General features: G+C 41.8%; 1 protein-coding gene across 2 annotated transcripts; it reads right to left on the reverse strand.

Moving 5' to 3' along the window:
- Positions 1 to 4643: 4643 nt before the first annotated feature.
- On the reverse strand, positions 4644 to 54778 carry CTSC (cathepsin C). 2 transcript variants are annotated; one of them, XM_081099195.1, is made up of 7 exons: positions 53932 to 54778; positions 51563 to 51708; positions 29998 to 30164; positions 20903 to 21058; positions 14692 to 14807; positions 7960 to 8091; positions 4644 to 6587 (listed from the first exon to the last, which is right to left on the reverse strand). In XM_081099195.1, exons 1-7 carry the CDS (start codon positions 54104 to 54106, stop codon positions 6085 to 6087), a joined length of 1395 nt encoding a protein of 464 aa, XP_080955321.1. In that variant the 5' UTR covers positions 54107 to 54778; the 3' UTR covers positions 4644 to 6084. The 2 variants fall into 2 exon arrangements, with proteins under 2 accessions (XP_080955321.1, XP_080955322.1); XM_081099196.1 differs by lacking the exons at positions 4644 to 6587; positions 7960 to 8091; positions 14692 to 14807; positions 20903 to 21058; positions 29998 to 30164 and adding exons at positions 41357 to 44009; positions 45606 to 45690 and having other exon boundaries at positions 53932 to 54198.
- Positions 54779 to 72089: the final 17311 nt, after the last annotated feature.

Here is a 72089-nt window from a genome sequence, read left to right on the forward strand (position 1 = left end):
TAGCTAATTGGCTGGGGGGAAAGGTCCGTGCACACAAGAGTAAACTTGACTGTGCTGGGGCTTGTCAATCTCCAAGACCATGCTGAGCTTTTATGGGAGGTTAAATAAGATGAGTATATGCATTTTTCCTGGGAAAGAAGCCATAGCTTTTATCCATCTCAAAAGGGTCCATGGTCCATGACCTCACAAGAGAGGACTAATGCTTTACACAAGTGTTCTTTTTTAAAAAAATATATATTTTATTGATTTTTTACAGAGAGGAAGGGAGAGAGATAGAGAGTTAGAAACATCGAGAGAGAAACATCAATCAGCCGCCTCCTGCACACTTCCCACTGGGGATGTGCCCGCAACCAAGGTACATGCCCTTGACTGGAATCGAACCTGGGACCCTTCAGTCCTTAGGCTGACGCTCTATCCACTGAGCCAAACCAGTCACGGCCACAAGTGTTCTTTTTAAGCAAAAATCCTGCAACCGACCTCATTTCTTTTCATCCTTATCTTGACCAAATGTGTTTATCTTCTGACAGGATTTTCTCACACACGGGCTTCCGATTATCATTCTATCTTCCGATTTGCTCCTCTCCTCCTTTGTTAAATTCAACCAGTATCTGGCCCTAGCCAGTTTGACTCAGTGGACAGAGCATCGGCCTGCAGACCGAAGGGTCCCGGGTTTGATTTTGGTCAAGGGCATGTACCTCAGTTGCAGGCTTCTCCCCGGTCCCAGCCCTGGTTACGGCTCATGCAGGAGAAACCAATTGCTGTGTTTCTCTGACGCTGTTTCTCTCTGTCTCTCTCTCTAAAAATCAATGGGAAAATATCCTCAGGTGAGGATTAAAAAAAAAAAAAATCAACCAATATCTGATCCACTAATGAGCCCAATTCTTACGATTAATTATGACTGTATTTTTATACATTTATTAAGTTTTAGATATTTAAAAAAGCCTATCAGTGGGTTCCTATTGGCCGGGGGCTACTCAGAAAGGGCTCAGTCTGTCATCTTGAAATGAGGGGCATTGCCCTTCTCTGCTGGCGTGACTTCAGTCTTTACCCACTCCCTCACCCTCCACGTCCTTTACTTTTCCTCTCGATCCTTCACAGCTCAGCTCAAGTTCTGTCTACTCTCTGGAAGCTTCTGGGACAGCTTCAGTCCTCAGAACTACCTCCCTCTTCCAAAGTCTGTAACCGTCACTTAGTGCCAGGGAAAACAAGGGTAAGCGCATTCGCATGTTGTCTGGCAGACTGTCCCATCCCGACACCTGGGCTAGGCAAGTCTTCCTTATGGAGTGTGTCTTCTCCCCGTGTGACAGCCCAAATGTCTGCACACAGTGTCAAGCGTCCGAGGAACAAAATCGCCTCTGGTTGTGTAGCACTGTTCAAACATCATTCCACCATATATCAGCTAGTATGATGCACGCTTTCTCAACAAACTGTGTTCAGTCACAGCCTACTTTTCTACCTTCATCTTCCTTACTTCAGTTCATTTTTTAACTTATTTTGCACTGCATCTTTACCTTTGGAAAACACTTTGAACTTAAAACACACACACAGAGGGGAAATACATAAACACTCATCGCTTCTTTTAAACCTTGTCACAACCCTTGATAGGACTAGCATCACCTTTTAACAGGCAAAGACACTGAGACATTGCTGTTCAGTAATTGGACTCAGGTCCAAATAGCAAACATGGGAGAAGCGAAGTCCCAGCATCGGGAGTGATTCCCAAGTCCAGTACATTTTGACGGCACAAGGCTATTCTGTTTACTTTCCATTGACTCATCCTGTTGCACAATTGAATCTTAGGCTGCTGTCTACTAGCTCTTGGGAATACTGTGTGTTTGTTATTACGGCACAGGCGTAGTTATCGGAAGGACAAACTGGCTTTTCTCTTAGGTCTCCAGAAATCCCACAAAAGAGAGAATGTGGGTACAAAAATCTGATACTAGCAGCATTCACTTCCTATCATTGATCTTTCACTATACTGACCCTACTCAATAGTTTTGAAGGTTAAGAAAATATAGTACAGGGAAAAAATAAATTATCTCAATGATTCCTTTAATGCGCCACCTTACCTTCCTGGCATTTCCCGCATTTCCCCAGGGAAAGGCTATTTCTCCAGCTCATTTCTGCTCAATTGATTGCTAGGATTTCTCTCTCTTTAGACCGTTTGCATTAGGGGAAGGAACAAGTCGGCTTTTTCTATAGAACTAAATTTCAAAAAACAAATTGCCTTTTAGGAAAGTTGAAAATCAGCATCATAGTCTCAAGATCAGAAAAGGAGAGGTTAAATTTTTCACTGCTGCTAACTCTTAAAAGCACTTGAAGAAAATGGATCTCAATAAATGGATTTCTGAGAGGAAAAAGAGACAACAAAGGCATGTGTTGCATTTCCTGTCCAAAGGCTGGTTCATCTCCTGCAGTTTTCGTGTCGCATGGCCAGGGCTGCTGAGGTTTCAATTATCTTACAGCCCAGGCAATTTCAGGCAAATTTACAGTTTCACTCGGAACTGCAGTTCAACGAGGTCAATATTTTACAGCTAATAAAACTACGGTCCAATGGCTAATGTCAAGTCCATCCACTTCCCTCAGAGCAGAAGACTTTGATTTATCTAAAGTTCTCCTGTCTCGGTCAGGAAGCGTCTATCCAAAAATAAATACTTACTACAATTAAGAAATATACATATTAGCATTACTATATTTAGAAGAAAACTGTTAAAGCTTCCAAACCACAAGGATTAGAGCTTACAGCATGTTCCCCCAAGAGACCAGAAAAGGATTGGAGAGTTGGGAAAGATCTTAGAAATGATTTTAACAGAGCAAGATGAAGTCATTAGTCTCACAGAGTTTCTCTGTTTTTCTTAATTAGGAGGCAGTGGGTACAGTAGAAAGTTCTAGACACACTGGGGCCCAGATTTATCTAGACACACTGGGACTTTGGAATCAGTCCCGACGCTGCGACTTTGCTTCTCTAGACACACTGGGACCCCAGACATGTTATCTCACCTGCAAAACCCATTTTTATTTCAAGGACAGAGGTGGACCAGATGACCTTTGGCACTGTCCTGTGAATCTGTTATGCTTACCTTATCCTAATAGAAAAATTCCAAACAGGAAAATCCAGTGGTTGCCACCTTAGATTAGCCTTATCCTTTTGGATTCAGTTAGTGACCTTCCTCTCCACTGGGGTCTGATTTCCAGCTGTGCTGCAGCATCTGACCTGATCAGCTCACACTTGTTCTCTCCATAGGGGCAGCAGCGGCGGTGTGGTGGGGAAGTGAAACCTCTACACCAGATCAGAACTGTCTAATTTGTACTTTTCGAAAGTTTTTTTCTGTGGGATTCTTTGTACCAGTGTTGGTTTTTCTCTCTCCCCCTAGTAGGGTAGACTTTGTTCATTAGCAGAATTACATCTTAGCTGCTTCCTATAGCAAATGATTGAGTTCAAAAAAAAAAAAAAGCGGACTTACTATGTTCCAAGCACTGTTCTGCATCCTTTGCACATCTGAAGGCATTTAATCCTCAGAGAGCTCTGTGAAGTACATGTGTATCCCTTCCTATCCAAATCTATTCCCTTCCCGCATTCGGTGGTGAGAGGTCAGAGTTCCTTGAGCTTGGAAGGCTAGGAAGATTTCATAATCTGAATTTAGTTTAGTTCGCCCACTTGGGATGGTGAAAAGCATTATCTTAAATAAGGCAAATGATATCACCTGAAGGCACAAATCCATTTGATTCCTTTGTTGCAACAGCAAGGGTTTAGGTAGGAAGAGTTAAATGGGAGATCTATTCCATTGTCTCCATTAACAAATGAGGACAACGAAGCACAGGTGGTTTAAGGAAACTGCCCAAGGTTTCATGGTGGTTCAGTGTCAGTCAGTGTCACAGCTGAGCTAGACACCCGATTAAACTTAGTTTCTCTTTGTGGTCAGTGGTGTCACCCATGCACGCTTTCACTGTAGTGTTTCTGGGAATGTCTTTGGGGAGCTTAGTCAAAATCGCCATCCCATTTTTTCCATAGTTTAATTTGTCAGCCGACTTTGATTATTTATGTGCTATTAACACCAACAAGAACACATTTTAGAATGAAACTTGTTGCTGTTTGTACAGTTTAACAGTTTAATCACAAGGCTGGAGGAACCACAGTGTTTCATTTAATCACTGTCTTTAATTCTTCCACTGCTGCTGAAATAAGTGATCTTTTCTGTCTTACAGACACATGAGAAGCAGACTCCACGCAGATAAATGCAGGTGGAAGTGCAGTGTAACTTGAGCTCTCATTGTGGGCAATCCTTGCCACCTCTGAAGACTTAGGGCCTCTTCAAACCCCTGCTTGTCTTCAACTCATCGTGCTGTGAGAGCTGCTTCCCACTGCCAGTTAGGTTCACACCTATGTTTAGTTTTTCAGTATTTTCTCAAGTACTTAATACATGATACCAGCAATGATTTCCCTGTGGGGCTGTCAGGGCCCTCAGAAAACTGTGCAAAACCATGGGCACGCTGCATCTTCATGACTTGCTCTCTTATGCGTCCGCTAACTGCTGTCCAATAGAAACCCAGAGGATAAGCTCATGTGTACTTGTTAACAAAGTCATATCTGTTAAGCTGAGAGGTAGTATCTATATAAATTTCAGTGAAAAATAAATGCATCCTTGATTTCATATTCTTTTTATACTTTCACATAGCAACAAGGCTAGGCATATAAAGTAGGACTAAAATTACATTGAATCAGTAACAGTAACAGAGGAAATACTAGTCATTGGAGTCCTCCTGGAAGTTCTGTGTCACCATGTGGTGAAAAGGTCAAAGGTAAGTCTCAGTGTTCCAAGAAGCACAAGAAGCCACACCTTAAGCACTCGGTAAATTCCTGGAAGGCCACTTCAGTTCAAGGAGAATAAAAGTGTCATTGTAGTGAATCAATAGTCATGCGACGAGTACACAAGGTTTAAGACAAAACTCTGAGACTTAACATGTCAAGGTGAAATTTACAAGTATACACCTCGTATCCCTGAGGATTTTGGATATTCTGGTGCAAAGTGCTGAGGTTCAGTGTCCAGTTGCTCAAGGAGATCAGGCCTTAGATCTGGGTGCTATTCATGCATCACTTACCACCTGTATGACCTTAGGTGAGTCACTTGAACTTTTTCTAAGCCTTAGTCTCTTTTTCTGTGCAGAGGTTTGATTGCATGATCTCTATTTACGGTCTCTTCCAAAAGACTTGTGGTTCTTATGTATGTTTTAGAGCTTTGGCTGCCTAATTTTGCCTAATCAATCATTTCTAATAGATGACACCTATTTACTCAGCATAATGGTTTCGTATCACTTATGAAATATATCTTAGAGACCCAAAGATCTGTCCAAATCTAAACTTCTACTATCCTACTAATTAAGCTAATACTGCTCACCCAATGAAGGCTAACCAATACTTCCAAATTCAAGATAGACCATAAGAAAATGTAACCAATATCAACATTTTGACCAAAACTCCTATTTTTTTTTCCTATGACTTTTGGCTCATCAACTGTACAGGGGATGATTTTAGCATTCACTAGCCATTATTTGAACATATTCCCTATCATAAAGTTTCATAAATTTTTGTTTTTAATTAAAATACCCTCAAATGCTTTTCCTTTTTAAAGTACTTATATAAGTGACACAATAAATCTGAATTTAACTGAAGGAGCCATGGCAGAAGTTCTCTTATGCACACACATACATTCTACAATATATATCACTTGATCATTTACAAAAAATATTTTTTAATTTAATAGTCCTTGCCATAATTCCTAGAGATTTTCAAATAGACTTTTCAAAATATAGCATGTTTGAATTAGAAATGATTAGCAAAATCCATTAGTGCACAGTTCACCACCATCGTAAAAAACTCATTTAATTGAGTACTTATAAAAATTAGGTTAGTGGCTAATGGGAAGGTATATTAAATCAAGGGCAGTTTTAATTTTGAAGGCAAAAATCTTCATAAGAATCTATTTGTAATCTTCTGAAGCTGCTGCAATAAAATATCTAACCTGTGAATAAATCATCCCCTTTCATGACTGATGGTGGTCAGTATAAAATGCTGGGTGGTTCATGCTACAATTTTGGAATTGGTGTGGCTGCCATTGCTATGCTTTCAATTGCACACTCATCAGTCCCTCTACGGATCCGGAAGTAACCTTGCTCACCCCAGCTGGTGCCCCAGCTGTTTTTAACAATCCAGTAATCCAGCCCAGTTTTTGGGTCAGTGCCATAGCCCACCAGCAGGACAGCATGATTAGTCAGCTCAAATGGATTGAAAGGGTCCTTCAGACCAGTGTGGTGGTAGATCCCCTGGTTGTAGTGGAGGAAGTCATCATAGACTTCAAAAGCAACTGCCATGGGCCCATGATGGACCAGCTCAAGCTTCATCAGGGCTTCGTTGCAGCCCCCGTAGAAACCACCCACATAGTGGTACTCAGATGTGTAGTAACGAAAGCAGTCCTCCTTCATTTTGCATGGCGAGTCAGTGCCTGTGTAGGGGAAGCACGCCTCTTCCACCAGCCCGAAATCTTGGGCATACTTTCCTGCAATGAGGTATGGGAAGCCGCCTTCACAGCCTGTGGAGGAATAACACAGAGTTATTACCCCTTTATTAGAAAGGGACACAAGGAGAAATTGTTCCACTTCCTAGCCTCTCTTTCTATTCCATTAATTTTTTTATGCTACCTGGAAGTTGTACCTGGCTTAAATGTCACTTCGTTCATCTATCTATTATTAGCCAGTTCACTATCCTATCATCCCTATCTATTTACCAGACATTTATTCAGCACTTGAAGGTACTGCTAGCATAGTGGTTAGGTGGGAGGCTCTGCAGCCTCACTATGTAGGTTCAAACCCAAAACTGTGTGAAGAATGTCTCTGTACCTCTGTTTACCTATCTGTAAAATATAGATAGTAATATCACCTTTCTGGTAGGATTAAATTAGTCACTCCATGTAAAAGCAATAAAAGTTCACTATTGCCCTAACCGGTTTGGCTCAGTGGATAGAGCATCGGCGTGCAGACTGAAAGGTCCCAGGTTTAATTCTGGTCAAGGGCATGTACCTTGGTTGCTGGCATAAACCCAGTGGGGGCTGTGCAGAAGGCAGCTGATCGATGTTTCTCTCTCATTGATGTTTCTAACTCTCTATCGCTCTCCCTTCCTCTCTGTAAAAAAATCAATAAAATATATATATTTTAAAAAGTTCACTATTATTTTTCTTATTAAATATCCAGACACCACACTGTGGCTCTTCATAAGGGGAAGGACTGTCTTGATCCATCACAACCCCAGAGCCTGGAAGTCACAATATCCATGTTTGATAAGTATTTCAGAAAGAATGAAAGGTCCACTGGCAAATAATCATTCTCCGCTGGTGAACTGAGAAACTTTCTCGTGGCCAAATCCGGGGTTGACAGAAGAAAACTTTAACATGGGAATGTTTCTCTCTGAATGAATGGCAATCAGGCTTTCTACATACATTACATATGCCCTCTTCTCCAAAACATACTTGCAGAATTTTTAAATTATCCTAAAGAAAAACCAGTGCTAGTTTGGTTTTAACAAGAATTAGGTTTTGGAGGGAGACCTTAGTGGAAACTGAAACTCTAAGGGTTAGAAGCTGTGTGGCCTTTAAAAGATTATAGAACAACTTCGTGTCTGTTCCCTGTCTATAAATTGGGGATTATATCTACTTTCAGGATTTGGGGCATTGTTGGGTAATGTATGTAAGAGATTCCTAAGAGGCAGTGCTCATGCAATCTATAGTATAACTATTGGGGGTGCAATAAATTCCATGAGAAACCACTTATAAATAACTGATAGGGGCAGACTTGCACCAGGATTTTCTGACTACAGACATTGGCTCTCTCTACTACACCATCCTTTTATCTTTGCCAACAATGGCCAACCACACACATAGGAAATAGTGCCTGAAATACAACACTTACCTTGAGCATACTGGCTGCAAGACACAACCTCCTGAGGACTCAAGATTGGCGACTGGGTGTTGTTGGTTAGAATACGTATTCTTGCTTCCAGCATACCCATAGAAGCAAATGAGTAGCAGCTTCCACAAGATGCTGGTGACGGAGAAAAAAAAGATATATAACCGAAGAGACCTTTGAAGTACTCACAAAAAAGAGAAAAAGCTCAGTGGTTAAGATATTTTAATATATTTACACTCAGTGTCGCTCAAGCGCAATAAAAGAAGAGTCAATCAATAGACATGACTGAACTTAAAGCAAACATTAAGATTTCAGCTTTTTCATCAAAAGGCAAATGTTACTATATGGGGCTTTCCTTGAGAATATTTTAAGAGAGGAAAAAAAAAAAAAAAAGAACGAAAACTTCCTAACTTCTGCAAAGCATTTGACAGTATTCTTGATCATGAAGAAATGACCTATGTCTGCAGAGCCACCAGACCGAGAGAAAACAGACTGAGGGAATCAAGTAAGCTGAGCTTTTCAAAAGCAGCATTTTCTAACACAACTTGCTGGGTGGAACTAACCCTAAGATGGGCTCAAGGATGGGTATATTATAGAGAGTTTGATTTAACCAGGGTCAAGGAGGCAAAAGACAACAAAGCCCAAGAAAGAAAGAGAATAATTATAATGATGAATATGGTACTAAAGATGTCCAATGAGGAAATAAAGATATAAGACATGGAGGTAGTAAAATTAAAAGAAGACTGATTCCAAGTGAAAAAGGGTAACAGCAGTATAGCTATGGTCCCCGAAAAGTATTACCGAGAGGAGACAAGAACATGAAAATAGCTGGATGGGGGTAGGGAGAAGGGAAAAGAAAACAGCTTCATTTAACACCTGAATGCTCTGGCAAAGACAAAATCAATTTACTTAAGAAGAATATGCGAGGAACATAGTTGCTATTTCAAAAGAAGAAAAAATATATTATAAAGAAAAATATGTGAACAATATTATTTTTCTATGTTTCTTCAATGGGTGGTTAAGAAATAAGAAAATGTGGCACATATATAACAAAACTGGGACTTCTACTTGTTATAATTCTAGAAAGAAATGGGCATAATGTTAATATTTCTATTATTACATAGCCTCTTTGTCACTGATACAAATTTAGTACCAAGACATTGGTACTAAATGCAAATATACACAATTGGCATGTTGTTCACTTTACTAATATTAGTTACCAAATTATCTGAATAGTGAGCACTCCCTTATGCACATAAAACAAGATTAGTGAATTGACATATTACAATCCAAAAAACTCATTCTATGTAAAGAGAATGCTGCGTTTGTTCTATTTAATAAAGCTAAATTTCACAATTTAGATACTGTTTCCTTAGAAAGAAAAATACTCAAAAGAACATTATGCATTCAAAATATGTTACTTGGAGAAGGTAACTGTTGATTCTCATTCCTCCCTGAGTGCAAAGTTGTGGGAAACTGATATAGGGTTGAGCCTCGGACTGACCTACTGGCAAAGTCACAAACAAGTCCCAGCTTAGAGGGCTCAGTCCTCTTAGCATACTTAGGCTTGACCTTATAACACTCCCCAGATCTTACCTGGGAAGCTAATGGGCTGAGGGAAGTGCAGGGAGTGTAAACATGATCAAAACAGATGAAACTCACAAGAACTGTAACTATGGTAACCACTGCATTGTTTACCTCAAACTATAAAAGGTCGGTGAGGACTGAGCAAGGGTGGAAGTCCTTCCTCTTGAGTTGGACTTACCCGCCTGGTCCCCCAATATTTCCAAATTATCTCTTGTCTTTTCTATTTCATTTGTGTGTGGCTCCTCTTCCAGATATTGAACCCTGAACCACGAGGGACGTGGAGGGAAACATTTACGACACAAAGTAAATCCAGGATACTCTATGCTCAGCCTCCAACATCCTAAACTCTATTTGAATTACTTATATTGTTTTCCACAAACTATACTGTAAATTTCCTTGAGTGTTCACAGGAAATTTGTTCTCTTCATCTTGGTGCCTGATGGAACAAGGGAACGCAATGCATGTTTGTAGAAGAAAGAGTCGAGTTATGAACAAGATATGTATTTGTATCCGGGGGGAAATGACTTGAATGGAAATAGTGAACCTTGACTTGTTTCTAAGCTGTAAGGGAGACACAACCCTAGGGCCTAATGTGAGCCCTCTCTAAGAAATTCAACAATATCAGAGGTCCAAAACCTAGAATCTATTAGAGCCCTACTAGCCTTTAACTGCTACCATTTCTGACGTTCCCCCAAACTCTCCTAATAAACATCTCAGATTTACCCATATCACATTATACACTGCTTTTGCTGTTGGGGGATCATCTAAATTATGGACAGTAGAAGACAAACACTTGTGATGGGCCAGTGTAGTTTGTTGGGGAACACATGACACTTGATTGGAAAGTTGTAAGGAGGACATTCTGAGAAAAGGGAAGTGTGTGGGAGGCTGCCTGCCCTGTTTATTGGAATTCTGACTTAGGGGAGACTTAGGGGAGTGTCGAAGTCGGTGCCCCTAATTATTCCCTGTCCTTTCCAAACAAGTCTGTGAATGTGCAGATCCCCAGGTGTTTGCTGGAATCCTTATGCTTAATCCCTGGATGCCATTGCTTGAGGACAATGCAAACACATGTGTCCTCCCAAGATTACTCACCCGACTGATTGTATCTAAAGATAAAAACTACAATAAAAGGCTAACAAGGCAAACAACTGAGGCTGCCTGGTTCCTTCAGCCAGGCCATCCCTTAGCCCTCTCATTCACAATGAAACTGTCAGAGTAATCTGTTCATCCGTCATTCAGGGGCTGCTGGTAAGCCCTGGCAGTAGCTCAGTTTGTTGAGCATTGTCCCATGCACTAAGAGGTCACTGGTTCAATTCAGTCAGGACACATGCAGTAGAGGGCATGCAGGAGGCAGCCAATCGATGAGCTCCCATTGATATCTCTCTCTCCCTCTCCCTTTCTTTCCCTATAAAATCAATAAAAACATACTTTTTATAAAAAGACAAACATTTGGGAGAAGGCCTTGGATACTAAATGAATTATCACTCACTTGATAATGCATACACTGAGACTTGGAAAGAAGCAATAACGACCTGTCCAAAGTCACAAAGCCAACAGATGGCAGGGGCTAGTGCAGCCGTGGGCAAACTACGGCCCGCGGGCCAGATCCAGCCCATTTGAAATGAATAAAACTAAAAAAAAAAAAAAGACCGTACCCTTTTATGTAATGATGTTTACTTTGAATTTATATTAGTTCACACAAACACTCCATCCATGCTTTTGTTCCGGCCCTCCGGTCCAGTTTAAGAACCCATTGTGGCCCTCGAGTCAAAAAGTTTGCCCACCCCTGGGCTAGTGCCTAGTGTCTGCTAATGCAGGCCTAGAGTCCTCTTCAGTTCACAGGTCTCTATCTACTTTAATGAATCTTCAAATTCCCTTTCCCTGTCATCTACTTACTAAATAGACCAAAATTAACTTACACATTTTGTTTAAACCATCCAAATAACACTATCCTTAGGACCCTCAACTTTCAAGTGACAGAATGACAAAGCACTACATGAGTGACAATAAATAGCCAAAGCCAGTTGTTCCTACAATGAAACACAAGGGTCTTGTAAACAAATAACATTCCACAAGAGTCTGGAAACAGCCCCATTTTGGCCACCCAGGATTCTTGGCCCATGGCAGCCAAGGAAATAACCTCTCTTGGTTATTTCTGACCATCCATCATTGTGGGGGTGGGGGGACGACAAGTCACATGTACATTCAAGAGATCAGAATGTGCTCTGTTAACAGAAAAAAACATGGGGATGAGAAAAGGAGATAACTTCCCTCAAGCCCCTGTAGTTCCCAGTAGAATGTGTCAGCTGCCGAGGTAATTAATGACTTTCAAACACCAAAGCCAGAGCCTAGATTCTAAAAGAACCATTATCCCTTCAGAAGACTAAGGGAGGTCTGGCCCAGACAGAGCTCTGCAACAAGCCAATTTTCACAGTCTCAAGTAAATAATGTGACTTTTGCAAGATTTAACAATGTTCAGGTGCACCTTCCAACAGCAGGAAACATACAGAACTAGTAGTAAGGAGTCAGAATTCCTACCCCTTCCTGCCTCCCACTTGCTTCGTCACTCAGCTATGTGACTGTGAATAGGTCACTTGATCTCTCTGGCATTTCTCTCTATCTTGTATGTAAAATGAATAGGGTGAAGCAGACAGTTTAAGGTTCCTGCCTTCCGGCATAAACAGCATTTAAAACAAGTCTGAAATGAACTACATTTTAAACATTAGCAAAACACTCTGCACTTCCTAAGTAGCGTGACCTGAGAGACAGCCTCTTCTCTCATGAAGATGGAATAAATAAAGGCAGCATAGCTGGAAGAAAAACTAAGGAAGTTCATGTCTTCCAATTTCCGAGCTCTCTTGCCTCTCACACTTCAAAGTCAACCTAGCCATTCAGGCTGGGGCTTAAACCTGTTTCTAAGTGTAAAGCTAAAACCTCATTTGTCCTCCCAATGTCTCTTTTTTTTATTCATCCTGATATGCTCTCTGCATAAAGTCGTGAATTCCCTTAACTGCAGCTAATTTTGAATTCTGGGTTATACAGAGCACTGGTGTTCTTAAAGTTAGTGGAAATTTCCAAGTTGCCCAATTAACAGGAAGGGAAAATATTTTTTTTTTCCAACCGAAAGTACAGAAAACCAAAAGAAAGTCAAAAGAGGAACCTCTAAGTACATTATTTTCCCAAGTACCGAACAAGATTCTACAAATGAGGAATCAATTGCAAAGCAATTAATCTATTGAATCCTTCTGTTTTTAAATTACCCGTGCCTCTGTACAACTCACAGTTATAACTCTCACGAAATATGGGATATGGGAGACAATATTAGCTTTTCAAGCTATAAGAAAACCAACATTAAAGAACTTGGCTTTAGAAAGTCTAATTTCCTTCCACTGATTAACTGTCTCATCACTAGTTGATCATTGTCTCATCACTAGTTGATCATATCGTTTGGGGAGTGAGAGGAACCAAACTTTTTCCCCCACCTTCTCCTATGCTTCCATTGAGTTTTAAAAACACTTTCTCAAATAATTTTTCATATTGTATTTTAATGTTTTGCTTGCAGGTCTTGCTAAACTGTGAGTCTCTAGGACAAGGATCATGTCATATTAGTTTTTATATCCTCAGCCACTACCAAAAAATCCTAACACAACATCCTATATAATAAAGAGCTAATATGCTAATTAAACTGGACTGAAGGATGAACAGTGGGTGGGGCTTTGGGGCCACGAGACAGAAGCCGGGGCTGTGAGGGTCGAGCCTCTTGCACAAATTTCATGCATCGGGCCTCTAGTATTCTATAAACATGCAACACAACAGAAGCAAACCTGTGCTAGGCCCTCATAATCAATATGACATGAAGTAGTTACTTAACCATTTCAAATAAGTATAGGAAATTTGTTTGATGATAGAGAAAAATTTAATCCTCTCTTTAAACATCAGTCCTTTCATTTCTCAATTACCTTCAAATTTCTCTCATTTCCAATCCCTCTTCAGCAAAAGAGAAGGTAGGGAATGATTTCTACACTTTCTCTCAAGCTGAAGAGTCCTAGAATATCTGGTACAAAGGGAAGACCTCTGGTGTCAGCTGGACAGGAACCTTGCTGACTGGCTGCTCTAAGACCTGCTCAGAGCTCTGGGCATTTAGAACATTTTGCAAGAATTCAGTGAGGACGGAATTGAAGGGTCAGTGGTGATTAAGTGGGTCAGGCTGATTATCACTGAATTTTTAGGAAAGGGGAAGAACAATTTATCTTTGGATGTTATTAACTTACAATGTTCTCAGGAGATACCAATCAGATTGTTTTCAGACAGCAAATACTACACATATTTTACAGTAACAAATCAGTCATATGTACTCTAATTATCTTGAAATTGAGCCTGGAAGTAATAAACCTGAGTATTACATAAATGATTCCACAAGTCATTGTTGGCTAAAATTTAGGGTAACAAGATAATTTGCTACCAAGTGCTATTAGAGGAAGAGTTATTAAATATATTCATTCTGAATCCAATTTCTGGAAATAACTTATAAAATGGAACTACAGTCATACCTTTGGTAAACCCAGGCTCTGCTCCCAGGCCACCATTTTGGAAGCCGGGTTAATATTTACCAGAATAGGTAATATCCTGACATAAAATAAATGGAAAGGTCACAGATTGAAAAATCTACCAGAAAAAAATTATGGATCCATTTTCTTGCCTTTTATAGTACTTAAAGACTAAATGATGGGGTCAGGGCAGGGAGGGGGAAGACAGCTAGCAAAGTGGGATTGTAGACAGAATACCAATTCTACCTGTATGCAATTCTTTGTTTCTACATGAGTCTCTCCTTACTAGGAGAGCAAATGAGTTTGGCTTACATATCACTCTGATTAATCCCATTAGCTACATGGAACCTATATTGAGAAGGATAATTAAGAAATTCTAAGCTCAGTTCGACGAGAGCTTATCTAGTACCAAAGTCTGTTGGGGATACAAAAAAAGAAGTGAATATTCATTGGCCATATCATTTCCATTTCTTTACTAAAGTAAATCATGCCCATTTCATCTCTGTATCTCCAGAATCTACTGTAGAGTTTAGCACATAGTAAACGTTCAATAAATGTTTCAGAATAAATTAATGAAAAATTAGACTTTTTTTTTTTTTACCTTGGTTTCGAACAGGGGTAACAAAATTGGTACCATGAACATTTCTCCAATCCCAAGATGTTGGCAAACGTAAAAGCTTTTCATGTATTTCAGCAGTTAGTGGTGCAGGTTTGGGCCTAGGATGGAAATATACATTTGACATCAATATACAGTCTTTCCTTTAAGGATGATTTCCTAACTTCTAATTCTGTAATTTCAACCTCCTGGCTAGCTAAGATATACATTCAGACTCAAGGGACACTTGTCTCATCAATGTTTCAATGTGTGTATTGCACAATCATGTGGCAAACTACATAATATCTCTATTAAAGAACTATGTTGTGTGGCTTTCATTAACCATTTCTTTTTCATGATCTAGTCATTTCCCCCTGTGAAATGACACTGGTTTTGTATATCACTGCAATGTGTTTTTAACATGTGTCAGTAGCTGCATTCTTTTACTTCTAACAGATTTTGACCAAGAAAATAGACATGGGAAGTTAAAGATGGCCTACAAAGAATATAGAGAAATTACCGACATCTAACTCAGGAGATGGTCAGTAGTGATAGTGAGGAGGTAAAAGAAGTGAAGAAGGCACAGAAATAAAAGATCTAAGTATCAAGTTGGCAGACTAGCTCCATAAACAGAGGACAAAATTGCTTCATCATTACAGAACTAGAGCTTATAGGATATGCTTGGAAAATAAGGCACAAAATGAGAGTTGCCTGGAATGATGAAAGGATGGATAGACATTTTTGCCTATCCATCATTGCCAAGAAATGAGGAAATTGTTCTACAAGCTTCTCTGTATTAGAGATTTAAAACACACATACACACACACACACACACACACACACATACACACACAGCATTCTAGCTGTAGCCACGCCTGAATTCTTAAAGTTTGCCCAAGTTTGCCGAATGCTCTGTGTTTCATGTCTTTGTACTGCTGTTCCTTCTATTTAAAATGCCTGCTGCCCACTGATTAGAAAAAATCCCCTTCGAGTTTTTCCCTGACTTTTAATTTTAAAGACTGCTCATACAACAGCCTCCACCCACAACCCCCAACTAAAACCCACTTCTCTCTATGCTCCATTATCTCTTGTGTTAGGGCAATACTGTTATATTGTGGTAACATTTATTTTTCTGTTATTGTAAACTACTTGAATTTCTTACTCAACTTGGAATTATCATACCACAGTGTTCTAACTTTCCAGTGATTACCAAGTTGGTTTTTACCAGCTTCCAAGTTAGTCATTGGCAAAGATTATTTCTGGACTTCTTCATGTCCTCTGCAACTAATCCTAAATCCTTCTCTCACACACTTATCTAAGGGATTATATAAGTTAATGCTAGGTCAAAACGGAAGTGAGATGGAAGACAGGGGGAAAATCATTTCTGACTAGCAATCATAACCTTGAGAACTGTAAAGAATAGATAGCACTGCACAGCCAGTCTGGCTCAATGGTTAAACATTGACCATGAGGTCCTGGTCAATACTTAACTTGGTGAGGGCACATACCCAGGTTGCAGGCTCAATTCCCAGTATGGGGCATGCAGGAGGCAGTGGATCAATGATTCTCATCATTGATGTTTCTATCTCTCTTCCTCTCCCTTCCTCTCTGAAATCAATAAAGATGTATTTTTTAAAAAGAAAAGATGGCATATTCCATACAGAAATGTCAATTTTTTGCTAAAATATTAACTAAGCCAGGGACATTGCTAGAAGATGAACATGAGGTGGTCTTTGACCATATACATAAAAAACAGCATTAAGAGACATGAAACATACATAAACTACCATAACAAATACAAGGCAATTATAGTAATGCTATAAAACATTTAACTTGGATAATGTCCATGGAATTACCAATGTACATAAAAAAGCTATGCATCATGAAAATTTTATATGTTGGACAGAAAAAAAAAGATATAAACCTTGGATATTTACTCTGAAATTTATGAATAAAAACTAGGGTACAAACAAATTTTGGAAGGAAATGAACAATTTCTGTGATTTTTACGTTGAGAGGCCAAAAGATTCAACTACTCAGTAAATACTAACTAATTATCCTATAAACACCTAAAAACACACTAAAAAATATGGAAGATAAAAAAGGAATTGAAGCATGGCAGCATACCATAATTTTATGGCAGGTATCTCAGAGTTATACCAACCTCTTACAAGTGGCTTCACCACTTACTAGCTGTGTGACATTAGTCAAAGATCTTATTTTTTTAAAATATGTCTTTATTGTTTTCAGAGAGGAAGAGAGATGTAGAGAGAGATAGAAACATCAATGATGAGAGAGAATCATTGATCAGATGCCTCCTGCACGCCCCCTACTGGGGATCGAGTCTGAAACCCAGGCGTGGGCCTGGCCTGGGAATTGAACGGGGATCTTCTGGTTCAACAATTGAACCACATTGGCTGGACATTTTTTTTTTTAATTTAAGATTCAATAATGTTTTTTTTGAGGAAGGGAGAGAGAAAGAAACATCAATGAGAGAGAGAAACACTGATAGTTTGCCTCCTACACACACCCCAACTGGGGATCAAACCCAAAACCTGGGTATGTACTCTGACTGGGAATCGAACCCACCACCTATTGTTGTACAGGATGATATTCTAACCAACTGAGCCACAATGGACAAGGCGTTAGTCAAAGGTCTTTTTTTAAAAAATATACATATATATATATATATATATATATATATATATATATATATATTGATTTTTATAGAGAGGAAGAGAGAGGGATAGAGAGTTAGAAACATCGATGAGATAGAAACATCGATTCAGCTGCCTCCTGCACACTCCCCACTGGGGATGTGCCCACAACCAAGGTACATGCCCTTGACCGGAATCAAACCTGGGACTCTTCAGTCTGCAGGCCGATGCTCTATCCACTGAGCCAAACCAGTTAGGGCAGTCAAAGATCTTAACACCACAAAACTATAATGGACTCCTATTAAAATGAGTATAAACCTATCTAACTCAAAGAATTTTTAGGAAAATAGTGCTTAGAGCAATGCCTGTCTCTGATAAGTCCTTGATAAATAAATTATTAAGCTAGTGTGATAACTGTCATCATCATTCATGTCACTGAACAGATTAAATAGAATACTGATAGATTTAAGTGACTCTCTGGCCCACAAGAGGCATTCAAATGTTAACTTCCTCCTTCCCACCACTCTATAAGGCAGAATGTTTGCCCATCAACACACCACGGACAAAGCAAAAACAGTGTGACAACTGAAGCTGAACGGTGTAAAAATGAAGGGAGTGAAATAGGAATTTGGAAGATGGAGATGTGGGAATTACAACATTATAGTTACACTTTATATTACCGGCTCTTAATCAATTAGGTCCAAATTCTTTAAGAATCTGGTGAAAGCTCTGGACTCAGGGAGATGCCCCAAAATAATGAACTTTTCTATAATTTCAGCAGTTGCACAAATTTCCTACACCTAAAGTTAAGAATCTCGCCCTAACTGGTTTGGCTCAGTGGATAGAGCATCAGCCTACGGACTGAAGGGTCCCAGGTTCAATTCCGGTCAAGGGCATATACCTTGGCACATCCACAGTAGGGGGTGTGCAGGTGGCAGCTGATCGATGTTTCTAACTCTCTATTCCTCTCCCTTCCTCTCTGTAAAAAATCAATAAAATATATATTTTTTTAAAAAGTATCGCTGAGAGTTTTTATTGTATATATAATGCAATTGAAATGGGAGCAGCTAGGCCACAATGTCTACTTCAGTCTTTCCAACTTCACTCAATTCCATCTCCATATCCCAAGCCTCCTATGGAGCCTTAGCCTCAAAAGCAGCCCTTCATAAAGCTAGCCCTTCCCCAGAACAAAGGTGGTGGGGTGGAGAGAGAGAGGGGAGCAGAGCAAGGGAGTTCCTCAACTATATGGCACATGACAGGTGGCAAAGCAGTTATGTCTGAGGCTCTTATCTTTCAGGCAGGAGCCCCACTTCTTCACTTTATGAATCTAAGAAAGAACACGACATACTGCACTCCCCAATTTTGATTATCAAGAGCATCTCATAGACAAGCAGTTCCTTAGAATACACCTTGAGAAATACCATGTAAGATTCTTTTTGAAAAAGGGGCAGAACTCTGAGAGGTAGGAAAAGTCTCCAAACAGCCTCATAGCTGAAGAATGCCAGAGCATTAGGATTATTAGTTTGAAGATAAAAAGTCATAATTCATTTTAATTACTTAACAGTTAACCAATGAGTGGCCTGTTCAAACAATAAAATCTGGACCAAGGACTCTATTTATATTAAGGAAATTATCAATATCATCTCAGAAATTTGGAAAATGTTATGATTATTAAGGGAAAATAGCAACCATACACAATTTACTGACTCCCACTAGCTCCCTATTGGTTTCCAGTTCCCTGCCCTTCAGTTCAATTCTATGAATTTCTCCTGAAGCAAGGTCTGGCATCACAGAAACATCGTTGGCTACTTAACAAATGTTAAGGTACTATATACTCTGATAGATGCAGCTATGGTTTTGAAAGAATTTTTAAAAATCCTACCAAATTCCTGACTATATAAATTAAAAGTATTACGACCTAATTTCCCAAAGTAACACTACACTCTGGGGTGTGTAAGCTAAAGATAGAAAATGTCACTTCTGGCTGAGGATAGTAAAAGTATATTGGTAAACAAGAAACATTTTTGGTTGGAACTTAAAACAGAAAGATGATTTTGAGATGTTTACAGATGGCAAATTTGACAGGCAAGTTGAGGGGTATTTGAGACGAAGGGAATATCATGAATAGAGATTATATGAAAGGAAAGTTTTCAGTCATTGTGTGTCATATATTTGAAAGCAGGTCACAGTACTTAAATATAGTTAGTCAGGTTTAGATGGATATGTTTACCAAGTTAAACGTATCCATTAGACAAGAGGTAGTAACACAGTAATAGCTGAGTAAAGAAAGATGAAATTGGCAATATTTTATAGATTGGCTTAGAATGGGGACAGAGAGAGAAAGATACCAAAGAAACAGGACCAAAGAGACGGGGTAAGAGGCTGAGCCACAAGGCAGGAAAGAGACAACAAAGCCCTAACTAAGCCAAAGTTTAGAAAATGGAAAGGGAGCCCACCAGTGTGTCTCAGTGGTAGAGCATTGACCTATGAACCAGGAGGTCAGAGTTTGATTCTTGGTAAGGGCACATGCTCGGGCTGCCAGCTTGATCCCCAGTAGGGGGTGTGCAGGAGGCAGCTGATCAATGATTCTTTCTCGTCATTGATGTTTCTATCTCTCTCTCCCTTCATCTCTGAAATCAATAAAAAATATATTAAAGATATCTCTCATCCCCCCTCCCTTTACCTCCCTAGTAAAAAATATATTGAAAAAAAAGAAAAGAAAATGGAAAGTGAATCATGGAAACGGCATATGCTGTGAAAGCAAAACACATAAACAGGAATTGGAGAGCATGAGAGTATGTGTGAATAGGAGAGGAAAATGGTCAAAAAATAAAAATAAAAATGACAACAGCCCTGGCTGGTTTGGCTCAGTGGATAGAGCGTTGGCCTGCAGACTGAAGGGTCCCAGGTTCGATTCCGGTCAAGGGTATGTACCTTGGTTGTGGGCACATCCCCAGTGGGGGGTGTGGAGGCAGCTAATCGATGTTTCTCTCTCATCGATGTTTCTGACTCTCTATGCCTCTCCCTTCCTCTCTGTAAAAAATCAATAAAATATATTAAAAAAAAAAAAGACAATAGGCCTTAGCCCAGTAGTCAGCAAACTGCGGCCCCTTGAGTGTGGTTCTTCTACAAAATACCACATGTGGTCACGCACATACAGTGCGATTGAAACTTTGAGGCCATACTCAAGGGGCCAAAGAGCCGCATGTGGCTCGTGAGCCACGGTTTGCCGATCATGGCCCTAGTCAGTGTGGCTCAGTTGGTTGGAGCATTATCCTGTTCGTCAAAAGGTAGCAGGTTTGATTCCCAGTCAGGGCACATACCTAGGTTTCAAATTCAATCCCTGGTCAGGGTGGGGGCTGGAGGCAACCAATAGATTGTTTCTCTTTCACATTGATTTTTCTCTCACTCTTTTTTCTCTCTCTCCCTTCCTTAGATAACAGAAAAAAATGTAAGTTGGGATGACCAGTGAAATGGTGGCCAACCCAGGGAGAGATGCTGGTTGGAAGGGATGATGGCATTCAATATCTTTATTGGTGTCAAGAGATGTGCTTTATTACCTGGGGAGTCTCTGTCTGTGGCCACCACTTCTCCTAATCATCTCTCTCAGGGTAAGAGTCTCATATTCCAGGTATGTGGTTGCAGTCCAAGACTTCTGAACGGCATTGATCGCTTTCACGAAGTCGTGATTATATTTGTAGAGCCTATTGGAATACCTGCCAACAAAAAAAAGATAGCTTCAGGAACACTCTTTACTGACATAACTAGACTCCATTAAAATAAGCATTCATATAGTCTGGGCCTAAATGGAAAATGGTATAATCTTTCAGGAAGGCAATTTTTTTTTTTTTGGTAATGTAACATCACACTTTATTCAAATCTTCAAAACAGTCTTTATTCTAAAATAAAAATGTTTTAAAAATCCACAGGTTAAGTACACCGTGGTATAGAGAGAAACATACAATGGCAAAATTCCCAACAGTTGATGGGAAAAGCAGTATTGTATATACAGAACACAAAATTGAGATAAACTGAAAGTTATAAGGTAAAATAAAACCCAATTTCAGAAGACAAAAATCAAAATATTAAGGATCCCTGCATTATCCTCAACCCTAATGAGTATTCACTGTACTCAAGTCATTTTGTATTGAATATGACCCCATCGACCCAGCTAAGGAACACTTGGGAGCCTCAAGTGATGGCATCAGATACTCCAACAATAAATGGTAAGCAATTTTTGATCAGAAAAATTCCCTTACTTTGGCTCTAAATACATAGGCTATAGTACAGTTTGTGTTCATATCCGTTGTTCAAACAAAGCCATTTTTCTGGCACCAAAGCAAATTTGGTTTGGTTCATATATAAAGAGACAGCCTGTGAGTCCAAAAGGCACTGTCCACTCTTGCCTGAGGATATATATCCTATATAATAAAAGGGTAATAAGCAAATTGACCCTAACAGCAGAACGACTGGGAATGACTGGTCACTATGACACACATTGACCACCAGGGGGCAGATGCTCAATGCAGAAGCTGTCCCCTGGTGGTCAGTGAGCTCCCCTAGGGGGAGCTCTGCTCAGTCACAAGCCAGGCTGACGGCTGCCAGCACAGTGGCGGTGGCGGGAGCCTCTCCCACCTCCTCAGCAGCGCTAAGGATGTCCAACTGCAGCTTAGGCCTGCTCCCCCCTGGCAAGTGGACATCCTCTGAGGGCTCCCGGGCTGCCAGAGGGATGCCTGACTGCCAGCTTAGGCCCATTCCCCCGGGGAGCAGGCCTAAGCCAGCAGGTGGACATCCCCTGAGGGGTCCCAGACTGCGAGAGGGCACAGGCCGGGCTGAGGGACCCCCCGAGTGCATAAATTTTTGCACGGATGGGGTCTGGCTGGCTTGCCCCAAATGGGACCAATCAGGCCAGATCAGCCCAGGGGAAGGGGCTGTGGGTGGTTGGTGGGCCGGCCCCACCACCAATTGCGGGGGTGGGGGTGCTGATTGGGGGCGGGACTGGCCAGGGGACAGGGGACATGGGTGGTTGGCTGGCTAGCCCTGCCCCCTGGTCAAACTCCCAGTTGAACTCCTGATTGAGGGGACAATTTGCATATTAGCCTTTTATTATATAGGATATATATCAGTAGCCTGGAACTAGAATGTCTCTGATGAAAGTAAAGGTTCCAGCTAACTAAGATGTATGTACAGAGATGTTCAATGAAACACTTACACTAGTGATGGATTATAAACAACCTAAATGAATCTTTTAAGATAAGGGACTGATTAAATAAATAATACACTATATAGTGTAGTCGGTAAAAAAAATGTCTAGATTATTTTAGTGATATGGAAGGGTGCTAAGTTTATATTAAATTAAAAAGCAGAATAAAAAGAAGTTTATAGAAAATTAAACCAATTATGTGCAAGTATAATATATATTTATAATATAAGTACCTTTTAAAAATGCCAACCATGGTTATCTGAGTGGTGACACAGGATCACCATCTTTCCCTACCTCCTACAGTTTCTACCATGCACTTTTATAACTTTGTAATCATTTTTAAAAGAGAGAGAGAGAGAACAGAACAAACTGTATAATGTACACAGAGTATGGCAAACATTATAACTACATGATTTTAAAAAAAGTATTCCATATGAACATTTGGTTTATATCCTTGTTACTAAAATTGGGTTCTTGAATGGGGAAACTTGGTAGAAATGCAGCCAACCCACACTCATCTGAATATGCATTTTAATAAGATCCCTCCTTCCCCAGAGCAGTGACGCACAATAACATTAAAATTTGAGAAGCACTGGTGTATCTGACGCTAAATGCTTGGAGTCAGACGTAAATAAATATAACATACAAAGAACATGTTTACAAAGAAAAAAGTGGGGGAGTTGATTACTCATTTAATTCAAACATGTATCCCAGCTTATGTGCCAGGTGCTAAGACTTATAGAATTACCATATTATTACAACTGAATTCAATTCAGTGGCTGAAGTATGACCCATTATCCAAGACTTCCATAAACTTTCTTTTATGGAAAGCAAGATAAACCTAAGCTGAGTACCATCTTAGGCATACTGTGAGCTTTTCTTTTTCTTAACTTACAGTACTGGAATACCTGCCAACAAAAGTATACCACGGTGTACTTAACCTATGGATTTTTAAAATTTTATTTTAGGATAAAGACTGTTTTTAAAGATTTAAAGAAAGTGCTGGTGTTACATTACCAAAAAAAAAAAAAATTGCCTTCCTGAAAGATTATACCATTTTCCATTTAGGCCCAGAATATATGAATACTTATTTCACAGAGAGTCCATTTTGATATAGTCAAAGAACCTGGCAGCACTGAAATTAATAAGAAAAACATTCAACTACCTTGATAACCTTTTAATGTTTTTACCAAAGTTCTTCCCCACTTGTTGAAAAGTATGAAACCAGAGATGTATTTTTCTTAAATAGATTATAAAACTGCCTGTATCCTACTTCTCACCACACTATCACAATGAAAACAAATGACAGTTATTGGTTTCTTTAGATGAGAGTAAATGTTAAATTGTAAATGTATACCTTGAAATATTTTCCACTGATAAGAGTCACTATTTCATGGACTTCAAGTATTTGAAAAGCAGTAACCAGACCTGTATTGTAACATCTAACAAAACATCCTGTGCTAGCCCAGCCAGTGATGCTCAGTGGTTGGATGTCAAACTGTGAACCAGTTCAGGCTTTGATTCCCGGTCAGGACACATGGCCAGGTTGTAGTCTTGAATCCCAGTGTGGGGCATGCAGGAGGCAGCCAATCAATGATTCTCTCTCTTCATTGATGTTTCTTCCTCTCCCTTCCTCTCTGTAATCAATAAAAATATATTAAGAAAATAAAAATATCCTATGCTATGTGTATTACAGTAATGACAAAGAAGGTCTTAAATACCATTGTTTTTAGTGTGTGAGATCCAATGAGATAAGGAGGCGTGGCAGAGGGTGACAGTCACTGGCGCCTCAGGCCTCACGTGATGGAAGGGAAATGAAATCGTCTTGAGCACAACAGGGATTGCAAAGACCAGGAGGAGAGCAGCTACACTGGGGTGGTTTGAGTCCAGCCAATACTACTAAAGCCAAAAAGAAGACAAAGAAACAAAAAAAACAAAGAAAAAGGCAGCGAGTCAGAGTCAGCCCAGAATCAGCCTATGAAGATGAATTCTTTGCCAGCAGAAGATCAGGAAATACAGAAGGCCACTGAACTGTTTTCATTGCAAAACAGCGGAAGAGGCTAGCAAGTAAAGCTGCAGGTCCTTGCCCTAACTGGTTTGGCTCAGTGGATAGAGCATCGGCCTGCGGACTGAAGGGTCCCAGGTTCGATTCTGGTCAAGGGCATGTACCTTGTTTGTGGGCGCATCACCAGTGGGGAGTGTGCAGAAGGCAGCTGGTCGATGTTTCTCTAACTCTCTGTCCCTCTCCCTTCTTCTCTGTAAAAAATCAATAAAATATATTAAAAAATAAAAAGCTGGAGAAACCAAGATGGTGGCATAGGTTAACGCCGGAGATTGCTGCCTCGAACAACCAATTCAAGGGTACAGCTAAAAGACGGAACAGACATCATCCAGAACCACAGGAAGGCTGACTGAGGGGAAATTCTACAACTAGGAGGAAAGAGAATATCATACCCAGACTCAGAGGAGGCGCAGTGCTGAAGTGAAATACTCAGGTGCGGAGTGTGCATGAGCGGGCTGGAGGCAGAGGGCGCGGTTGTTGTTTTCAATCAGGAGGGAGTTTAAGACTCTGAGCTCCAGATCCGGGCGAGTCTGTAGGGACCCAGACTCAAACGGGAGAAGTGGGACTGTCTGGCTTTGGTCGGAACTCGAAGGCAGCTTTCTCTCCGAGGTTTGCAGCGGTTGCTGGGACTCTGTGAGGCAGAGCCCCTAGGGACGGAACTGAGAGCAGCCATAACTGCTTGCTCCGCCCACCCTGTAGATCCCCGGGGACCCGCCCAGCCCAAGCCCTGCACAGAGCCATTTGCCGGATAGCCTCAGGCAAACGCTAGATTAGCACCGCCCTAGAGATCCAGCACAGAAGCTCTCCCACTGCAGACACAGCTGACTCTCATAGCCAGTTAGCCTGGAGGTTAAATCACCCCCGGTATTGCCGACAACAATCAAGGCTTAACTACAACAAGACTGCGCACAAAGACCACTAGGGGGTGCACCAAGAAAAGATAAAAAAATGCGGAGACAAAGAAACAGGACGCAAATGTCAGAAATGGAAGATATAGAGCTCAAAATCACACTTTTAAGGTCTCTCAAGAACTGTGTAGAAGCTGCCGATAAACTTAGTAAGGCCCTCGAAAAGACTGGTGAGACCGCCGATAAATGTAGTGAGATCCTCAAGAAATCTAATGAGACCCTAGATATTGTGATAAAGAACCAACTAGAAATTAAGCATACACTGACTGAAATAAAGAATATTGTACAGACACCCAACAGCAGATCAGAGGAGCGCAAGAATCAAGTCAAAGATTCGAAATGCGAAGAAGCAAAAAACACCCAACTGGAAAAGCAAAATGAAAAAAGAATCCGAAAATACGAAGATAGTGTAAGGAGCCTCTGGGACAACTTCAAGCATACCAACATCAGAATTATAGGGGTGCCAGAAGATGAGAGAGAGAAAGATATTGAAAACCTATTTGAAGAAATAATGACAGAAAACTTCCCCCACCTGGTGAAAGAAATAGACTTACAGGTCCAGGAAGCGCAGAGAACCCCAAACAAAAGGAATCCAAAGAGGACCACACCAAGACACATCATAATTAAAATGCCAAGAGCAAAAGATAAAGAGAGAATCCTAAAAGCATCAAGAGAAAGAAAGTCAGTTACCTACAAGGGAGCACCCATACGACTGTCAGCTGATTTCTCAACAGAAACTTTGCAGGCCAGAAGGGAGTGGCAAGAAATATTCAAAGTGATGAATGCCAAGAACCTACAATCAAGATTACTTTGTCCAGCAAAGCTATCATTCAGAACTGAAGGTCAGATAAAGAGCTTCACAGATAAGGAAAAGCTAAAGGAGTTCATCACCACCAAACCAGTATTATATGAAATGCTGAAAGGTATCCTTTAAGAAGAGGAAGAAGCCGAAACCGGTTTGGCTCAGTGGATAGAGCGTCGGCCTGCGGACTCAAGGGTCCCAGGTTCGATTCCGGCCAAGGGCATGTACCTGGGTTGCGGGCACATCCCCAGTGGGAGATGTGCAGGGGGCAGCAGATCGATGTTTCTCTCTCATCGATGTTTCTAACTCTCTATCCCTCTCCCTTCCTCTCTGTAAAAAATCAATAAAATATATTTAAAAAAAAAAAAAAAGAAGAGGAAGAAGAAGAAAAAGGTAAAGATACAAATTATGAACAACAAATACACATCTATCAACAAGTGAATCTAAAAATCAAGTGAATTGATAATCTGATGAACAGAATGAACTGGTGATCATAATAGAATCAGGGACATAGAAAGGGAATGGACTGACTATTCTTGAGGGGGAAAGGGGTGTGGGGGATGCGGGAAGTGACTGGACAAAAATCGTGCACCTATGGATGAGGACAGTGGGTGGGGAGTGAGGGCGGAGGGTGGGGCGGGAACTGGGAGGAGGAGAGTTATGGGGGGAAAAAAGAGGAACAAATGTAATAATCTGAACAATAAAGATTTAATTAAAAAAATAAAAATAAAAATAAAAAATAAAAAGCTGCAGGTCCTCAAACTGGGAGGGGTGGTCAACAGCCAGGGTCCGGAGTGCAAATCCCGACAAAGACAACATCTGCCAGGAGCCCTATGCCCTGCCCCAGGGCTTCACCTGGGACGCCGTGGACCTGGGGATCATGGTGTGGAACAAGAATTATACGCCCTCCTGAATGAGAATGACGTGAGAGAGGATGGCAACATGGCAACATGTTTCGCTTGATTATCCCCCAGAATTTCCTTTATGGGCTCTCCAGCACCTGGCTGGCTCCCTCCACGGCACTGTGGGTTCGAGTGGTCTCAAGTCGGAAACTGGTTGGGTTCATCAGCACCATCGAGCAAACATCCAGGTCTGTGACACAGAGAAGATGGTGGAGATCAACGTCCTGTGTGTCCACAAGAAGCTGTGCTCCAAGAGGGTGGCTCCAGTTCTGATCCGTGAGATAGATAACCGGGCAGGTTCACCTGGAGGGCACTTTCCCAGCTGTTTACACAGCGTGGGTGGAATTACCTACCGAAGCCTATCAGCACCTGCAGGTACTGGCATTGGTCCCTAAGCCCACGGAAGCTGATTGACTGCCAGAGTCTCCCAAGACAAGCTGGAATGTGGCCAAGCGATACAAAGGATATTCCAATAGTGCACCATTTCCCCACCAGGTACCAGGTACTGGAAGCAGTTTCACCTCATGTGAGTCATGAGCCAGGAGGAGGTGGAGCCCTGGTTCTACCCCCACGGAAGCGGACTTGACACTTTTGTGGTGGAGAATGCAAACAATGAGATTTCCTGAGCTTTGACTCCATCCAACCCACGAGAGTCTAAAGAAGCAGTTCTCAACCTGTGGGTCGCGACCCCTTTGGCAGTCGAACGACCCTTTCACAGGGGTCGCCTAAGACCATTCTGCATATCAGATATTTACATTACGATTCATAACAGTAGCAACATTACAGTTATGAAGTAGCAACGAAAATAATTTTATGGTTGGGTCACAACATGAGGGCCAGAAGGTTGAGAACCACTGGCTAAAGGCTGCTTATTCTTTCTACAATGTTCACACCCAGACCCTCGTCTAGACCTCATGAGTGACGCCCTTGTTCTCGCCAAAATGAAAGGGTGTGGCGTGTTCAATACACTGGATCCCATGGAAAACAAAACCTCCTGGAGAAGCTCACTTTTGGCATAGGGGTCGGCGACCTGCAGTATTATCGTTACCCTGGGAAGTGCCCCAGCACAGGGGCAGAGAAGGCTGGGCTGGTGTTACAGTAACCAGTTGCCAATAAGATTCTGGATAAAGCCACTGAGAGTTTGAACCAGGAAATGGTCCGATTTTCCAAAATGTGAGAATCCTTGACAAAGGGAACAGAAGCGCACCGGCTTTACCAACTGGCACTGAACTTGACAACTGTACTGAAATGGCGTAGGCTGGGTGATGTCACCTTTGGCCATGTCTCTGATCTCCGTTTTCCACTTAAGCACATCCTTATGCAGCCGTGAGCAAGGATGTGACTGCTGAAAACTAACTCATAATTGGCATATTATGGAGTTAATGGGTGAAATATATACGTGTGTGTTTAATATATATATTAAACCCAATGAGATTAAAAGATAATGTACCTCACTATGTATGGGTTAGCAGATTATTAAGAGCTGAAAGAGATCTTGAGAGTAATTTCCTCCTCATTTCACAGGTGATGTAACATAGGTTCTAAGCACTCCAGTTAGCAATTTAGCTTCTACGCTAAATGAGGCAACGTTTGAAATATCAAATAAGTACAATAGTACATAGTAAATCCTAAACAGCAGAGTAAAAAGTGAACAGCTTATTAGGAAATGTGTTGCTCAACGACCAAGCCAAGCAAAGCAATTTAAAAGCTAAATGGGGGGCATGGGTCAGTGTGGACCTAGGTCAGCACTTTACCAGAAGCGCACATCCCGTCCTCTACACGCAGGCCCCCCACCTCTCAGCTGCAGGAGTCATTCCTGTCAGTGTGACCTGCTTTAATGATGTGTTCATGTGCACTTTCAGGGGATTTCACAGCTAAATAAAACATAAAAACCTGCTACCAATATTAATTTTTCTTTTCTGTCCAAACTAATAAAGTCTGAAGTCTCTTGTTTGTGTGGTTCACGTTACCTAACGTGCACCAAACTTAACAAAAGTATTAATTGCATTTTACAGGCTGAACTGTGTCCTGTCCAAATTCAGATGCTGAAGTCCTAACCTCCAGGATCTCAGCATGTGACTGTATTTGGAGATTGGGCCTTTGCAGAAGAAACTAAAGTAAAAAAAGAGGTCATATGAGTGAGTCCTAACCCAATCTGTATGGTGTACTTACAATAAGTAGAAATGAGGACACAGACAGTGGATAATCACATGAGGACACAGAGAGCAGGTGGCCATGAGAAGCCCAGGGAGAGGCCTCAGAGGAAATCAAACCTGCCTACATCTTCATCCTGGACTCCCAGCCTCCAGGACTGTGAGAAAATAAGTTTCTGTTGTTTAAGCCATGTAGTCTGTGGTCCTTTGCTGTGGCAGCCCTAGCAAATGGCATACACTACATAAACACTAAGAATTTTAATTTCAGTTACTACTGCCTTGTTTAAAATTTATGTCCAATCAGTATCGCCTACACTTGTTGCAACATAAACATATGTGTCTACAAACATCATGCAACATGCTTTTACATGGTAATAATAAAATGACTTTTCTTTATTAGTCACTGTGGTTCTGTAGTCCTCTTACACATGTTTGGAGGACTTTGAAAAACCATACTTTCTTCTCTCATTTACACCAGTTGACATATTTTTCCAGTAAAGCTTTGTTTCCAAGCAAATACATTTTATACAATCAAAATAAAATTTTCCAAGAATTTAACATACACACCTAATGTCATACACAATAAAAACGAAATGGAATATATTGTTCATTTGTGACAACTCACTTTTCCTGGAGACCTTCAAGGTGGGCAGCATTCACTCTCACATTCTCTGCGGCAATTCCCACCTTCTTTCCGGTAAAGCAAGCCCAGTTCCGGCCCAGCACATCGTGCACCCACCCGGTCATGGTCTCATCGCAGTAACTGGTCACCTTGCTGCCCTCTTGTTTATACTGCAATTAAATAAGGGAAGGAGAGGCCTCGTGAATCTGTGGTCAACTCGCAGGTCCACTTCCATGCCTCCCCATCATAGTAAAGAACTCCCCCCACTTTCAGTTCACCTTCCAGATCAGCCTCTGACAACCAAAAGGAAAACTTCACCCTGAGAGCTTACAAGGAGAAAATATTCTGGAAAAGGAAGATAAATAAATGTCTATATGATAAGTCACCAAATAAAATTTACATAACAAAACACTTCTGGGTGTGAAAGGCAGGGAAAGAAACTAACATTTTTATAGCAACTGCCACATTCCAGGCATTTTTACAAATTACCTCATTTCATCCTCACAATAAGCCTATGAGGAAACAGACCCCCAGAACCCCTTTTTTCCAGCAACAAGAGGGAGGCTCAGCTGAGAGAGAATAGGAAGCTTATACCTAAGGGAACAGAGCTGTTACATAATAGAAACAAAATCATGCTGTTTGTAGACTACAGTTTTCCACTCAAAAGGTCCACTCCAACAAAACACAAGAACAAGAGATAAAACTTTTCCATAGGACTGAACAAAATCCTTTCTTCTCTCATTCTCCAAATTTATTAGACTACTAGAGGCCTGGTGCACAAAATTCGTGCACAGGGTGGGGGGGTGGGGAGGGTCCCCTCAGCCCAGCCTGTGCCCTCTCGCAGTCCTGGAGCTCTCCTAGGGGAGCGGATCTAAGCTGTCAGCCAGACATCCTACACCAGGGGTTCTCAACCTGTGGGTCGCGACCCCTTTGGGGGTCAAATGACCCTTTCACAGGGGTCGCCTAATACCATTGGAAAACACATATATAATTACATATTGTTTTTGTGATTAATCACTATGCTTTAATTATGTTCAATTTGTAACAATAAAATTGGGAGTCACCACAACATGAGGAACTGTAGTAAAGGGTCACGGCGTTAGGAAGGTTGAGAACCACTGTCCTACACCCTTAGTGCTGCCAAACATCCTAGCACTGTCATGGAGACAGGAGAGACTCCCGCCACCAGCACTGTGCTCACCAGCTGTGAGCCAGGCGCAGGGCTTCTGGCTGAGCAGTGCTCCCCCTGTGGGAGTGCACTGACCACCAGGGGGCAGTGCCTGCATTGATTGTTCACCATTTGGTTAATTTGCATATTAGCCTTTTATTATATAGATTATTTATTAAAAGATTCATGCACTAGGCCTTCCCTTCCCCTGGCTGCCTGCACCGGTTTTCCTTCAGCACCAGGGACCCAGGCCTTCGCTCCGGCCAGGGCCGCCTTCAAAGCCTTTGCTGCTCTGGCCAGAGCCACCTTCAGTCTTCGCTCTGCTGCTTCCACCTACATATGCAAATTAACCGCCATCTTTGTTGGCAGTTAGTTTGCATATCTCGGTGATTAGCCAATGGGAAGCGTAGCAAGGTACGGTCAATTACCCTGTTTGTCTATTATTAGATAGGATTCTGATCATGAGAGAGCTAAAGTAATCTGATTACTAAGTATTCTGTCTACTTTATTTCCCTAGTATGGCCCTTTGTCTTATTCCAATGGTAACTATAAAGTGATAGATCTAGGATTTGAACTCAGAGGCTTTGGCTTCAGAACCTAAAACCCTCATGTTATAACATCTCCTCATGGAGGAAGGAGACATATTCCACAATGAGAGCACAGACAGAGAGTGAGATGCAGGGGGCAATGCTAAGTTTCTATGAGGGGAGTTGGACACAATTTCAGGCACTGACTTAATTTAATTGAACAAAAGCAGTCAAATCGACACCACAGTCAGCTGTGCTTCAATACTTTTCTTGACCAAAGGATACAGTAGGTTGGTTTTGGTCCATGGACTAGAGTTTGCAGATTTAAGGCCTCTGTCATAACCACTCAATGCCACCATGCAATATAAAAGGTGCATGGAGAATAAATAAATGAATGAACTAGCCTGTGTTCCAATAAAACTTTATTTACAAAACAGAACTATAGTTTGCAAACCCCAAGTGTAGAGGCTAAACTATACTTAAAGATAAAAGTACCTAATTGTGTCTGACTAGCTCTGAAATCAAGTTATATTGAGTGGTAGAGTTAAAAATGTATGACCTTAGAATCCAAAAAAGCTGGATTTGAATCCTGGATTCACCACCCACTAAAGCCCCACAGCACAGGATAAATTACTAAGGGCTACTAAATAGGCACATTTTGCTTCAATCTTAGTGGTTGATGACATTGTGAAGCCCATCTGTCTCCCTCTGGCTAAGAATATCTTCACAAGCATGAGATCAACTCACCACTCCAAGCGTCCCTGCTCAAGCCCCAACTCAGAACAAGGAACACTGAAATAAAGGCCTAGGATGTACTCTGGCTGCAATGCTAGCGGGTTTGCTGTGTGAAAGGTTGACAAAATTTATGCTAATTGTGCTGAGGTACATGAAGCAGTAATGTTTATAGGTCTAAAGCAGTCTAATATTGGTAACCTCATGTGATGCAACATCCACCCTGAGCGTTTCTCTTTGGCACAGGCTCTTGTCCTGTCCCCTTCTCCCTGTCACATGCCAGTCACACAGGCCAGGAGTGGCCAAGCCAACACTGCCTGCTCCTCTGCTGTTTTAGAAAACAGTCTTGACAAGGCTGTGAGAGTGCTTGAGATCTATGTTGCAGAAATCAGCAAAAATAAATACATGGAAAAAAAGAAACACTAAACACAGAAGATGCTCACTGCAGTATAATGGAAAAGGTAAAAACAAGAACAAAAGCATACCCCACCCCAGCTGGTGTGGCTCAGTGGTTGAGTGATGACCTATGCACCAAGAGGTCACAGTCTGACTCTTGGTCAGGGCACATGCAGGCTCAATCCCAGGTAGGGGGCGTGCAGGAGGCAGCTGACCAATGATCTCTTTCATCATTGATGTTTCTATCTCTCCCTCTCCCTTCCTCTCTGAAATCATTAAAAAATACATTTTTAAAAAATAGCCCAAATTTTCAAGTATACAAGTAACTAAGTAAATGAATAAATCAAAGGGATATTACCTACCATCTTAAATGATCCATATGAGTTCTATAGAGGAGAGATGAGCAAACTAAGGGAGGGAAGGCTGCCTGCTTTCATAAATACAGGTCGATTGGCACATGGCCAGGCTGCTTGTTTATGTGTCTATGGCTGCTTTAGTGCTACAGCAGCAGAACTGAGCAGCTGCCATAGGAACCATAAGCCGATGAAGCTTAAACACTTAGTGTCTCAGAGAAATTTTGCTGGCCGCTCTATAGAACAATAAACAGAGAGCACCTATGACACATTAGGAGAAAAATACAAGGTAATACTTAGGTTGAATGCAAATATATACAAATATATACATTATGAAATATGCTTTTTGAAAAATGGGCATGGAAGGTGAAATGAGTCTCTGGGTGGGATTGTCTTGGTTATTTACCAAATGGAGACTGTTATATAGATTTTGTGGAATTAATCACTTTTAAAAATGCTCTGATTTCCTAAAAATGAGAGTCGTAGCCTCCAAAGTCCTAGAAGAGGACATCTATGAGGGGAGGTCCAGGTGTTCCTAGAGGCTGCGGACTTGGATCCATCTGGTATTACGGTTACACTTCCCGAAAACAATCATTATTTACATAACTTTTGGTACAGTTTGCTAAGTTCTTTCATTTATTTATCAAATACATAATGGTCACATACTATTTCCCTGGCATTGTGCAAAGTGCTAGTACATATGTATTAGCAAGTACATATGTATTGATGAGGCCCCAGCCCTCAAGAAGTTTAGCATTCTATGAAGTAAACAAACATGTACATAGTTCATTACAACATCATGTGGTGCAGCAAGCCAGCCATGCTTGGAGAAGCCCGAGAAACTTCCCCGTCTCAGCAAAAAAAAAAAAAAAAAAAAAAATCACAGATGAAATAACTTGCCCAACATACCAAAAGAGTTAGGGGCATTCAAAGTAGAAGAAATAGGCCCTGTGTTTCTCATCCGTGTGGTTTCGCTCACCTACTTGGCATAACTGAGTCATAGTTATAAGCATGATGGTTATCAGCAATTAAACTCCCCCTGTAAGAGGAAGGCCAACTTGTTATTCTGAGAGGGAAAATCACTAGACTGAGTCAGCGTGACTGATTTTGCTCCAGTCCCTTGATCATTCATATTTGTTCAATGACTCTCTGCTCCTCCCCCAACATTTACCTATCACTTAATACTTTATAAACATTTCATAGATGACTCTTAAATCTTAGAGGTTAAAGAGAACAAAGAGATAATATAGTCTCAGGGAACAAAAAAAGAGACTTACTAAAGAAGGTGGTCAAACTAGAATTTATAATCAAAGACTGGTAGAAGCAAGCGTTCTTCCCAATACCTTGTACCACTCATGGAAAAAATAAAGTGGCTTTGCAAAGTGAAAAGGAGATGAAAAATTTCAAATATGAATTGACAGTTTATGAGGATCTCTTTTATCCATTCCTTCCTTAAAACAAACAAACAAATAAAAAACTGAGGTCCAAATTGAGCCCAAGTCCCTTCAAGGGTCACCTCAATACTCTAGAAGCACTAATGGCCACTTTCTACATTTCCTTGGCTAGTCAGTCTTTTCACCATTTTTATCAAGGGTTTTTGACGCTGAGCAGAGGTGAGGGACATGGTCTTAGGTGTGATTACCCAGACTGGATCTAGCTCTGCCACTCACTGGCTGTGTGATCCTGATTAAGTTACTCATCCTCGCTGTACTTTTGGTCTCCTCATCTATGGAAGCAGGATGACAATAACAGCCTCTCCTTGGTTGGTCCTGTTTTATATACACTGGCCCAGTTAATTTTCACAGCAGCCTTTGAGGTTATTCTTTACACACACACATAGATACACACACGCACACACACACACACAGGCACACGCACATACACACACACACACACACACATGCGCGCGCGTGCCGTGAGAACAGGATTTTTGTTTATTCAATAAGTAGGATACTGTCTGGAACTAAGAGGCAGTTAGAACAAATGCCAAGTCTTATTTCAACAATCACACGGAACCTCAGAAGAAATACAAAGTTTAAAATTAACAGAAGTGTGGTCCTGCCATGATCAAAGACCAAACTCTGACTTACAATGTTACTCTAGAAGTCACTTTTCCTCTCCAAATCTGTTTCTCTATCAGCAATTTTAGCTTGGAAATTCCAACATATCTCCTCAGCTTCCTAATTGCATTCCTTACATCTGTAGGTTTCTATTTAATATTTATAAAGCCAGGCAAGTAATTCTTAGTTTAGACACTCTCTTTATGTATTTACAGTATTTATATGTCTAAGGAATCCTAAGTAATCCTAAAAAAGCTACAGCTGTTTTTGTTGTTTTAGCTCAAATAAATGTACGAAAGAAACTATCCATTTGTGTACCATCTTTGATACATTAAATGGATGGAATTAGTTTCCATTTTAAAATGTTATTTTATATTATTCTGCAGTTTTCCCCCATCTAAAATAATTTGTTGGGTTTTCTTTGGTATTTTATTTTTAAGAAACTGAAATTACCTTATAAAAGGTAGGACAGGGCTGTAACACTGCTATGCAAGACAGCTATAACTTAGGAGGAATGAGGCCCTTACCCCTCCAGAAGCCATCTACTCAGTACCTTAATTTGAGAGGACCACACACAGTGCCCCTGTTATCTTCTTGGTTTGAATGTTCCCAGGGTATCTGTCATTTTTTTCTGCTATTGTGATATACTTCTTATGTGGTTTTTGACATTATTACCAATTAAGAAGCTGAAATCTTGGGTGAAATGTAGCCAAAATTTTTCTTCTAAGGCTTTTATTTCTTTTGTATAAACATTAGTCTCTGAATACTGCTTTGCATAGATAGGGTAATTTAAGTTTCTATTCACTTATGCCAATTTTTATTGCAGCAAAGTAGATAATTTCATAAAATTTGAAGAACATCCAAACCCTTACACTTAAGTTTAGAAAACTACTAGGATTCAATCCATTTGCTTCTTCAAAATTACTACTGGGTTGCCAAACGTTCATCAAAAAAAATCTTTCTTCCATTTCTCACTGATTTTATCCACTATTCATATTAACCAATTTAAAAACAAAAACAAAAACAAAAACAAAAACAGATTGGCCTATTTTATAACTTGTTATTTATCGGAGATCTCTTTCGCAACTACTTCTTGACACACAGAGGGGAGAAAAATCACTTACACCTTGTTCCACTGTTTCTCTGATTATTGCTATACTTAGCAAATATTTGAATATGTAATGTATTGGCTATGAGACAAATGCAGTTTAGTAAAAAGGACTTTGACCTGTAATTCCTTGTTCTGCCACTTATTCAAGAGCAAGCCATAACTAGGGAGCCTCGATTTCTTCATCTGAAAATGGGAATGATATCTATTTCATCGGATTCCTATAAAGGATCAAGATGACACTGAAATTTGAAGAGTTCAAAAAGTTTAAAGCACTAAACAAGTAACAGTATAAACACGACCATCTGTAACAATGGGGATACAAAGCTATTTAAGGCTTTATCCATGTCATCAAAGAACTTACACTTCAACCCAAATTGTCAATATACGGCCCACCCTGTCAACTAGGGATTTCCAAAATGAGATGAAAAGATAATCCATAGAAATTTTGGAAAAAAATATTATTACTTCTATTTATATTTGTAATATAGAAATAAAATTGAAAACAACCTCCACTAATCTACACTAATAAAAGAGAAACATGGTAATTGGTGTGCGACCGCTACCCTTTTCATTGGCTAATCAGCAAGATATGCAAATTAACTGTCAGCTAAGATGGCGGCCAGCAGCTAGGCAGCTTGAAACTAACATGAGGCTTGCTTGCCTCAGTGATGGAGGAAACCAACGTTCCCCGCCTGCGGCTGTAGGCCTCTGAGCCTGCAGTTTCAAACATTGTAACAAATACCACCAGACTTCAGCCAGCAGATTTGCAACATTGTATGCAAAGGCCAGCAACCTACTTTCAGGAGCGGAGGCCTAAGAGCTGGAGCCAAGCCTCAAGCTAAAGCTGGCCCAGAATAAAAAAAAAAATTAAAAAAAAGGAAAAAAGGAGCATTTGGGAGTTCAGTCACCCCCAGCCTGAAAACAGCCCTCAGCCCCTCACCCAGACTGGCCAGGCACCCCAGTGGAGACCCCCACCCTGAAGGGTGTGTGACCAGCTGCAAACAGCCATCATCCCCTCACCCAGGCTGGCCAGGCACCCGAATGGGGACCCCGGCCCTGATCCAGGGCACCCTTCAGGGCAAACGAGCTGGCACCCACCCATGCACCAGGCCTCTACCCTATGTAGTAAAAGGGTAATATGCCTCCCAGCACCAGGATCAGCGGAGCTGAGAGGCCTCCCGGCACCGGGATCAGCATGACAGGGGGCAGCGCCCAAACACCCTGATCGGCCCTGCTCTGTGTGTGACAGGGTGCGGCACCCCAACCCCCCCGCCCCAGGCTCTGTGGGTGATAGAGGGTGGTGCCCCAAACCCCCCCACCCCCCCCACGGGCCCTGCTCTGTGTGTGATGGGGTAGAGCCATAACCTCCCCATTAGCCCTGCCCTGAGTGTGACAGTGGCAGCGCCCCAATCCCCTGATTGGCCCTGCTCTGTGGGTGATAGAGGGTGGCGCCCCAACCCACTGATCCGCCCTGCTCTGTGTGTGACAGGGGACGGTGCCCCAACTCCCCTATCGGACCTACTCTGTGAGTAACAGTGGGGAGCTCCTCAACCCCCTGATGGGCCCTGCTCTGTGCGTGACAGGAGGGAGCTCCCCAACCCCCGGATTGGCCCTGCTCTGTGCGTGACAGGGGGTCGCGCCACAACCTCCCCATCGACCCTGCCTTGAGTGTGACAGGGGGTGGTGCCCCAACCCCCCAGTCGGCCCTGCTCTGAGCCCGACCAGGGACTGCACCTAGGGATTGGGCCTGCCCTCTGCCACCCGGGAGCAGGCCTAAGCCAGCAGGTCGTTATCTCCTGAGGGGTTCCAGACTGCTAGAGGGCACAGGCCGGGCTGAGGGACCCCCGCTTCTCCCCCAAGTGCACAAATTTTTGTGCACCAAGCCTCTAGTACTTAATAAACAAAGCAACACTGATACCTCCACGAAGTTCCAGTGTACATGTTCACTTGTCATGTACAGTGTGCTACCTATGAGATGGTTAGGACATAGCATATTCCCTTTTATATGTGCCTGCTTAAATTTGTATCCTTACTAATTAAGCTCTCACAAAATGAACAAGTAGCTTAAAATAATGCATGCAAGGAAATCATATTTGCAAATACTAAAAATGTGAATAGGAGCACACATAAGAAAAAGACGAAGCTTACATTTACCCTATTCCCTGTATGAGTTCTGCCAGGCAAGTTAAAAGATAAGGTTTTAGAAACAGTGCTTTGAAATGGTTCCATCACTGCAGTATTCAATTTTTAATCTTATTCATCAATAAAGCAAATGATTCCATTCAAATTTGTCTATTAAAATGTCACTATCCCAAGTGACATTTAGAACAGTAATCCTTCTAAACTCCAATGAACCTGCGGAACTTCTAAACTTTAGCAAAATTGGTCAAAACTAATGAAATTATTTATTTCAAAGACTTTAATTAGAAAATTCTGTTTCCAAATGTTGAAAATTTGCAGTAATGAAAACTATCAGTAACAGAGACTCTCACATGGCTTTTGGCAACAAAGTCATGATAATGAAGCATATTTGTGTATTGTTTTCAAAGGTTATCATCATGAAATGTATTTTAGCAGGACATTTTTCTGATAATAACTCAATCCAATATTATTTATTTGTATTTATTATTTCATGTTTGATAGTGCATGTATATAATTTTTAAATGTACCTATACATACTGTGAGATCCATAATTAAAAACTTGGACATCTAGGTCTATTCCATCCAAATCATTCACCATTGCAGAAAAGAGGAATGATTTAATGGTAAACCATGTATGGAGAGAGATTACATTCTGACAATACTTCAAGAGAAAGAATGTTTATTCAATTTTTTGCCCTTGGTTTAATGTAAACATAATGGGTGGGGCAAAAGTAGGTTTACAGTTGTGAATTTATTCTTATTTATTAATTACTAGAGGCCTGGTGCACAAAATTCATGCAGGGGGGTGGGGGGGATTGGATCCCTCAGCCCAGCATGCACCCTCTCCAATCCAGGACCCCTCAGGGGATGTCCAACTGCCAGTTTATTGGCTTAACCGGCAGTCGGACATCCCTCTTGCAATCCCGCACCGCTTGCCTGCCTCCTGGCTTGATCACCGCCTCTAACCGCTCCCCTGCTGGCCTGATGGCCCCCAACTGCCCTCCCCTGCCAGCGTGATGGCCCCCAACTGCAGTCCCCTCCCAGCCTCATGGCCCCTAACTGCCTCTCCCTTGGCCCCCACCAATGTGGCTTTGTCTGGAAGAATTCATACGGTCAGGAGATGTCCCGTCTCCCAGTCTAATTAGCATATTACCCTTTTATTTGTATAGATTGTATTATTTCCATACTAACCACTTGGTCTGGGGGGTGAGTAAAGCTGTTAGATGGCAACAAGAGAGAGCAAGGCACATTCTACTAAATTGATGTTCTACCAAACCCACCCGAGTACAGCATCATTTTTTTTAATCTTCACTGGAGGACAGGAATAGAGAGGAAAGGAGGGGCAGGGGAGAAGAAAGAGCAATGGGTTGTTTTTCTTATGCTCCTTGACCGGGGATCAAACTGCAACTCAGGTATGTGCCCTGACCAGGAATTGAACCTACAACCTTTCAGCGCATGGGATGACACTCAACTGACTGAGTCCCTCTGGCCGGGCAAAAGTAAGTCTTTCTTCTAAAGAAACAAACTTCCCTATGTTAGTTTCAAGGATTTGCTCTAGTTTTCTGCTTACTAAGTGGACTTAACCATTGTTTTTGTTGAATTTTAATGAATTATGAAACTGTTCACATTATTTGCAACCAAATAACTTCCAGCATTTAACTGAAGGAATTAGAAGCTAGATTTACATGGAAAAATGGTGGGTCATAAATTTATTTCCAGTCCTGAAAAGAGAATCAGTTGGAGCCAAAATACATGATCAAGAACTAGTGAAAAAGAAAACAGAGCAATTTACCACTCAGCAAAGTAGCCAAAATCCCTGGCTTATTCATCACTTACTTGCTCATGAACTCTTTTTATTTTAAATTTATTTTTCAATTAAAGTTGACATACAGTAGTAGATTAGTTTCGGGTCACCTCAAAAGTCTAGTACTCATCTGACATCATACATAGTTATTACAGTACTAGGAGCCCAGCGAGAGAAATCGCGCGGCCCCTCCCGCCTACCCGCTGCCCTGCCTTGACACCCGAACCTCTCCACACAGAGCTCCAGAGCACCTGGCCCAGCCCCCGACCCCTCTCCTCTGGCCTTCTCGGGCCCCTTCAAGCCCCATCCTCAGCCCAAGTGGCCTCGGGCTGGTCCAGCCTTCTCCAGGCACCTCCCTGCTTCAGCCCCGTCTCCATCTCCAGAGCAACGCTGCGTGGCTCGGCCTGTCATGGCACCAGAGGAGAGCGTGGAAGCCTCCCCACTGCTGTGCTGTGCTCCTTCCCCTGGCAGTTGGGCAGCGGGGCGCTCTGAGTGCAAGCGGTAGGTGGTGAAGGAGTGGTGAGGGGGGCGCTACAGGCTCTCACCCCTGCCCTCCTGGGCACAGGATGGTCCCACCTCCTCTGGGCACCTCTCCGCTTCCACCCCATTTCTAGAGCAACGCCCCGCTGTGCACGCACAGGCAGCCTCTTGCGATAGGTTGTTACACATTACGGCGTCGCAACCATTAGCATATTAGCGCTTTATTATGATGATTACTGACTATATTCCTCATGTTGTACTCTAAGCATCCCAGGCTAGTTGATTCTCCAGGGTTTGGGGAACCACTGCAGTCACAAAGCTATTCCCCGATAGCTAACTTAGTTTTTAGTCATTCTGAAAGTCTACTCTTTTTAACTTTGAGTCCTATCTTGACCTCTGTAGCCTCACACAAAAATTAAAACATAAATAAACAGAATAAAATGTCAAAACCTCATCTATTTTCTAAAGTCATTCTACAAATAAGACCTGAGGGTCCACCACAGGCTCAGAGGGCTCAAAAGGCAACAGTATGTCCAGAAACATCCATAACACAAGAGGACAACACAATGACATGTCATTCAATTCTCTTGATTGTACAAATATATATTTATTGAAGCCCTATTATTTCCACATATTGTGCTATACAGAGGGAATAAAATGGTCAGTAATACAGGGTTCATCTCTGCCGTCACGGAGTTTAAAGCCCAGAGGAGAGGACAAGCAGGCAATTACAACAGAGAATGCTAAGAGTACTATACCACGTGGCCTTTTTTAAAAAAATATATATTTTTATTGATTTCAGAGAGGCATGGAGAGGCAGGGAGAGACGGAAACATCAATGATGAGAAAGAATCATTGACTGGCTGCCTCCTGCATGCCCCATCCTGGGGATCAAGCCAGCAATCTGGGTATGTGCCCTGACCAGGAATCGAACCATAACCTCCTGGTTCATAGGTCAAATGCTCAACCACTGAATCATATTAGCCGGGCCCATGTGGCCTTTTAACACATATATTTGCAGTTTCATATCCACCAAATTTTCTCTTCTTCCATAATCAAAACGAACATTTAGGTTAACAATAAAGAGCCTTTTCTTCTGCCAAGGCCACTTGGATATTTATAACATTGTTTGCGGGCCATTCAAAGTTATCAACTTTAAAATTACCCTGCTATATTTGGGCAAACATTTAATTAACTCATCCCTAATGCCTTGGCAGGGCCAGACCAAATGATTTTGCTGGCCTCATAAGGCCACAGGCCAGACGTTTTCCACCCCTGGTTTAGATGCAGTTACTCTCAGAGAAACAAACAAATTACTTTAGAGGTGATTTTAAATTCCATAATACATTTTTACATATATTGGTTGCTTCGTCACAATTTACATCCTGAAAATCTGTTTGAAAACATACAACTCTCTCAGGACTCTAGAGACAGGTAACCTGACACATCTTAGAGTAGAGAACCCAAACTCTAAACATAGTACTATCCCTGATTGATTTTGTAAGCTGATATTACTTGTGAGAAAACTTTGAAAGGACAAGAGAAGTGAGGTTAACCTTCCAACCTCTTATTTCTATGTGCACCGAGTGCTTACGATATCCAGGGAAATAAGAGAGGTTCAGTCTGGAAAAAGGTGAAGACATGCTATCACATCATCCCATTACACAGGGTTAGTACTGCCTGAGCGGACGTACCTGTGTAGCACAATGAGAACCAAAATAATGGCATTTCTCCCACCAACAGAAAGAGCGGGGGAGGGTTTCACAGAGGTGGCATGAAGGCCCTGAGTGAAGACGGGCGATCAGGTCCGGAGGTAGGATGGAAGAAAGTATCCAGGTAGTAGTCGGCTGTACCGTTACTTCCTCTTTATAAGATACCACCTTCCCAGAGCTGCTGACCATCAGGACCTCTCAGGTAGTACAAGGAGTTATCTGAGCTCACAGTGTAATGATGGCAACCTGCTACCTAGGGAAAGACTCCTTCCTTTAAGCGGGGATGCAGGAGGGAAGTTCTCCCAGACAATATGAATTAGGTGGAGCCCCCATGTTCGCTTTACCAAGGCTGATATTAGTCAGCTCTGACCTGAGGAGGAAACTAGTCCATTGTTCAGCAGGAAAGAGCTGAACGATAGCAATCGGTGTGAACAATAGTGGTATTAAGAGAAGAGAACTTGGCAAAGGTACTTAAGTTGTACTTAATTTGAAGATTACAAAGCTCTCCTTTTCCACTTTGAGGGACTACAAAGGGAAGTAGAAGGTAATTTTTTATTTTTTTTTGTCTTGAATGACAGGACCCTGGCTTGGGAAAGAAAGTGAGTCGCCTCATTTGGAAAGGAAACCTAAGCTTCAAGCCAACTCCTCTCCTAAAATCTCAACAGGAGCCAATGCAGTGAACATTCGACTCCATTAAACTAACATCTGTGATGTTTACAGACTGGGACTCGCCAGAAAGTCTACCCAAATGTGACCCCAAGTACTTGCGAAAGGGCTTTTCTTTCATATATATTTGCTGTTTCATACCCGCCCAATCTTCTCTCCTTCCATCATCAAAACAAATGTTCAGAGCAAAGAACAAGGAAATGCTTCTTAGGTTTGCAAGACTAGCCCTGATCACTTATCACTTCAGCTGTGACTACATGAGACTACCCCAAACTAGGAAAGGAAGCTAGTGGTATGTACTTTATAGGGTTTCTGAAAGGTAAAGTACCTCAAATTCTTAGCACAAGGCTGGCACCTAATGAAAACATAAAGATACCCTTCGGCTTCCCTCAGAAAAGCCTCTTCCCACCAATAACATATCTGCGCATCTCAAGATATCCGGAGGCCTGATTTTCTCCTTACGATGGATGCTGGGGTCCCTCAAGAGGAGAGTGTTCAAAAGAGGAAAAAACTTAGGTTGCAGAGTGTTCCTTTTACTCAAAGGCTGCATGGCGAAGCCACCCAAGACTTCCAGAACAGTTTTCCTTTCTCCTGTAGAGCCGTCTCTGGCGGTTCACATTCCACAATGGTGGTGGCTGCTTTCCACGGGAACGTTCAGGAGGGCAGCTGCCTGGGAGGTAGGTCCCCAGGCCTCCTCTGCATTCTGCATGCAGACAGACTCCAGGGGCTCTGTGGCTGCCGGGGCCTCCGCTAGCGGTTAGAGGTAGGTGGTCCAGTGCGGCATGCTGCTCAGCCTCTCAGCCCCAAAGCCTGTTTGGGGCTGTGGTTTTAAAAGAGCCCCTCAACAGATGCTCTATGTAATAACTACAAAACAATAAAAACTGGAGTTAATACTGTCTCTTCACAATGCTTAACCATATTAATTTCTTAAGTTAAAAAAAAAAAATACCCGATGCTGGGTTTTTGTGTGTGCTTTCTTAATGCTGTGTAAGACATTCACCAAAAGCTGCCATTCTCAAAAGCTGAAAGCTGAAGCAACAGGTATTGCCCAATGCAGTCAACAGGCTTAAGAAGCACATGCAGATGCATTTGAAATTAACGGCCAAACCTAATACACTTTGGAAATGTACTTAAGAAACAGGCTAATCTGGCAACCTAGGTACATTAGCATGTATCCCTTACAAATTCTAAACGCAGGCTTAGCGCTGCGAAGATCCTTATTTCCAGGTTATGGGCTACTTATCATTTCAGAGCAAATACCAGGGACTGTCCTTTTTACTGTTGTCTCCATCGTTAGGAGGGAGAGGGAGAGTGTTAAGCCAGGAGTGTGCATCAACTGCATTGAGAATACTTTACTTTTTTGTAAGGTAAAAACAAACAATTTCCTATTATATCTTCCTATTTCCTATTATATCTTTCTCCTAAACTATCATCATGTATTATAGTAAAGATTCTGAGGAGTTCTGAAATAAAGAAAATTATTCAGTGACCAAAAAGAACTCAGAAGAAACAGCTTCTTGGTTTCAGCTCTAGTTTTCATTTTGATCTCTTATTAGTGGCTGCCTGGAATGATCCTTAAAGTGTAACCAGATGAAATGTTATACTTAATGAGCAATCCTAGCTGGCAGATTTGTGGACCACTGCTGGGCCATTAAACAATTTTTGGAAAATGCTGTCATAGGATAAAAGGCTTTAGCCAGTTCCATTTTTCATACCTCGCTTTGGTACTTCAGAGCTAAGTACAAGAGGAAGGGAAAGGTGGGAAATGTTAAAATGCAAGGAAAGTCCCTATCAACTTGACTCTCTAACCACCCATTTTTTCCATCAAAATTCTGGAAATTTAAATGAATGGGTCCAGCATGAGCGATGATTTGAACATCTATTCTGCAAGTGTGAAAATGTACAGAGTGACAAATATCCTCTTCTTCCAGTCCACAGTTTATTTAAAAGATGGGTGACATATCACAGGAATAAGGGACAAGCACATCAATGTCTCTGGAAGAGCCACCTTCTCTAATGGAAGACAGCCTTCAGGTGCCTTGGCCTGGCATGGTTCCCTCGTGAGTCTTTTTAAGAAGAAAAAAATGAACAAACCAAGGGAGCACACAGCTACTTCAAGGATTTGAACTGAACTTACAGTCAATCTTTTCTTAACTGGGTCTTTACCTTTTGGGGTTCATGTCTATTTATGTTATAAGTATCATTCCTGGAAGAGCTCTTCTGATGTGCTCACACAGAATATGTTAAAGTAAAAGCTCACTCACACAAAATAGTGCAGGCATGTAAAAGGCAGCAAGTCAGCAGGCTCAAGCAAGAAATCTACAAATCTCCAAGAAAACCATCATCTTTCCAGTTTCCTCTCCATCTCCCTGATAAATAGAGATTAATGTGCATAAGCCACCAGGAGGAGGGACGCTTGCTTTTAATAAGAAAAGTTAAAAATATTTCAATGGAGCTCACCCAGTTTGTTCCTCTGATATGGTAAATCATATATTCCCACAGTTCCCAGCTGCATGAACAACTGACTGATAAAATCAGTGACATCCTACAAAGAGTTTACAATGGGAAACTGAGTCATTATGTTGAAATTAAAAATCATGAAAGAAAACAAAAATACATAGTTAGACATGCATTAAGTGTTAAACTTCTCATTCCTTCCCTGAATTGAAATATACTTAAAAGTAAAATCCATGCCCTAGCCATTTTGGCTTAGTGGATAGAGCACTGGCCTGCAGACTGAAGGGTCCTGGGTTCAATTCCAGTCAAGGGCACATGCCCAGGTTGTGGGCTCGAGCCCAGTAGGGGGAATACAGGAGGGCAGCTAATCAATGATTTCCTGTCATCATCAATGTTTCTCTCTCTCTCTCTCCCTCTCCCTTCTTCTCTGAAATCAATAAAAATAAAACAAATTTTTAAAAACGTAAACTCCAAGATGGTTTTAAAAAATATCCTAATTTGTGTATTGATTCTACATTGAAACAAGTAAACCTATCCTAATAAAAAGTATTCTAAAGGCTAAATTGTTACCTCTTTAAAATGAACCCAGAAAGCACGGTGAGAAAAACGGTACACGATTCTCAAATCCTTTCAGTGGTTCTCAACCTACTGGCCCTTTAAATACAGTTCCTCATGTTGTGACCCAACCATAAAATTATTTTTGTTGCTACTTCATAACTGTAATGTTGCTACTGTTATGAATCGTAATGTAAATATCTGATATGCTGGATGGTCTTAGGTGACCCCTGTGAAAGGGTCGTTCGACGCCAAAGGGGTCGCGACCCACAGGTTGAGAACCGCTGCTTTACGTGGAAACACACGGTTGACATTTCTGGCTGTTGTGACAAACTTACAAGTCACTGGGCACACAAAATGGGCAAATAAATCCTCTGGTATGGATTTCACCAACCATTTCCAAAACACCCCAAGATTTTCAAATTTCCCTGTTGTAAGTAGCAACTTGCTTAAGAAACACTATGGTAGTCTTTTTTAGCTTACAGTTCTATGAAGACTGCTGGGCCCAAAGCAAAAACTCAATTAGAAATCAATGAAGTTCGCTTGACTATCACCAAATAAAATTTTCAGCCACAATGAGTCTAGTTTCTTTTCTAGACACCTTCTTCAGCCCTTGAATAGCTTTAATTTTCAAAATAAAATCTGAGCTCTCTTTTCCAGCCTCAGAGAAAGTGAAATGAGAAACAGTGAAAATTTAGAAACCTATTCAACTTGAGGATATTCTTTGGAGTTTGGTTTGTTTCATCTGACTCCCTTCCATTGGGCAATTTGGTGGGTAGGAGAATACATAGAGAATCTTTACACAAGCTAATCGTAAAAAGTGAACAAAGAATATACAAGCATAAAGGAGAAAAATTGTAACTTATCCATCACATAAAGCCAACCATAATTAAATGTCCTTTACATGGTTTTGTTTTGCTATGTTGTAACTTTATAAGAAGTTGGCTGCTTTTAATCTGCAGGTACTTCTAAGGGTTCAAATTTATTGGAGTGTGAACTATAACCCAATGGTAAATGCTAGTAAACTCAGATAGTCTTAGAAACTGGCCTGCAAGACGGTATTGTATTTTATCTTGGGCAGCATATTGTTTGAAAAGAAGATTGAAATGGAGACCTGTAAGAAAGTTTCTATTTTGCCATAGGTCTAATTACTTCTGATTGTTTTACATAAGGTTGTTTCAAATGTTTAGGTGCCTGCCTGGGTGGGCCCTAGATGCATTTGAAATCGTAACCCCCATAAAGCGTTCAGCTAACTGAATGTCTACAGGAACTTGAGAAGGGAAACATATCTTGTAAGAATATTTTTTACATCATGCTTTCCGCCTGACTCAAACTATGCACCAACTGTCAGCGTCAAGGTTCACTTCCGGCCAAGCTCTGATCTAGCTTGAAGTCACATGGAAAAAAAAAAAAGATTACCAAGCAGATAAAAACCAAGATAAAAAAAAGGCACAGGAACCTCCAAAGTCATTAGAAAATGTTCATTTTCCAAGTGAGGCCGGAAAATGGAGAACTCACTGAAGGGAGTTCCTAGCAATAGAAGTGGCATTGCAATTGCTTCAACGTTGGAAATGTGAGCTGCAGGAGGTCCTGAGGGAGCAGAGGGTGGAGCAGGAGCCTCCCAGAACACCCTGCCTGCATCAGGAGCTCAGCATACTCTAGCACAGTGCTTCTCAACCTTCCTAATGCCGAGACCCTTTAATACAGTTCCTCATGTTGTGGTGACCCCAACTATAAAATTATTTTCGTTGCTACTTCATAACTGTAATTTTGCTACTGTTATGAATCGTAATGTAAATATCTGATATGCAGGATGTATTTTCATTGTTACAAACTGAACATAATTAAAGCATAGTGATTAATCACAAAAACAATATGTAATGATATATGTTTTCCAATGGTCTTTGGCAACCCCTGTCAAAGGGTCATTAGACCCCCAAAGGGATCACAACCCACAGGTTGAGATACTTCTGTCACAGCCACAGGTTGAGTGGCCGGTTGCTGTATTTTCCGTGAGACACTTAAACTTGAACAAAATCCTGGTTACGTTTTGATCATTGTTCACTTAAAAAAAAAAAAATCGATCTTTATTTGGGAGATACTCTCTAAGTCTGTAGGGAAAAGTCTCATGTGCTTTACTCATTAAATAGTTTGTGCTTTTCTTGAGTTACCCACCCCGCATGGTTTCCCCAGCACCACAGTAGGAAAAACCCTGGTGTTTATGGTGAAACCCAGCAAGCTTTCTGTGTCAACCAGTGTCACCAAAAGTGCATGACTTTCCTGCTATCTAAAATCAATTCCACTCTATCATTTTTCTTAAAAGTTTTAAAACTCTGCTCCCCATATCTTTCAGTTAGATTTGCAAAACAGATAAGCTTTTACCACTCTGCAAAGGATATTTATCTGGAACTGCTTATGCTAGACATTTTAAAAACTAGCATCGTATGTGTAGTCTACTCTGCTTACTGATATTACCATCTTTAAGACCAGTCCTAACTACTGACCAGTCAGAGGGGTTGATTTTTCAGCAGGAACAGAAAACATGTTTCTGATAATGGTTCTGGTCAAATGCACATTTAAAAAATATATATATATACTGAAATCAGTAGCAGAACAGGCTTCCTATTTTTATTCCTAGTAAGAGAATATCATCCAGAAGCAGATAATTAGTTAGGGTTCTGTCCTACAGTAGGGCAAAAATAGGTTTACAGTTGAGATTTACAGTTGTTCATATGGAAAATAATACAATAATTAATACATAATACAAGAATAAACTTTCGCATAGTCACAACTGTAAACCTACTTTTGCCCCACCTGTATTGGCTCGACTGAGAACACTTATAACGTTATTTGATGCTAACCAGTAGTTCTTCTCTTGACCTGCTACTAATGTCTGAGGCTATGGGGAAAGACCAAATCTGCTTACACGGTGACTTAAAAAGAAATGCAAAGATGTGGTCTGAGTGCTCCTTCAGTCACCAGCTGTCCCCTCTGCCCCCACCAGCCCTCGACTATGGAAGCTGAGAGCAAACTGACGGAAAAATATTGATGGAGGGAAACTGCCCTTGTCTATTTCAGATTAGGAGTCAAGCAATGAAATGCTGACTTTAGAAGTTTCCCCACCAGTTTCTCCAATTCTACAGAAGTAAAGAACGAAAACTTTTCTAAGCCAAATGGGTAAAACTACTTACTCATCTATTTATATACTGCTTTCCATCTTGCACTTATATAATTTATTCAACCTTTTTCTCAACTGAATTCCACTTCAGTTCATTTTTTAAATAAATATGAACTAAGTGTCTATTATGTGTCAAGCAAGAAAAAAAAGAGGGGGGAGGGGAGGGGAAAGGGAAGGAGGGGAGAATGATGCACAGTAACAACTGTCTTGACTATCTCTTTTCTTGTGCACCAATTCCATAGGAATTCTCAACCTGGAAGCAAAAAAAATTGAAGGGCTGTAATAGGATACCTATAAGAAGTCTGCAGAGCCCCAGGCTCAGGAATATGCACACCAAGAATTCTAATCAGATTGAATTATATTTACTACATGTGCACTACAGTTTTAAAAATTCATATAAGCCCTAGCTGGTTTGGCTCAGTAGACAGAGTGTCGTCCTGTGGACTGGAGCATCCCAGGTTTGAGTCCGGTCAAGGGCATATGCCAGAGTTGCAGGCTTGATCCCCAAGAGGCAGCCGATCAATGATTCTCTCTCTCTCCCTTCCTCTCTGAAATAAATAAAAATATATTTTTGAAATTTCATATAAATACTGTTATGATTTTTAAAAATACATAGTATCCAGAGGTAATATTTAATAACTGGTCGACCATGGGCTTCAACTAATAAAATGGACTTTGACCCTCAATAGCCAACATGGATAGACAGTTCCTGCCAGCTGAGTAGCATACCAGTCAATCCAGGTGAAGAGAGACAATTTTTTCCTATTTTCTTTTTTACTATTAAAGAAATTACACACACACACACACACACACATATATATACACACACACACACACATATATATATATATATATATATATATATATATATATATGGTTATTATTCAAAGAAAGAGTTGGTTCAGATTTAACAACATATCCTAGGCATTAAATCACAACACAAGAAAAATCACAATAAATTTAAAAGTTAGTCTTTTGCTGGTACTTTGTCTTTTATCGTCATTAACAGAGTCATTCTCCCACTTTCCCATGAATTCCTAAAATTGCCTAACTCTTACCAGATGTTCCAAAGGTTGTAAACCCTACCCCATGGGAAAGTCTGTCTTTATTTATACTCAATTTAAAATGAGAAACAGCTAGCCTCAGGCTGTGGTTTCAATTTACTTAAACCATTTCATAATCTGCCAACAGGAAAATTTCCAGCTGCAGCAGGAGAGCTGGACTACAATCCATGCTGAACTGTTTTACCCTGGGGTCTGCCTGCAACTGGGAGCAATGTGTTAGCACGTGAGAATGGACAATGGTCCCAGCTATGTTGCTCAGTTGGTTGGAGAATCATCCCATACACCGAAAGGTTGCGGGTTCAATTCCTGGTCAGGGCACCCCAGTCAGGGAGCTTACAAGAGGCAACCAATCGCCCTAACCGGTTTGGCTCAGTGGATAGAGCGTCGGCCTGCGGACTCAAGGGTCCCAGGTTCGATTCCGGTCAAGGGCATGTACCTTGGTTGCGGGCACATCCCCAGTAGGGGGTGTGCAGGAGGCAGGTGATCCATGTTTCTCACTCATGGATGCTTCTAACTCTCTATTCCTCTCCCTTCCTCTCTGTAGAAAATCAATAAAATATATTTAAAAAAAAAAAAAAAAAAGAGGCAACCAATCGATGGCCCCACCCCACCCCCCTTCCACTCACTCCAAAAAAATAAACATATCTTTGGGTGCCGATTAAAAAAAAAGTTCTTCCTACTGAGAGAACTTTAGTGGACAACTTTTTACTTTAATTAGCCAAAGGAGTAACTCGATATTCTCTATCTCTGTCTTACTTTAGTCAAATAAATTATTCACATTAATGTACTTAGTATATCATATTACTTCAATGAGTTACTTAGGCCAATTTCTCAGAACCAACAAACAATGATAGAAAAGCATAATTACTTGAATTTTTTTTTTATAATATCCATATCTTTCCTGGAGATTCAGTACAAAGACAAGTGATTAAAGCAACATTTACATTTAAATATAGATGGATTACACGTATTCAAATATAGATCAGGTTTTTTAATCTACTGAAATCATAATTTTAAATAAACTGTCAAAATTGCACCGCCTAATTTCTCTTGGGAAAAGTGGCATCCATTCTGGTTAGCTTCTTAATCTTAAATTAAAATTCTGAGGGTCTACTGATATTAAATAACTGTAATCATGAATGCACTTTTTAAACAAAACTAACCTTAAAAAAGGCAAACCACTTGTAGTCATTCAACACAATCTCAAAGCCTTGATTGTAAATGATGGTGAAATGGCCGGAATTGCCCAAGTCATCATAGGCTGTGTCCATCTTCTTAAGGTGCACCACGACTTTCTTTTCTGGTGGTCCTAAAGAAAAGAAAATGCCCAACAATGGAAAATTATCTGTACTTCCATGGCAGGAAAACCTCCCCTGTAACTCCCATAATCTTTAAACTGCTTTCCTTTCAAATCAGGCCACCGATTTGAGCCAACCTGGCTTGTGAAGATACCAAGACTTCCCACCTTGTTGCCTCCCTCTGTATACATCATTCCAGAGGGGGTCCCAGTCACGCACGCCTCTGAAGTGAGGGCTCAAAAGATAGAAATAGGCCGAGACCAGTTTGGCTCGGTGGATAGAGCGTCGGCATGCGGATTGAAGGGTCCCGGGTTCGATTCCGATCAAGGGCATGTACCTGGGTTGCGGGCACATCCCCAGTGGGAGATGTGCAGGAGGCAGCTGATCGATGTTTCTCTCTCATCGATGTTTCTGACTCTCTATCTCTCTCCCTTCTTCTCTGTAAAAAATCAATAAAAAATATATTTAAAAAAAAAAAAAGATAGAAATAGGCCAGCAGGCAGAGAGACCCCCTAAAGTACAGCCTTGAACTTGCCAGGGCATCCAAAGACGGAAGAAAATCTTCCGCGGAAGAAAATGAAGAATGGGGGATGCTGAAAATGACAGGTGGAAATGAAGGGAAGACAAAATGGTAGTCAAACACTGGAAACATAAACATATAAAAAAGACCTGCCACCAGTCAAAAGAGCAAAGGAAATGATCTCTTCCACGAAGAAATGGGGCTTCTTTCTCCACAGTGCACAACTTCAGAATCTGCATTCTTCCAAGGGATGCAGCAAACTCCAGGGTTCTATCCCGTGAAGCTCATGTGTGCTGACAGGAACCAAACTTTTAAACTTCCGAAGACGGGACTCAGACATGCGGGTGCCTTCAATTATTACAGTAAAGTCGAAGGCATAGTTTATAGACAGAGGCTGCCTGCACAGGGCGCTGTGGTACCCCCTTCAGGTTTCCACACTTTAGACAGTTTTTCCGTGGCTGGTTTTAATGCTCATGGCATGTGCCCAAATGGTGCAAATTCTCACCTCCAACAGCAACTTTTTATTTTTATTTTTTTAAATATATTTTATTGATTTTTTACAGAGAGGAAGGGAGAGGGATAGAGAGTCAGAAACATTGATGAGAGAGAAACATCGATCAGCTGCCTCCTGCACACTCCCTACTGGGGATGTGCCCGCAACCAAGGTACATGCCCTTGACTGGAATCGAACCTGGGACCCTTGAGTCCGCAGGCCGATGCTCTATCCACTGAGCCAAACCGCCTAGGGCAACAGCAACTTTTAAAAAGAGCAGATGGTTAAAATGCACAGGATTATGCAATGCCACAGTCACCGGAAGTTGGACAGTTGGATCCGTCTGTTTTAGAGACAGATCACCTGGCAATCCTTGTTCTGCTGACAAGGAAAGTGCAGCTGACACAGTTTCACTCATGACAGGCTGCTAAGGGCTTGGGCAGAACAAAAGTGCCACTTCTGTCCAAGACGGTGTTTTCTCTTCTCCCTTCACTAAACTCCTTGTCATTGGTGTACCACGTTATGAGGGCACGTGGACTACCCAGTGTGTTCACACACTACACATTTATTGAGTGCCTTCCCTGAGCCAGGCATTGCGCTCGGCTCTAGGCATTTCCAAATACATATAATTAATTGCTAAAGAGTTATTAAAATAACAACAACAAAAAAAACACCCTACAAACTTTATATACACCCCTAGGATACATAAGACAGTGCAGAAGTTGTCTCAGACTAGTAGCATCAACACACATCTAAGTAAAAACCACTGGATATAAGTAGAAAACTTTTCTTGCTGTATATTCTTGAGTGTCTGAGCTCGGATTTCACTGGCGCGCGCGCACACTCACACACACACACACACACACACACACACACACACAAAATCCTACAGATTGGATGGGGGATAATTAAGATTGCAAGGTCTGAACTCTCTTCCGAACCGAAAAACAAACAAAACAGAAAACAGCAAATTAGGGGGAGTGAAAAGACAGTCTTTTTAGAAAGTATAGAAGCCCCGGGAAGAACCAAGAAAAGGTGAAGTTAGAAGTTCTCAGCAGCTCAACTGGGCCCCGGCGACCCTGGCAGCCCTGGCGCTGGAGCGGGCATCCCCCGGGCCCAGGGCCAGCCAGTGTCCCGCCTCCGGCAGGTGTGCTCCTCGGTGGGCGCTGTGCGGAGCGGGGCTCAGGGGCGGCAAGGGAGTCCGGGCACGCGGCGGCTTACCCATCTCCGAGCAGTTGGCCTCGCGCTGGGAACCCCCGCGGCCCACCTGGAAGACCCAGGTGCCCAGCAGGTCGGGGTAGGTGCAGTTGGCAGGTGTGTCGCCGTGCACGGTGCCCACGCCGCAGAGCAGCAGCAGCAGGAGGGCGGCGAGCGGGGCGCGGGGCCGGGGACCCATGCTGCCGGGCAGCCGCGTGGCCGGGGAGCCGGAGGGCAGCGAGAGGAATCAGGCGGCCCGGACCGCCCGCCTTAAAATAACCGGAGGGCGGAAACCTCCGCGGGCGGGGCGGGGTCTCGGTCCTGGGCTCAGGCGGAGGGGGAGGGGCGGCTGGGCACCTGGGCCGGGAGCTGGGAGCCCCACGCCGCTCGCCTGCACCCTGAGCTTGGGCCGAGCTCGGGGTGAGCCCGGGGAAAGGTTAATTGCCAAGGGACGACTCAAAATAGGAGTTAAGAACCACAGTGGGTCCGCACGAGACCCAGACTCCCAGACTTCCTTCTTGAGAAGCGGGGCACACGAGAGGGAGAAGGGGGGTGGGGGGGGGGGAGAAAGGGAGGGAGGGAGGGAGGGAGGGAGGGAGGGAGAGAGAGAGAGAGAGAGAGAGAGAGAGAGAGAGAGAGAGAGAGAGAGAAATGTACTCACGCCGGCAGAGAGGAGGAGGGAGGGGAGGAGGGAAGGGAGCTGGAGAGAGACAGGGAGAGAGAAGGACAGACACAGAGAAACTGGGGTGGCAGGGACAAAGGTCAGACAGAGACAGAGGGAGGGAGGTGGGGGAGACAGAGGTGAGAAAAAGTCCCAGAAAAAGAAAGATCTAGCAAGTGGAGTGTTATTTGTTTCCTTCACTTTGTCCTCACCAACTCAAGGCTGTAGGTTTTGTGTGTGTGTGGGTGTGGGGGGGGGGGTGATTTTTTCTCAGAATATTTAACTTGTTACCCCCAGCCGCCTCAGCTGTTTGAGAACTGCTCTTCCTTCCGTTTTCCGAAACTTTCACTACCTTCTTTTGGCTTCGTTTTGTTTGGTTTCCTGTTAATGTTATTTGCTTATGACCCATCAGAGAATCCAGTTGTAGTGCAAGCTTGCAGTTTTTGTGCCCTAGTGGTCTTCGTTTTCCCTGCAAATTTTATAGGATTTAGTGCACACTTGGGTGCGCACACACGCACAAAAGCTCAGAGCTTATATTGCTCAACCCCTTCTCTTTTTTCTGCTGAAAAGCATGAGGCCCAGGCAGAGGAAGTAACTTGTCCAGGGTGAGGAAGGGAACTGGTAAGAGAAGGCTGGTCTTAGAGCAGCATCCCAATGTGACAGTCTGAATTCCATAATTATTAGGTAGCACCTGTGGGGGTTCAGAAAGATCCACCCCAATATATGCCTCAGTGATATGCAGATTTTTTTTTTTTTAGCTAAAGGCAATTTTAGCTTCGGGCTCAAAAGAAACATCTGCCCCTCCATTAACTAACTAAAAGACTTGAATTGGGGGCCTTGCGCATAAAAAGAGATTAGACATAACCTCTTTTGCCCTATTTGAGGGCAGAGCAAATTTTTAATCACTAAACATCTATTCTTATCATCTTGTGATGACCCTTGAAAGCTCTGTTGTCACCTTACCTCTTTCCTAGCTCAGAATGTCATACGTACCCATTTTGCCTTTCTGTCTTTGAACCTTTTGTGCATGTGGGGTCTCTGACTCTCTCATGTTATGGGGTAATTAAATTATTTTCTTTTGTTACTCTAGCCAATGTCTATTTGATTATTAGTTTAGGGAAAGAACCTTTGAAATAGGAATTTTTAGGGGTAAAATAGGCAGGTTTAGGGAATTTTTAGAATTGGGGGTCCTTGGGGGAAAAACAACAATACGGGGCTACAAAGTTGCAAAAGGGTACATTTCCATAAGACAAGGGAGTTGGGAGAGGCAGCAGTTACATCTCCATAAGACAAGGAAACTGGGAGAGGCAACAGTTACATCTCCATAAGATAAGGGAACTGGGAGAGGCAGCAGTTACATCTCCATAAGACAAGGGAACTGGGAGAGGCAGCAGTTACATCTCCATAAGACAAGGAAACTGGGAGAGGCAACAGTTACATCTCCATAAGATAAGGGAACTGGGAGAGGCAGCAGTTACATCTCCATAAGACAAGGGAACTGGGAGTGGCAGAAGATACCATTTACAAATAAAGGGAAGGCAGCCCCTCATTCAAAGAGGGAGAAAGAAGAGTCCTGAGGGAATGGGAGAACAATGAGGAAGGAGGACCTTACCTGTCCCAGGTGAGGTTTACCTTTGAGCTCTGGAGTTGCTATAGTGACCAAATCAAAAGGGAATAGTGGCCAATCAGAGGGGATATCGAGGCACAAAAAAACCTGCAGCCTTTATAAACGGGGCAAGAGGGGTTAAGGAACTCAGTGGGACTCTTTCCCCCTCCCCACGTGGGAGTCTGTACTTGTTCTGCAATAAATTTCCATCTTTACTATACCATCTTCCATCAGTGGTTTCATTCTTGAACTCCCACGGACAAAGAATCCAGGGAAGCCATCCTGCCCAGGGAAAATTCCCGGATCACCTTCAGGGTAGAGAAACTGTCTTCTTCCCTTACATGTTACTTCCAGGTGCCTCCTTGCTCAGTTTATTTTCTGTCTGTTGTTTCCCTTGCTCAGTTTAAATATCACCCTTTTCTGTTGAGAGATCCTCTGACTTTATTGGCTGTTGTTGGAAGTTGGGGCTCCTTTCCTGCACAGAGTTTATCAGGTATCAGGCCCTGAGCCAGCACCAAGGACAAGTGATGAACCAGACAGACTTATCTGTGTCCCTGACTTTTAGGGCACATGCATTTTGCCCTCATTACACGTTAAAATAAGTATTTGTAGGTCCACCTTTTCCACAGATGACAAGCTTTCAAAGAGAGCAAGTATACATTATTCACCACTGTCTCCTGAGATTCTGGCTTGAAAGCACTCAGGAAGTATCCTGGGGTGTTAAATGCACTAAACATTATCTTGATTTTTAGGCCTAAAAGCCAAATTCCATTTGGCAAGAGGAGTTGCACTTGAAAGCTCAGAAATGAACATGCTTTCTAATGTAGGCAACAACACCCTACTTTTCGGTTGTATTGCCTTTTACTCAGGGTAAAATGTTGGCATCATAAAATTAACACTGTTAACGTAAAAAAACCATTGAAACCTGTAAAGAAGTTTTTGTGAGTTTATTTGAGCCAAACTGTCAACATATGCCGGGAAGCAGAACCTCAATGAATTGAGATAGTGCTTCGGGGAAAGGCAGGGTTACATCCGTATTTATACATGAAATTCATTGGTGACAGATTTAAGGAGGTGGGATTAAGCAAAGCAGGGGGGGGGGGGGGCTCTGTGATAGGATAAAAAGTAAAATGATGGACACATACTTAGGTGGGTGCCGGATCAATTAACATGATAATGAAGGAATTTGTAGTATTTGTCCTGGCACCCAGAACATTTGGTTGTGCCCCAGGGGCTCCAGAAAAAGGGAAGTTACAAGTTACCCAGACATTTCAAGGGTATGTTATCTTAGAGGCAAAAAGGCAAATGGGCTCAGTAAGGATCAAAGTTGATCTTGTCAGTGAAGATACTGGCTTAGGACATAACTGCCCACCATAACTGCTTTTAGTCAAAGTTTAATTTCAGACCATCCTTTTTGGTTATTTTATGTCTCTGAGTCTGCTAGGCTGCCATGCAGGCCTCTCCTGAGCTTGTCAGGTCAGCCTGTGGCCCCTTTCGTCCACAACACACTTACAGTTTAGTGATACATTGACAGAGTAGCATTGCCTTCCTGGTTCCCTGGAAAAGTGTGTCATTGGTTGTTCAAACATTAAAACTTTTACCAGACATCAATATTGAAGAGCTGGCCCTTGCTGGTTTGGCTCAGTGGATAGAGTGTGGGCTAGGGGACTGAAAGGTCCTGGGTTCGATTCCAGTCAAGGGCACATGCCCAGGTTGTAGGCTCAGTCCCCACCATGCAGGAGGCAGCCAATCAATGATTCCCTCTCATCACTGATGTTTCTATCTTTCTCTTCCTCTCCCTTCCTCTCTGAAATCAATAAAAACTATATTTAAATATATCTATTGAAGACCTGAACAGTGAGTTGGAAATTTATGAGTGTAATCAAAGTAGCATAGTTAACTTAGAGGGAAGTTTAAAACAGTCTTGCCCTAACCGGTTTGGCTCAGTGGATAGAGCATCGGCCTGCGGACTGAGAGGTCCCAGGTTCGATTCCGGTCAAGGGCATGTACCTTGGTTGCAGGTACATCCCCAGCAGGGGGTGTGCAGAGGGCAGCTGATCGATGTTTCTCTCTCATCAATGTTTCTGACTCTCTATCCTTCTCCCTTCCTCTCTGTAAAAAATCAATAAAATAAATTATTTTTAAAAAATTCTTTATTCAATGAATGGTAAGTAAAAAAATGATCTTGGAGACCTCTTAGTCTAATGGATTCTATTTAACATCAGAAAATGGAGATCGAGATGTTACCAGGGAGACCACGACGAGATCTCAGTTCTTGTCTTCTTGAAGGAAAGATTTCAGTCAAGAGACAAAGTGCAGCATAGCAAGCAAGAATTTATCGGCCCCAGCAAAAGCACACTCAGGGAAGTGAAATAAGGAAGGGATTAGCATAGAAGAAGCAACAGGAGGGCCTAGGCCAGTGGTCAGCAAACTCATTTAGTCAACAGAGCCAAATATCAACAGTACAATGATTGAAATTTCTTTTGAGAGCCAAATTTTTTAAACTTAAACTATATAGGTAGGTACATTGTTATTAACTTAATTAGGGTACTCCTAAGCTGGCCTTTGCTAAAAACGTCCTCAATCTGATTGAGGTACGTTCCCTGAGGTTGACCCCTTCCAACTCTCCCATCCACACTCGTCTTGCCTTTCGTTCATCCTCTCTCTATGTCCAAACTGAAAGAGCGAGTAGTCGCGGGGCCTGACCACGCTGCTGGCAGCCTCGGGCACCGACTCCCCAGCCCACGGTGGGAGCCCGGCGCAGGCTGCCACCCGCCTGCCGCCCCCGGACCGGACCCACGCAGCAGCAGCAGTGGCAGCGGGGCGGGGCGCGTGCCCTCGCCCGAGGAGATGGAGGAGGAGGCGCAGGAGAGTGCCTTCTTCCCGGAAGCCCAGGCCCCTGCTGGCCACGCCCAGGATTTCTTTACAATCAAGGGACATGCACGCCAGAGAGACTCGCGCCTGGCCAATTGGCAGGGCCCACAGTCCCCTCCCCTGCCCTTACTATAAAACCCACAATCCCATCAGGCCTCGCTCTCTCTCTGCCACCTGATGCTGTGCCAGTAAGGGGGGAGGCAGGGGAGCCAAACCTAGGTTTGAAATGAAGGACTCTTTGCTTTTGCATCGGACTCGCTGGCTCCCTGATGGGCTTTTTGGGAACCTTGAAATCTGGGCACAACACAAACCAGCCGTAGGCAAACTACGGCCCGCCGGCCAGATCCAGCCTGTTTGAAATGAATAAAACTAAAAAAAAAAAAGAAAAGACTATACCCTTTTATGTAATTATGTTTACTTTGAATTTATATTAGTTCACACAAACACTCCATCCATGCTTTTGTTCCGGCCCTCCGGTCCAGTTTAAGAACCCATTGTGGCCCTCGTCAAAAAGTTTGCCCACCCCTGGTCCAAACCATCTCAACATACCTTTCTCAATCCTCGACACTACATCTTCTTTCACTCCACAACGTTCCCTAAAATTAACTTAATAAACTTTACTTAAAGTGTTAAGTCAACTTTGCACTGTACATGCACGCCCACACATGGTATTTTGTGGAAGAAACGCACTCAAGAGGCCAAAGAGCCGCATGTGGCTCGAGAGCCGCGGTTTGCCGACCACTGGTCTAGGCTAATCTGCTTTGGCTCACTGGGAAATCAGAGAAAAGGCTGCCTTGGAGACAGGTTAAAGGGTTAGCCTGGAATGAGCTGCCACGGCCATTGCTCCCTGGCTGCTGGTCTTATGAGGTCTTTGAGGTTAGGAGATGCATGCCTGTGGGAAAGGAGCGCGGGGAGGGAATGATGGGCACGTTCCCCAGAACACCACTGGGTCCTATGTCCTTATTTCTCTCTTGCAGGTGGGGAATCATAGGGGAGGTCTCAGGGAAGGGTTTCAGTAGAATATTCATCAGCTTTCCAGGTGTGCTCTCAGGTTGGTGGTCTCCGAAGGGCAGGGGATCATTAGTTAATCCAGCTATTTCATCACTTACCTGGTTTTGCTGCTTTTCTGGTGCAAAACCAAACCAGTGAGGCAACTGTAGTGTCGCTTGCCCGGTATTGGCTGCTAAAAGACAACTGAGACCTCGGTGTTATCGTTAGGGAGGGAAAGGCGGGATCTAAACTGCATGGCCAGTGATATAAAAAGTTGGAGGGACCAAACTGCGTGACCAGAGAAACCCTAAGGGCAAAGTCCTTGTTGTTCCAGTTCTGCCCTTTGCTAAGCACTCGGGGCTCTCCATCCTGGTGACTTTCTGTGCCTGGCCCATTGTCCTTGTGCAACTGGACAACCAATAGTTCTGGGCTGTCTGTCACTACTTGAGTGAATGAAGGAGAGACAGGGTTGAGTGTTTATTCCAACAGTGCCTGCAGTATGGGAGAGCCGCAGGTCATCCACAACATTCTGTTCTGCTCCTCCCCATAAGCCAGCAGCTTATATTAGGGTAGGTAGAAGAGTAAAGAATATGTGGGAAAGTAAGACTTACAGGCATGGTAACGTAGGCAAGGTATCATGGTCACAGGTTACAGGCAATGTGGGCAGAAGGGTCCCAGAGGGCAGTGCCTCTAGTCACCTCCTGGACCAGATTAGAGGCAATAGGGGCTGGGGTTGCAGAGGGCGGGAGCCTCTGGACTAGACTGTTTCTGCCACAAGGTTGTAAATCTTTCCATAATGGAAGGCCGTTCTCGGAAAAGAGGATGGACTGCATTCCAAAGTCAGCTCCCATGTGCCAGGGCATACAACTCTCAGCCGGGTTAGAATGTGCTTTCTTTAATCAGGACAGAACAATGACAGTGTACGGAGCATGGTTAATATTTCTTATCATTGTAGCTAGCCCCTATATTCTATTTCTGCCCCTAACACTTGCTCTGCTCAAGTTTGTCTAATTGCCTATTACTGAGAGATAACAGTAAGTTGATGAATGTCACACAGCCAGTTACTGAGATTCAAGAATAAACCTCATTCATGTACCTTAATTTTCAAATCATTTTATTTCTAATTATCATTAATTAATTAGCAAGGTATTCTCTAAAAATAAAATACTAGCCCTCTTTACATTAAGGGAGGGGGAGATAAATTAGTGATTCTCAAACTGCTCAGATCCATAGTTTTATTTTTATAATGAATATTTTATAGAGGCTGCAATATTGCGCATATATATATTTTTTTGATCATTCAGATGGCCAAATTATGTTTCTCAGATATATTTGGTTTTCATTCACAGTTCTTGTCTCCTAGTTCCCCAAACCACTGAAGTTTCCTGAGCAATGACAGCAATGGAAGCATCCTTTGTTAGAATATTTGCTCTCTTCTCAGTTCCTGAAAAAACTTCAGAACCCTAAAGGTGAAATGGTTCTTTGTTACTCATCATAAGCTCTTCCACCACAACTGGGTTTATGTTAATGAGAGTGACATTTGCAAAGCACTTTAGGAAGGGACGGGGAGGGGGAGCTGGTATCCCAGGGGAACCAATCATGCATAGAGGGTAAGAAACTTTTTTTAAAAATATATTTTATTGATTTTTCACAGAGAGGGAGGGAGAGGGATAGAGAGTTAGAAACACAGATGAGAGAGAAACATCGATCAGCTGCCTCCCGCACACTCCCCACCGGGGATGTGCCCGCAACCAAGGCACATGCCCCTGACCAGAATCGAACCTGGGACCCTTGAGTCCACAGGCCGATGCTCTATCCACTGAGCCAAACCGGTTAGGGCAGAGGGTAAGAAACTTTTACCCCACTCCCTGATTTCCAGGGCGGAGAGAGGGGCTAGACGTCAAATCAGTCACCAATAGGAGGAGGTTGGGAGAGCTCCCACAGTGGGAACTAGAACTTGTACACGTGCCACATGCCAGGCCCAACTCCGAGAGGACAGAAGCCTCCGTGTTTAGATCTGGCCCTATATGTATTTGTTCATCGGGCTGGTGCCTGATATCCTTTAACATCCTTTGTAATGAACGAAAAAGCTAGTGAGTAAACTGGTTTCCTTGAGTTCTGTGAGTCATTCTAGCAAATTAATCAAACCTAGGGAGGGGATCCTAGAAACCTCTGAGTTATATAGCCAATTGGCAGGAAGTCAGGTAACAACCTGGGCTTGAAACTGGCTACTAACATGGAGGGAGTTCTTATGGGACTGAGCCCTTTACCTATGGAATCAGACTCTGTATCCTGTTACGTGGTGTCAAAATTGAGTTGAATTCTCAGACACCCTGCTGGTGTCTAAGAAATTACTAGTTGGTATGGAAGAATGCCCCGCTTATGTTGGAAATTGGGTCTCAGGACACTTTTAAGAAACCTTTTACTATTCTGAAATGAAATTCACATACAATAAGCTACTTACACATTTCATTTTAAAATTACTAAATGTAATCTGGTCAGCGTGGCTCAGTGGTTGAGTGTTGATCTATGAACCAGGAGGTCATGGTTCCATTCCCAGGCAGGGCACAAGCCTGGGTTGCAGGCTCGATCCCCAGTGTGGGGCTGTGCAGAACACAGCTGATCAATGACTCTCTCTCATCATCGATGTTTCTATCTCTCTCTTCCTCTCCCTTCCTCTCTGAAATCAATAAAAGTATATTTAAAAAATAAAAAATAGATAAAATCAATTTTAAAAAGTAAAATAAAATATAAAAGTGGCAGGTATCTTCCTCTGATAACAGAAATGACTTTGTTAGAATTGTAATTAGCTAGTTATTAATATTAATAGTAATAAAAAAGAAGAAAAAAGGGCCAAACATTATAAACCTAGTCATCTAGGCAGCTTTACCAGTAAGCTGCCATTTCACACTCCCCAGGGAATCACCAGTCCATTCACTGCAAGTATGTAAAATTTTCTAAGTTTAAAATCTTAGGCAAAGGAATTTTCTCTCTCTTGTTCCTCTGGCTATGCTCCTGCTTTCTTGCATTCACCTGTATTCCCTCCATAGCCATGGGGGCCTAGAGCAGTGATGGCGAACCTTTTGAGCTCGGCGTGTCAGCATTTTGAAAAACCCTAACTTAACTCTGGAGCCGTGTCACATATAGAAATTTTTTGATATCTGCAACCATAGTAAAACAAAGATTTATATTTTGATATTTATTTTATATATTTAAATGCCATTTAACAAAGAAAAATCAACCAAAAAAATGAGTTCGCCATTACTGGCCTAGAAGCAGCGATTATTTCAATTACTTTGAGCAAACTTTCCAGCAAGATTCTGGAACCGAAGAACCTTAATGACTAAGCTGTGAACTTATTCAATTCCAGCTTTATTGTGGGTCTTTATGAGCCCCGTGGTACTTTTTTAAAACAACATGACCTCACTTGGAATGCAAAAAGACCCCATGAAATTGCCTCACTAGCCAACCACTAGAAAAGACTACCAAATAAAAACAAAGAAATTCAAAGTGCCGGAATCTTAGACTTGCAGGAAAAAATGGCTAAACTAATGGCATTGTAACTTCAACAATTAAATAATTCCCCTACCCCCACTTCTCCCCAGACACCAGATCAAAACCCTGCCTCTTGTTTCTTCAGTCTACCGGCCAACGCTCTATCCACTGAGCCAAACCAGCTAGGTCTGCTTTGTGTTTCTTTTGCAAAAACCTGGACATTTTAAAAGGGATTGCCTCAAATATAAGTGATGGCTCCAACTGAATCTGGATAAGGCAGTCTGATCCAAAGTTACTAAACAAGACCAGGGATGAGATGTTCCAGGGATTCAAGGGGGACTTTTCCCCTTTTAAGTGTTAATCACCTAGGGACTTACTTAGTCAAAGTTCTCATTGACACTGGGGTCACCCTCTCAGTCCCTAATCCCCAACAACCTTTCTGTGTCCCGTCCCCAGAGTTCTGAAACTATTCAAACGGTTGGGGTCAAGAACCAACCAACCTGTAACAGTTTTCAAAATCTCAACCTATTACCTTTCAACTAGACCCTTTACAGACACTCACCATTTCCTTCTCATTCCATCTGCTCCCATATAACCTTTAGGCAGAGATTTCTTAGAATCTTAGCATGTACATATTGATTTCTCCCAGGAGGAGGAAATACTCCTCAATCTCAATCTATGCCTTAATAAAGATAACCTCTCTCTCACCAGGTCCAGTCAACTGTCCTCTCCCACCACATCTCTGCACCCAGCCCTTCACAATCTACCTGCCCCACTCAACCCTCTAGACCAGCGGTTCTCAACCTGTGGGTCATGACCCCTTTGGGGGACGAGCGACCCTTTCAGAGGGGTCGCCTAAGACCATCGGAAAACACATATATAATTACATATTGTTTTTGTGATTAATCACTATGCTTTAATTATGTTCAATTTGTAACAATGAAAATACATCCTGCATATCAGATATTTACATTACAATTCATAACAGTAGCAAAATTACAGTTATGAAGTAGCAACGAGAATAATTTTATGGTTGGGGGTCACCACAACATGAGGAACTGTATTAAAGGGTCGTGGCATTAGGAAGGTTGAGAACCACTACTCTAGGCAAAACTGCCATTCTTTGGAGCATTTTCTCAATTTGTTAGGACTTTGCTTCCCGACAATTGTTGTCAATTTGACTCAAATTCACAAAAATTCAATCTACAGGTTTGAGTGTTTCTTATATTGACAGGTACTTTATTAAATTATGTTCTAAGAATATGGCCTGTAAAATATCAGCTGACATTATTGTAGGAGTCCTCCCTCCTCCCCTACATCCCATTTCCTTGGCCTTTACCAAATAAATTATTGTGCATGTTCATGGAGTATCCATATATGTTCTGTGGCTATTTCCTTCACCTTCTTTATCCAGTCACCTTTTTAAAAATATATATTTTTATTGATTTCAGAGAGGAAGGGAGAAGAAGAGAGAAAGAAACAGCAATGATAAGGGAGAACCACTGATTGGCTGCTGCCTGCACACCCCCTACTGAGGATCCAGCCCACAACCCCAGGCATGTGCCCTTGACCAGAATCGAACCTGGGACCCTTCAGTCCACAGGCCAACACTCTATCCACTGAGCCAAACTAGCTAGGGCCATTCACCTTTTATTTTGTGGTAAAATTTATGGTTCAGTTTGATAAAATAAACATATAAAAATTACATTTTCTCTGTTCAAGAGAACTTTGATATATACTCAGTGTGACTGAAATAAGTCTTTCTATATTTAGTTTTTTGTCTATTACATCTTTTACTTCTGAAAAAGTGATTGAAATATCTCAATGTAATTTCCTTCTAATAAACTTCTTAGTTATTTAATCATTTGTTCTTAGTAATTTACTTGCTGTATTATTTGTTGTATTTCCATGTAAATATATTATATCTCCTTTAAAACATGCTTTCTGCCTATTCATATATTTCCCACAATAACCCTTTCCTCTGAAAATTCTATCTAAGCCTGCAGCCTCAAGGCAGATATTTTGAATAAATGATCATCCATAGATAATAAAGGAAGTATAATGCTTCTTTAACCACAAAATTGTATTTATTCAATAAATATTTATTCAACACACTAGAGTCCCGATGCACGAAATTCATGTAAGAGTAGGCCTTCCTTCCCCTGGCTGCTGGCACCAGCTTCCCTCTCGCACCTGGGACCCGGGCTTCCCTCGAAGCCCTGGCTTCGTCCTGGGTGTCTGGTCTAATTAGCATATTCCACTTTTATTATTATAGATCACTAGTGTTGCAGCCACTAAGCAAGAGGAAATTATAATAGAATAGGTGTTTGGGAAGAAAATAAAAACAAATGGAGACATGTATATGAAGTACCTATGGGATATTAAAGTAGAGATGTCTAGTAATAAGCTGGAAATATTGGTGTAAGATTCGGGGGAGGGTTCACTCAGTAATTCAACAGATGTTTATTGGGCACCTACTTGTTCAATACATAGGCAGGCAATGAGAATAGCTGCAAGGTGTCCAGACTGCCTTAGGTATTGGCTGAATACTTTTTTTTTAAATTAAATCTTTATTGCTCAGATTATTACAGTTGTTCCTCTTTTTTCCCCCCATAGCTCCCCTCCACCCAATTCCCACCCCACCTTCTGCCCTTACCCCTGCCACTGTCCTCATCCATAGGTGTATGATTGTTGTCCAGTCTCTTCCTGCACCCCCCATTCCCCTTCCCCCCTGAGAATTGTCAGTCCACTTCCTTTCTATGTCCCTGATTCTATTATATTCACCAGTTTATTCTGTTCATCAAATTATTTATCTTCTTAAAGGATACCTTTCAGCATTTCATATAACACTGGTTTGGTGGTGATGAACTCCTCTAGCTTTTTCTTATCTGTGAAGCTCTTTATCTGACCTTCAATTCTGAATGATAGCTTCAATTCTGAATGATAGCAAAGTAATCTTGGTTGTAGGTTCTTCCTATTCATCATTTTGAATATTTCTTGCCGCTCCCTTCTGGCCTGCATAGTTTCTGTTGAGAAATCAGCTGACAGTCGTATGGGTATTCCCTTGTAGGTAACTAACTGTTTTTCTCTTGCTGCTTTTAAGACTCTCTTTGTCTTTTGCTCTTGGCATTTTAATTATGATGTGTCTTGGTGTGGTCCTCTTTGGATTCCTTTTGTTTGGGGTTCTCTGCACTTCCTGGACTTGTAAGTCTATTTCTTTCACCTGATAGGGGAAGTTTTCTGTCATTATTTCTTCAAATAGGTTTTCAATATCTTTCTCTCTCTCTTCTTCTGGCACCCCTATAATTCGGATGTTGGTATGCTTGAAGTTGTCCCAGAGGCTCCTTACACTATCTTCATATTTTTGGATTCTTTTTTTCTCTTTGTTTTTTTGGCTGGGCGTTTTTTGCTTCTTCGTATTTCAAATCTTTGTCTTAATTCTTGCAATCCTCTAGTCTACTGTTGGGTCTCCGTATAATATTTTTTATTTCAGTCAGTGTATGCTTAATTTTTAGTTGGTCCTTTTTCATATCCTTGAGGGTCTCACTAAATTTATCGGCGGTTTCTAGAAAATTCTTGATAAAACTATAAGTGTGGTTTTGAACTCTATATCCAGTAGTTTGCTTTCCTCCATTTCTGTCATTTGTGACCTGTTTCTTTGTCTCCACATTTTGGCTGCTTCCCTGTGTCGGTAGAGTGGCTTTGTGTGCTAGGTGTCCTATAGGGCCCAGTGGCTCAGCCTCCCCAATTACCTGAGATGGACACTCTTGGTGCACCCCTTTGTGGGCTTTGTGCACAGTCTTGTTGTAGTTAAGCCTTGATTGTTGTAGGTATCACTGGGAGGAATTGACCTCCAGGCCAATTGGCTGTGAGAATCAGCTGTGGTTATGGTGGGAGAACTTCTGTGCTGAAGACACCCTTATGGGGCAAGACTTGCTTCAGTGGGGCTTTGGTGCTCACTGAGTCTGCCCCCTGAGTGTGTCCCTTATGGATCTGAGGAGTTGTAATCTGGATGGTCCACTCTGACCACTGGGTATACTGGCTCTTTGATATCTGAGGTGGTGCTAATTTAGCCTCTGTCTAAGGCTACCCAGCAGGAGCTATGGAGAGATCTGCAGATTCCTTTTCTTTGTATGGAGTTTGGAGGTGCCTAGCTGAGGCCCAGTTGTGAAGCAATGCAAGCTGCTGTGGAGCCTTGGGCCTTCTTTTTGGATGTTTAGGGTCTCTCTGACCCAGCTGCAGTTCGGTAATTTTAGATTGCAAAGGGCCAGGGCATTCATATACAAAAGCCTCTGCGCACAGCTTGGGTGGGGCGGGATCTCAGGGAATCAACAGGGTGGAGCAAACAACTATGGCTGATCCTCAGCCTGCCCTAAGAGGACCCGGGTCTCACTGTTCTGTGGTAATTGCTGCAGGCGCCTCTGAGAGAAAGCCGACCTCAAGTTCCACCCACTGCCAGACATTCCAGTTTCTCCCTGTATGAGTCTGGGTCCCCAGAGACTCACCCAGAACTGGCATTCAGAGCAGTCGGGAGCTTGTGTTTCCCTCCTGATTGAAAAAGACAGCCGTGTCTTGAGTTGCCAGCCTTTCCGCGTGCGCCTCCGTACCTCTGTACTTTACTTCCACACCGCACCTCCTCTGAGTCTCAGTGTGCTTTTCTCTTTCCTTCTAGTTGTAGAATTTCCACTCAGCCAGCCTTCCTGTGGTTCTGGATGATGTCCGTTTTGTCTTTTAGTTGTTTTTTTGAAGTGGTTGTGCGAGGCAGCAATTTCCGGTGTTTACCTATGCTGCCATCTTGGTTTTTCGCTAAATACTTTTTTTTTAAATTTATTTTAGTCATCACCAAATAAATGAGAGTTGACATAATAGGAGTAGAGAAAATCACCCCAAGAAAGCTCAGAGAATTCAGGGGGGAAAGATGGGGAGAAAGGTTAAGAGCACCTTATAATTACCACAATTTAATGGATAAGTTAAGACAAGATGTTCATGATGGAAAAATTAAGAGAATTCAGAATGAGAACCAAGAAAGACAATGATATGATAAAAGCCAGGAAGAAGGAATTTTAATGACTAAACTTTAATGACTGAATTTTTGCTTCAAGTATCACTAAGTCTTGACCAACTTTGGCTTCCTCTTCCAGAACATATGCCAAATTAGTGTCCTATTTATTGGGTTTAGGACAAAGACTCCAAGTTCTTTGGGAAACTGATTGGAAATATGGAGGAGACAGTTTTGAAATCCTCTAGAGAACTGAGGCTCCCTGAACTGAAGCCTTGACCACACTGGATGGACATTAGTGTTAGCATTGGTTCATATTATGTGAATCTATGATATAGCTTGAGTAGCATTTTGAAGCAACTTAGTTTCATTATACCTTATACCACAGTGTAGCACCTACTGAGAGTTGCTTTAAAAAACAAATTTCTATGTTCACTTACTTATCACTGGCCTCTCTTTATAAAAGGATATAGATACATTACCACAGTTTAAACTTTCTAGTTGCTTAGAATCTAAATAAATAGGAATTATTGTGCTATGTTTGAATTTCTTTATTGACCTTTCTTTGAAAACTTATGTTGTAAGCAACAGACCTGTTGTGTAATTGTGAGAGCTAATGAAAAAATACTCATCTGCACATGATTCACATGACATATCTGAAAGTCAAAAGAAAAGTATAACCTCATTTCCTGCACATTCTTAAGTTAACATGGCTCCCTAGGAGACCAAGAAAATAATTTTGTTATAATCCTTGATTTGGTTCAACTAAATACATTAACAGGAAATAATTGATTCAGAAGTATTATGATACATCCCTACAGAGAAAATAATACATTTAGAGAATATGATTATCCCTAATTTAGATTCCAATTTTCATGAAGGTATGCTACTTTTAATGATAAAAATATCTTAAAATTTACTGAAGCCTTGCCCATCTGGCATGTTTCAGTGGTTGAGCATTGACATATGAACCAGGCGGTCACTGTTTGATTCTTGGTCAGGGCACATGCCCAGGTTGCAGGCTCGATCGCCGGTGGGGAGGTGTGCAGGCAGCTGCTGATTGATGATTCTCTCTCATCATGGATGTTTCTATCTCTCTCCCTCTTCCTTTCTCTCTGGAATCAATAGAAAATATATATATATATATTTAATTTGCTGAATCATTGAATGTACTAGAAAAAGTATCTATTAGGAACCAGGAAAGCTGGGTTATGATTATATCTTTGCCACAGACTCACTTGGTGACCTTGAGGAGATCAACTGAAACTATCTCTGTGATTCCTACCTTGTCATTATTAGGAATAATTGCCCTATCAACCTCACTAGATTGTTGTAATTTTGAAAAGATACAATCACTCAAGAAATTAAGTGTTTACTGTTTGTCAAGCTCTGTTCTAGCACCGGGTAATCATTGAAGAGCATGCTAAATGAGATCTCTGTTTTCGTGCAGCTTAAATTTAAGCCAGGAATAAAAATATTAAACACTTACACATGGGTGAGTATCACAAAGGTGATGGTAATGTATGGTAGTTTGGCAAGTCAGGGAAGAACGCTCTGAGGAAGTGACATTTAAGCTGAGATCTGCAGGATAAGAGTCCTGTATATCAAGAACATTATAAGGAAGAAGTTATGTAAAGGCTGGGGGAATTTGAGGAACTGTAAAGAGCTCAAAAAAGCCAACATGATGAGTGATGGGGAAGAAATGAAAGACAGTAGTTATGAAAACACATTGTGACATGGCTAGTCAGAACATAAATTGGTACATATTTTTTTGGAAAGCATTTGGTAATATGAAATAAGAACCTCAAAAAATATTTCTAGCCTTTCACTCAAATATTGAGTCTTTGACAGAATATCTATCCCACTGAAAAGCATATGAGATACCTAAAAAAACTTTAAGAAAAATATATTAGAGTATATTTGAAATAGAGAAAATTCCAAAAATAAATAACTATACAGAATGAGAAAAAAAATGGTGTATGCAAATTATGACATATCCACAGCTAATAAAAGTTTTTGTTTCTGAAGAGTTAATGGTAGTATGAGAAAACATTTGTGTTATGATATAATTTATTTTATAACATGAATAGAAGAAGCAGGAAGCAACACAGGCCCAGGTAAATACTGCTCAAATCAGGGGCCTGGATCACAACTGAGGAACTCTCAGGTCAGGATATCCTGATCTGACTCTCAGATGAGATATCCTGATCTTATACAGAAGTTACTGCAAATCAGCCTCGCCCTGGCCCTGGCCTTACCCTTTGGAGAAAGATATTATCTTTATTGCCTTGGAATATCTCCAGGAAGAAGAGGGAAACCTCACCTTTACTATCTTGATCAGCAATCTATCCTTTGACCTGTAGGAAGACATTAATTCTAGCTTTCAAGGCTTTTAGCAATAGAAACAATCTTGAAAAGGTAGTCTAGCTAACACAAGATGTGTAGGAATGCCATAGAGAACTGTCCCTGCCCCACCCTGCCTCTACTTTTATTTTTGTATTATTCTTACTGCTAATGCTAATAATTCTTAAAATTGGCTTAGCAGAGATTATTATAATGAGCATATGATATGCACTATTTTGTGGTAATGGAAAGTTGGCTACCTCCTCTTAAGTGTTAGCCAATCTAGGGAAGTTTCTGCCACTAATTAGCTATAACAACTTATCTGGGCTCTGGTTTCTATTATTCTTTTTTCCACAGTTTCTATTAAGTGTCATTCCAAGACTAGTTGGTTATCTAAACCAGCAGTCACCAACCTTTTGGACCTCACGAACCAGTGGTCCGCGGACCACCGTTTGGCGACTGCTGGTTAAGTCTACTTTAAATTCTAAGATTTTATTATTCTACATGTAAGAGGAAAGACACCTCATAAATTAGTAAACGAAACCAAATACAAATCACTGTATTTGAAAGAACTTGTCCAGTTTTAATCTCAATAGTACATAGTTAAATTAATCAAGTCAAGTAATCTAGTATATAGCTATGTGCGGAAAGACCTCTATAAATAGATTTTAAAATGAAATTCAATTAGCCTTTTTCTATGTACATGTTAATTCCATAGACATATTCTAAAACAGAAACATAGCTGGGGTTTTGGAGACAGGTACATAAACATGTAAACATAGGCTAGGAAATTAGAAAGTTAAAAAATATATATGCAGTTTATTACTTTCCCATGGAGATCCAAAATGTTTTTATCAAGTTTTAAGATATTATACAAAGAACATGCTCTCATTGTTCTATTGTGGAAAGAGCAGTGTTAAAGACCAAACATTAGCAGATAACCAATCACAAGGCGGTAAGGCGTGTAAACCAATCCCAAGGATGTTGCTATGGCAGAATTCTTTGAAAGGACCAATCAGGAGCTTGCAAGGTTGTAGCTACCCCCTAGATTAAAAAGCTTGTGTTTCCTCTCTTCTTTTTCTTGGGTGAAAGAGGGATTCAGATTTGGAGAAAGACCAGAGGGACCATCATAGCATGAGGGTCCTTACGTGTGGGAGGTTTCCTGAGTTAGGAAAGAGAAAAGGGGAACTGAAACAATGTAAACATCAACCTTT

The sequence above is a fragment of the Myotis nattereri genome (genome assembly GCF_964212035.1).
Source record: "Myotis nattereri genome assembly, chromosome: 9".
Taxonomy (NCBI): Eukaryota; Metazoa; Chordata; class Mammalia; order Chiroptera; family Vespertilionidae; genus Myotis; species Myotis nattereri.

Coding starts and splice junctions, on each gene's coding strand:
- CTSC (XM_081099195.1), bottom strand. CDS start 54,106: ATGGGTCCCCGGCCCCGCGCCCCGCTCGCCGCCCTCCTGCTGCTGCTG. Junction 30,165..51,562: donor AGTGGTTTGCCTTTTTTAAG/GTTAGTTTTGTT, acceptor ATTTAATTGCAG/TATAAACAAGAGGGCAGCAA. Junction 8,092..14,691: donor TACCCCTGTTCGAAACCAAG/GTAAAAAAAAAA, acceptor CTCCGTCACCAG/CATCTTGTGGAAGCTGCTAC.